This window comes from Jaculus jaculus, unplaced genomic scaffold (assembly GCF_020740685.1).
Source record: "Jaculus jaculus isolate mJacJac1 unplaced genomic scaffold, mJacJac1.mat.Y.cur mat_scaffold_59_1_489403_arrow_ctg1, whole genome shotgun sequence".
NCBI lineage: Eukaryota > Metazoa > Chordata > Mammalia > Rodentia > Dipodidae > Jaculus > Jaculus jaculus.
Window position 1 is genome coordinate 279,680 of NW_025423506.1, and position 72,089 is coordinate 351,768.

Here is a 72,089-nt window from a genome sequence, read left to right on the forward strand (position 1 = left end):
GGGGTCCTGTTGAGGTAGGATGGGGTGGTTCTCTCCTTAGGAACAGCATCCATCTGAAAAAGAGAAGCACATTCTCTAATGGAGAGTTAAGTTAGCACCAGATAAGTGGGATAACCATTGCTATTTTACAGAGAATATAACAGGTTTAGCCCTTTTGTAGCCCACAATTGGTGGGGGCTTTATAATGTAGAGTGAGCTCATTTTTGGACTGGTATTCCAGCTCCAGCTATGGGTTCCATTCCACTGAGCATCTCAGTTAGTCAAATCAAGAGCAGTTGGTTTCCCATGATGGCTGTGTGCCACTATTGCAATTGTGTGAGCTGTATATCAAGTTGTTTGCTGCTGGGTAGCTTAGACCATGAGTTGCTTGGACAGATGTTGGTCATTTCCCCCCAGTTGCCCATGTAGCACCTTCTGGCACTAGATGCGTTAGCTGTCTGGAAGCTGACTGTCTTTCAGATTCCAGCCTGGTCACTCCATGTTCCATACCAACATCATATGGTGTCTTTAGCAGGAGGGTCTTACCACTAACCTGTGGTGGGTCATCAAGTACTCTGACAGAAATCTGCCTTTTTCTGTAAACCTTGTAGGTCTCTCTGATCAACAGCTCATTGGAAGGAAGAAGAAAATAGGTAATATAAAAGAGATAGAGAGAAGGGGGGGGAGAGAGAAACAGGAGAAGATTAAGGATAGTTTTTATCATACCCTCTCCAGGGCCCTGTGATTCAGCTGTTTCCTCTAAGGACCTGATGAAGGTTCTACCATTTAGTCTTCCAGATAGAATGTAGAATTTTATGATACTATTGCCATTTAAGTCCAGTTTTGTGTCCTTTACCCTCACCCATACCCACCTTCCCTATTGTCCAATCCTGGAAATGCTTAGTAGGTATGTCAGCCTAGTGTGTAGAGTCAGGTTAGGAGCCACAAATGAGTGAGACTATGCAATGATTATCTTTCTGTGATTGGGTGAGTTCACTGAGAATGATCTGTACCAGGTTTGACCATTTTTTCTTCAAAATTCATTGTGTCATTTTTCCTTACTGCTGTGTAGAATTCCATTGTTTCGATATGCCACATCTTGGATATTGATTCATCTACTGAAGGGCATCTGGGTTGATTCCAGCTCTTAGCTATTATGAATTGAGCAACTATAAACATCTTTGAGCAAAGCTCTCTAAACTGAGGCATGGAGCTTTTAGAATAAAAGTCCAGTAAGGAAATAATTGTGTCTGTTGGTAATTCTATAGTCAACTTTGGTATGAGTCTCTATTGCTTCCGAGATGGTTGTAAGATCTTACATTCCCACCAAACATCAATGAGGGTACCTATTTCTCCACATTCTCCCTAGATTTTTTAAAAATTTATTTTGATTTTTATTTATTTGAGAGCCACAGACAGAGAGAAATAGACAGCGAGAGAGAGACAGAGAGAGAATGGGCACACCAGGGCCTCCAGCAACTGCAAACAAACTCCAGATTCATGTGCTACGTGTTCATCTGACTTACATGGGTCCTGGGGAATTAAGCCTCAAACCAGAGTCCTTAGGCTTCACAGGCAAGTGCTTAACTGCTGAGACATTTCTCCAGCCCATCCAGCATTTGTTTTCACTTGATTTTTTTTAATTTTTTACTATCATTACTGGGATAAAGTGTGGTTTCATAGTTGTTTATTTTGCACTTCCCTGAGCATTTTCTTAAGTGTGTGCTTGTCATTTGTATTTCTTCCTCTGAGAACTGCCTGTCCAGTTCTTTGGGTTGTTTGTTTGACTTTTTATTGTTTAGGTTTTTGAGTTGTTTATAGTTTCTGGAAGTTAGGCCTCTGTTAGTGGGATAACCAGAAAACATTTCCTCTCATTTTGTTGGTAATCTATTAGCTCTGCTTATTGTGTGTTTGTGAAGAAATATTTCAAATTCATGAGTTCCCAGTAGTTGAGTGATTGTTTAAGATCCTGAGCTACTGGGGTTTTGTTAAGGAAGTTTTTCCCCATTCCTATATCATGGTAAGTTCCTCCTATTTTTTCTTCCAGTAGTAGCCTTTTTTCTGATCTTATATAAAGGTCTTTGGTCCAATTCGACTTGATTTTTGTGCATGAGGAGATGTGTGGCTCACGTTTCAAATCCCTGCATATGGTTATCCAGTTTGTCCAGCACCATTTGTTGAAGATGCTGTCTTTTTTCCAGCCTATATTGTTAGGGCCTCTGTCAAATATCAAGTAGCTGTAGTTACTTGACCCAAAGCCTGGGTACTATATTCTGTTCCATTGGTCTATAATCCTGTTTTTATGCAAGTGCCATTTGGTTTTTATTACTATGGCTTTATAATTTAGCTATATATCAGGTATGGTGATACCTCTAGAGGTGTTTCTTTTGTTGAGGATATGCTTGGATATCTGAGGCCTTCTGCCTTTCCATTTGAATTTTGAGATCATTTTTCCTATCTCTGTGAAGAACAGTGTTGGGATTTTTATTGGTATTGTACTAAATCTGTATATTGCCATTGGGGAAATTGCCATTTTCACTATGTTAATTCTGCCTATCCAGGAGCATGGGAGGTCTTTGATTTTCTTAAGTCCACCTCAATTTCTTTTTTGAGTGGCTTTATGTTTTCATTGTATAGGTCTTTCACATCCTTGGTTAATGTTATTCCAAGGTATTTTATTGTTGTTGCTATTGTTAAGGGGGCACTGTCACTTATTTCTTCCTCTGTTTCTTTATCTTTTGCTTATAGAAAGGCTACTGATTTTTGTGCATTGACTTTGTATTCTGCTACTATGTTGAAGGAGTTACTCACCTTTAAGAGGGCTTTTGTTTGTTTGTTTGTTTGTTTTTCCCCAACGTAGCATTTCATTCCAGCCCAGGGTGACCTGGAATTCACTCTATATTCTCAGAGTTGCCTCAAACTTACAGCAGTCCTCCTACCTCTGCCACCCAAGTGCTGGGATTAAAGGTATATGCTACCACACCCGGCACCTTTAAGAGTTTTAAGAGCTTTAAGACTCTTGGGTCTCTTATGTACAGAATCATGTCATCTGCAAATAGAGCTAAATTAACTTATTCTCCAATTTCTATCTTTTAAAAAAATTTTATTTTATTTGTTTATCTATTTTAAAGCAACAGAAAGAAAGAGAGAGAGAGAGAGAGAGAGAGAGAGAGAGAGAGAGAGAGAGAAAATGGGCACGCCAGGGCTTCCAGCCACTGCAAAGGAACTCCAGATGCGTGTGCCCTTGTGCATCTGGCTAACGTGGGCCCTGGGGAATCGAGCCTTGAACCGGGGTCCTTAGGCTTCACAGGCAAGCACTTAACCGCTAAGCCATCTCTCCAGCCCCAATTTCTATCCTTTTTATTTCTTTCTTCTGTCCTATTGCTTGAGCTAGGACTTCCAGTACTATGTTGAAGAGTAGAAGTGAGAGTGGATGCCCCTGTCTTGTTCCTGATCTTAATGTGAATTCCTTCAGTCTCTCTCCATTAAGTATTATTTAGGCTTTAAAAGCCTTATACATGGCCTTTATTATGTTGAGATATAAATGACCCATGCTAATTCTCTCCAATGTTTTGATCATGAAGTGTTGTCGTATTTTTTCAAAGGCCTTTTCTGCATCTATCAAAATGATCATGTGCCTTTTGTCTTTAAGCTTATTTTTGTGGTGTAGTACAATGACAGATTTCTGTATGTTGAACCACCCCTGCATTCCTGGGATGCAGCCTACTTGATCAAGGTGGATAATGCTTTTGATGTGTTGTTGAATTTGGTTTGTGAGGATTTTGTTCAGAATCCTTATGTCTAGGATCATCAAGGAAAGAAGTCTATAGTTTTCTTGTAGCACCTCTGCCTGGTTTTGATATTAGGGTGACAGTAGCTTCCTAGGAGTTGGGGAGCTTTCCCTGTTCTCCAATTGTGTGGCACAGTTTGAGAAAAATTGGTTTCATTTCTTCTATAAAGGTTTGATAAAATTCAGCTGAGAAGCCCTCTGGTCCTGGGTTGTTCTTTGGAGGGAAGTTTTTGATTTTTTTTTCAATCTTGAAGGCTGTGATAAGTTTGTTTAGGAGATTAGTCTCTTCTGAGTTTAGCTTTAGTAGGTGGTATTTGTCTAGGCATTCATCCGTTTCCTCCATATGATCCAGTTTTATGGCATAGAGGTTTTTGAAGTAAGTCCTCATTATTCTCCCAATTTCACTGATGTCTGTTTGAACTCTCCTTTTTCATTTTTAATTTTGTTAATTTGAAGCATTTCTTTTACTCATTTGATCAAATTGTCCAGGGGTTTATCAATCCTGCTTATTTTTTTCAAAGAACAAGCTCTTTGTTTCATCAATTTTAATTGTTTTCTTTGTTTCTTATTCATTAATTTCTGCTCTGACCTTAATTATATCTTTCCATCTGGAGCACTTTGGGTAGGATTCTTCTTGCTTTTCCAGTACCTTTAGGTGGATGGTTAGGTTATTGATTTGGGGTCTCTCTGTCTTTGTTATGGACGCATTTAGTGAGGACAGCCTTCATTGTGTCCCATAGGTTTTGGCAAGATGTGTTCTCATAGTCATTCATTTTTAGAAATTTCACAATTTCATTTTTTTTATTTTGTCCACTACCCATTCATTGTTCGTGTGTTGTTCAGTTTCCAGGAGTTGGTTGAGATTTTCAGACTTTCTCTTTGGTATTGAAGTTTAGAGTCTTAATGACAATATGTCTTGGAGAAATTTTGCTTTGGTCCATTCTGTTTGGAGTTCTGTTAGCTTCTTGTAACTTGATGGGCCTTTCTTTTGAGAGAGTGGTAAAGTTGTCTTTGATAATTCTGTTGAATAAGTTTACCATGTGTTTGGTCTGAATTCCTTCCTCTTCTGGTATCCCCATTTATACAAATGTTGGGATGGTTAAGGGTATCCCACAGTTCCTTCATGTTCTCATCACATAAATTTTTGAACTTATTGAAATTTTTGGACTCACAAACTATTTCTTCTGTTTTGTCTTCAAGTTCTGCCTTCACATGGCTGACTATTCTTGAGAACTTCTATAGAATTTTGGGCTTGTACAATTTGGTTTGCATTTTCTACTACCTTTTAAATGTATAGTTTACATCCCCCTGTTGAATTGCCTTTTCACATCATTTTTTGATTTTCTTAATGCTTCTTGGAATTCATCCTTGCATTTCTTTATTTATTCATTGAGCTTAGCCAGCTCATTACTGAGATCCTTTTTTATTTTTCACTTTCCTTCAGATCATTTAACTGTCTTTGAGTCCCTTCCAGGTTCTTAGCTATTAGGTCTAGTCTAGGGAGAACAACAATCATATGATTATTGGCCCATTGTTGCTTTTGTGCAAGTTCTGCTATTTTCTTGGTCAGGGTTGCATAGCTTATATCTTCATTTTGGGGTTCTGATCTTAATGTCTCTTCTATGTTTTGATTAGAGTCATCCATTGTGGGACTTGATGATCTTATTGGATTTACTTGATCTGATTGGATTTTATACGTTATTCTTTTTTTTTTTTTTTTTTTTTTTTTTTTTGCTGTGGTCAGCCAATCACATTGTAGGAGTTTTATTTAATTTTAAAGGAAACTATAGTCTACCCTTGAAGTGTCTTCAGTGATTACTCCTTTTCACGTTTGCTTCCACTAGGCTTCTTGTGGCAATTGGGCCTGCCTGCTCAGACAGAAGGAGCCCTGGAGGCGCAGGCTTGATGACCTGATGTAGGAGCTTGTTGTTCTGTGATTTGGGGTATGGGACTGCATGGTCAAGTGGGCTAAAGTGGACAGGAAGATGAGGGGTGCTGGCAAGTGAGCTGGCATTCCCAAGCCCAGAGGCATGGGTGGAGCTAATCCTGCCTGTAGGGGTCGCTGTGAGTTGAGGTGCACAGGTGATTGGGATGGCATTCACTATCCTGGAGGCCTAGGTGGAGCTACACTGGCTTGCTGTCTTGGATGTGTGCGTGGGATACGGGGTGTCAGGGAGTGGGGATGGTGTTCCAGAGCCTGGATGCACAGGTGGAGCTATGCTGGCCTGCTGGCTAGGGTCTGGGTATGGGGGTGGTAGGTGGTGAGAAGAGGATTGGCATTGACATGTGCTGCAGCACGCGAGACTACATTCACATGCACTTGGGTCCCCATGCCTGTGGTTAGTGCAGGAGGAACCTGCAGCTGGGATTATGCCTAGGACAGTGGCTTGAGAGTATTGGGGGAATGGTGGGCTACCTGAGAGCATGGGGATAAGCCCATTACCCTTCCCCCCCCCCCGTACCCTCCCATTGGAGGTCTATTAAAGTCTGGTCCCCACAATAAGCCCTTAATGTCCTGCCTTTCCTTCCCTGGGAGGTGTGGCACAATTAGGTGGACATCATCTTGACTGGAAGTCCCAGTTGTTTCTTTTTTGAAAAGCTAAATTTAAAATTTTCAATATTTAATCATATGCCAAAACACATTTTGAAGAAGAAAAGCATTTTCACTAAATTATGCTGTGACAACTTGGAAACCCTCAAAGAAAGCAACTGGACTAATAACTCTCTCCCCAAACACAGATTAACTAAAAATAGACTCCAAATCTGTGCAAGTAGCACTGAACTCAGTGCCAGCTTCATTTCTTTATATAATAGAGTGGAAAATGTTCAAAGCTAAAGATATATAAGCAAGCCATTTGGAAACCTACCACTTCGTAGACCGATTTGAAATATGAATTTTATAAAGTATTTGTATTAAGGGCCATGACTTGAGTGAATAAAGTGGCTTCTGGATGCAATACATTATTAATTTTAAAATGTTCTGGGCTCATGATATGGCTCACTGTTTAATTTGCTTGCCTACAAACCCTAACAACACTATTTTGATTATCCTGTAACCATGTAAAGCCAGATACACAAATAGGGACAATTATCTGGGGTTTGTTTGAAGTGCAAGAGGGCCTGGTGCACCAATTCTCTCACTTTCTTCTCTATCCTTGCTGTGCCTCTCTGCTTAAAAATTTATAAATGAAAACGGTTTAGAAACATTCTCTGCAGGAATGAGGCAACTCCCAATAAGTTGAGAATCAGTGACATGGCATAGACTCCCAAAACAATTTATGCTATAGATGTTGATATTGGCTGCATACCTAAATTAAATGGTAATGCTTCATTTTTATTTCTTACCTATAACTGTCCAATGCTTTATAAATATGTAAGATATAAACATTTACAGAACATCCTATCCAAATGTGGCACAATGCCCATTCATTCAGAAGCATATGGAACCTTCTCTAATCAATTAAAGAAAGCAAGGAGTTTTTTGTTTCACAGTTTCAGCACATTCATCTATGCTGACATGTTGCCAGTGTTTCTATGCTGAGTCAGCAGCACGACCTTAGTGGAATTTAAGGACGAATGTGCTGTCACATAGTATAGAGGAACAGGAGCAGTTTTTGTGCCTGTATGCCATACAAGAACATAGTTAAATATCATTTTGTACTGAGAGCAGAACACCCCACTTAAATGTACAAACCCCCATTAGGATCATATCCTTGAGACAAGACTTTCAGCCTATAGCAATTATTGAATAGTTACTTTACTCACCAGACACTATTTTTTAAACAAAATAGGCTGATTTCTGTAACCCTTTATGTAGACTGGCTAATAGGAAAATAATGCAAAAATCCATTTCCCAGAGGGTACTTTCATTTTACATATATATTATTCTCTGAATTCTTAATTTCATTAAATGCAGAACTGAGAACTGTGGATCATTGTCTTTGCATAGTTCATAAACTAAAATTGGCTTATATGGTTTCTACTAATTGTGAATTTTATTTCACATAATTATGCAAATGAGAATGAATTGTTTATTTATTTCTAGGTTAAAAACAAATTCAGGAAAAAACATCTGTATTTTGAAAAAATACAATATTAATAGTTAAATAATATACATATTTTGCAATATTGTATTTCAAAATTTGTATAGATGTTACATATTTCCAATTACTCAATATTTTCATGTTTTTGTGGTATTTGGAAAGGATTTATGTTCTAATTTTAGTTATTCACAAACTAAATAACAGGTTATTGAATTGAACCCTCCAATAAGTATTATAGGATTCTCAGTATTTATATGTGAAAAGTTCTGAAATTCAAATAATTCATAGATGTGATTACTATTGAAATCCATACTGTGCCCACTAGTGATTTGTTTAAAAAGTGTCACATCCATCCATTATGTATCACCTAGGTCTGTTTACACATTCTAGTAGTGGAGTGTCACAGCAGCCACAGAGACATGTCACCATAAAGATAAAATGATCTCCTATCTGGCCCATTACAAATGAATATACTATACTTAATTTACACTAAAAGTTGTAAGTTTCAGCCTGCAATAATGTAAGGCATTTTCATATTTACCTAATTAAATAAAAATCATTGTCCAAAAAACTCAAATAATCAAAAATGAATATTCTGTGTCACTAACATCTCCTTTGGAGAGCTATTAATGACCTTCAAAATTAATCCTTAATTAAAATTTTGGCTTCTTCTTGGTCTTAAACACTCAGAGAGAAATGTATAACCCAGAGATAAAAAAAAAAAAAACACAACAACCTTAAATATATGAGTGGCCTACTAAGTAGTACACCAGGAACTTTCCATCTCTTATAGTTTCTAATTCTATAATAAAGAAAAACAACTATAGATTTCAAAAGGGTTATTTCAAATCTAAGAATATATAAGTTCTCAGACCAAAAATATATTTGTACAGCCTTTAGTGACACCCAATGGCTCTATATTATCAAGGTTAAAGGTTTCTCATCTATTTTACATGCCATAAGGAAACAGATTCAGGCCATGTTAAACACTACTGTGCCAATCAATGAACAGTTCTGGAAGCCTGAAATAATCCAACTCCATCTACATGGATTCCCTCAACCACAAGGACTAGTTTACTGTGTGGTTACTTCTCATAAACTCCTTACTTCATTCTTTCTCCCCAATGTTCTCTTCCAAGACTACCCTCCATCAATGTATTTCTGGGGTCCGTTAGAATAGTTCCCTTCTCTGGGATAGACTCACTAACTGTCACAACTTCATGTCCCATTCAATGGGAAGTAGTCAATGATCTGACATCTTTGTGTCCCTTGTCCCCTAACAACAGTTAAGTGTCTTCTCATGAGAGGGGGAAACAAAGGGGAATAGAGTTATGGGGCTGGACCCCTGAAGACAAAAAGGACAGGAAAGTTTTTCTTATCTCTTGCTCAGTTCAAAGAACTGTTTTTCCATCATGTACACTGAATCCCTGGCTATGTAAAGGACAGACCTCACCCTCGTTTATGTTGGTCAAGGTGTTCCTCTCTGCCTGTCCAGCTCCAAGCCCACCAGAGCTGAATGTCTTCTCAATATCTCCATAACCAGGACCACTTGTGTCAGGAGACCTGCTCTCCTTGGGTGCAAAAGGATAACCACCTCATACATAAATGTTACCTCTCCACTTTTTGTTCCCCAGTCTTGATTGTTCCACTGACAGCCTTCACACAGCCCATCACCATGCCGTGCTTCTTCCCACTACTAGATCAACTGACATTCTCCCTGCCATTGCTTACACGCTGGAATATATGTCCCCATATGCTGATTATGCATTAGCAAGCAACCATGTACATCTAATCCCCTTAGCATCCTTTTTCCTGCCATCAGATGCTTATAAACCCATTTCCCTGACAACAAACTGAGCTATTCACTAAGACTGTCTCCCGGAAGTCGTTCTTCCATCATGCACACATGGCCAGTCTCAAGACCCTGCTCTCCATGGTTGCCTGAATGCCTTTGTGGGACCACAGTGGCCAGACCTGCAGGGTCCAGGGACCCACAAATAATCATCTGTTTGCTGGGTATGTCAGCATCTTGGGTAGATTCAGGTTAGATGCTGTACATAAGTGAGACTATGTGGCAATTATCTTTCTGTTATTGAGTAAGTTCACTGAAAATGATCTGTTCTAGTTTCAACCATTTTTCTTCAGATTTCATAGTGTCATTTTTTTTCTTACTGCTGTGTAGAATTCCATTGTGTAGATATACCACATCTTAGTTATCCATTCTTCTAGTGATGGACATCTGGGTTGATTACAGCTCTTAGCTATTATGAATTGAGCTGCTATAAACATGGTTGACAAAGCTCTCTGGACTAAGGTTTAAAGGTTTTAGGGTACATGCCCAGTAAGGGAACAACTGGGTCTGTTGGTATCTCTATAGTCAGCTTTTTTCAGGAGTCTCCATATTACTTTCAAAAGTGGTTGTACAATCTAAATAAGATGGGTGGGGAGGAAGGTGGGAAGAGGGAAGAAGTGGGGGACACAAATCAAGACCCAAATGGAAATGGTACCATAAAATTCTTCATCCTAAAAGGCAGACCATATGGTTGAACCTTCACCAGGCCCTTAGAGGGAACGCCTGAATCACAAGGCACTGGAAAGGGTATGATGAAGAATGATCTTAATCTTCTACATCTTCTCTCTCCCTCTCTCTTCTCTCTAACTCGTTTCTATTAGTTATCTTTTTCTTCCTTCTCTTAGTGGGCACTAACCCATAACTCCCAGTACCAGCAGGTGGCTATCATCCACAATGAGCTTTTGATCAGAGAGGCCTATAGTGTTTCCTAAAATAAAGACAGATTTCTGTCAGAGTACTTGATGACCCACCAAAGGTTAGTAGTAAGACCCTACTGCTGAAGGCACCATATGCAGTTGACATGTAAAATGGAATGACATGGCTGGAAGCTGGAAGAGAGTCAGTTCCCAGACAGTCAGCATGTCTAGTGCCAGAAGGTACTATGTGAGTGACTAGGGGAAAATGACCAGTATCTGTCCAAGCAACTCATGGTATAACCTACTTAGCAAGTAACCTGTTGTGATGCTCACACAAGTCCAATAGTGGTGCATGGCCATGGTGGGAAACCAACTTCTGTTGATTTGGATAACTGATCCACTCAGTGGAACGTGACCCATAGCTGGAGCTGAGAAACAAGTTGCAACCATATCCAAACATGAGGCTGCTCTCCATAATCAAGCTACCACGAGTCATGGGCTCCAAGAGGGCCTACACCTATTAAATTCTCTACAAAAAATAAGGGATTTATCCCACCAGTCTGCTGCTAACTTTACTCTCTGTTGGAGAATCTGCTTCTCTTTTTTCAGATAGACACAGACACTAAGGAGAGAGCTACCCCATCATACCTCAAAAGGGCCCCAGCTGAAACTACGAATAATTGGTGAAACAATCAAGGGTGCTGTTTTCTTGGTGAACCAGGTACCAGCACAAGAGTGAAGGAGATTGACACAGATCAATCAACTCCTATCAAACTAGATATCCATAAATAGAGGCTCCCAACACCCCATCACTGAAGCAGACCCAAAATGAACCCAACATGGCTCAGGGAAATTTTGCAGAAGAGGGGGCAGACAGAATGTCAGAGCCACATGTTTGGTCATGATATGCAGAGACATTTCTCTTACCCATAACTGTGGGCTAACTCCACAATGCATGACCCATATACCTCAACAAGGAGGGGAAAGAGGGAAGGGATAGGACATGGACAAGTCTAACAATAGTACCAACTTGACTGTATTCATTGAGGACAAAACTAATCCATAAAAAATAATAAACTAAAAAGAAAAAAATCATCTTAGTTTACCAGGAAGCTAATATCAATGTCAAGACTTATCTCTTCCTCTTGAATTATTCCTCATTCCTGGCTGCCTTTCACATTGATCATGAACAATACATTAACTATCACAGAAATTTTGCTGATGTTCTTGTGTATATTCCCTACAACAGCACATCAAATGGCTGGTGATTTAAACCATTCATATTCTGTTTCAAGTTTCCAGGGTATGAACTCTCTGGTCCTATACATGGATAATTCTCTTCTCTCACATTGGAGTTCTATTTAATGTTACTTTGGGTGGTAAGCTAAGTGTTTCAGATCAAAATATCCAAATAGAATTTCAAAATTTTTGGCATGGTAACTTGGGTGTTCTCACAATAAATGTCATCAAAATGGGGCATGTCATGTTTAAAAACAGAAAAGAAGGTCTAAAATTAATCTAGCTTCAAGAAAGGGGCAATCAATGAAGGTGTACTAGGGACCGGTTCTTAATCACACTTCTTCAGAACTACAAACTTATGATGCCAGTCCCCAATAGTTGAATCCTTGAGACTAAAAAAAATGACATCTGTATAGCAACTGATAGTCAGCAGAAGTAACACTACTAACAATGATGCACAAAAATTTTAGTAATTCCTATTTTGTAAATGTTTAAATAAGAACCACAAAGCATTTATTTCATTAGAGGTTTCATAAATGCCAAAGTTTTCATGACCTACAAACCACTAAACTACAATTGTGTTAAGTAATATTATTGTAATGACAAATTTATTCTCAACTGTGTCAGATTCTCAATGACACCACTTTCTTCTCATTCTTCAAGTTATCCAGTAGATTCCACACACTGTGATAACCTTAATGTATATTGAAAACAGGTTAAGGTAAGGCCTCTGCTTCTTCCAAAGAGAACTATTATTCTTCCTCCTAATCATACCTGTGAATTCCTGATTTACAGCATCCTGGAAGAGAGATTTGAAATGAGACACAGCAGCCATATGTCTGAAGCATATGGCAGTTTATTGTAGAAAATATTGCATTTTTATAGCCAAGGATAATTATCAAGCACATCTTGAAGAACAAAATTATTTTTCACAGACATAAGTTCCAAGGAAAATGAGCTCATACTGTTCAAGGGCAAGCATTGAGTTGAAACAAATTTTATCTTTAAATAAGCAGGGAACAGGGCAGCATGAACACAGATACACCATGGTCAACCAATGGTCAAGATACACTTGACCATTATGTTCTGAACCCTTTATTCTGGGAACTGTAATTTAGGAGAGACTTCCTCATCCGTATGGTCATTAACTCCTTTGGTATGGTGGACATGTTCCAACACATAGCCTCACTGTATCTCTGAATATTTTTTGAACACGGAACTACAACCTGTGAGACATTCTCAAAGACATTTGCTCTATCCATCAAACTATAGAAGGTGTCTTTGAAACAATCTGAAGAATGAAACAGATACATTTCAAGTTGTCAAGATTTATAGGTACAAAATGCACAGTAAAATAGCAGTACTTTTTTCTAGCGTCTTTACTTAGAAATTTGAGAGAGATGTGAGAAAATGATTATTCTTGCTACTGCCACTTTGTGAAATAGGCTTTTAGTAGGTTCTAGAATATAGAACCTGACCTGAATGCTCTGCGAGGAAGCTGATAATGCTAGAGAATAAATAAGACCTGTACACAGGAACAAATATCTACCATTTAAGAAAATATATTTAATGCTTACAATAGTGCAAGTGTTTCTATAGGATATACATTAATACATATTGGGTAAAATTTAAAAATCAGTTGGTTGGACGAAATGTTTTTTTCTTTATCCTCTTTAGAATATTTTTATTGGGTCTTAATAAAATGATATAGCACTTGGGGAAAAAGATGCAACCTAACAACCCTGCACTGGAGGCCAAGATAGAGAAGACCTCCACTATCATCATGGCCTTGCCCTTGGTGCTATGGTAGACAGGGAGGAAGGTGACCCACACACTGCAGAACACCAGCATGCTGAAGGTTAGGAATTTGGCTTCATTGAATTCATCAGGCAGGTTTCTAGCCAGGAAAGCCACAGTGAAGCTCCCTACCACCAGAGATCCCAGGTACCCCAGAACACAGTAGAAGGCAGTTTCTGAGCCTTTGTTGCACAAAATGATGATGTGCCCATGTTCTGAGTGTTCATCAGTGTCAACAAAGGGAGGGGATGTTCCCATCCAGATGCCACAAAGAACAAGTTGGATCAAGGTACAGAGGGGAATGATGAAGTTAGAGGCTCCTGATACCAGCAGCCCCCCTCATCATTTTTCCTAGCGCAGTGGCCCTGAAGGCCAGAACCACAATAATTGTTTTGGCCAAAACAGTGGACACAGCCACTGTGAACAGAACTGCAAATGTGATCTGCTGTAGGATACACTTGGCTGTGTTGGGATGTCCAATGAAGAGCAGTGGACAAAGAAAACAGAACTTGAGGGAGATGAGCAGGATGTAGCTGTTTGTTCGATTATTGGCCTTCACAATTGGTGTGTCTTGGTGCTTCACAAAAACCCCAAGAACAAGAGCAGTTAGAGCAAAGAAGCACAAGGCCAAGCAAGCCAGAACCATCCCTAATATGTCTTCAAAATCCAAAACCATCACAGTTTTTTGGAGACAGTGATTTTTCTCTATGTTGGCATACTGATTCATTGGGCACTTCACACATTGATCCATGTCTGGCACACAACACAAAGAATCATCAGGATAGTGGCAGTGTTTCCTTCTTAGTCACAGCACACTGCAAACAAGTGTCTCAGAGGTGAAACATACTTGTATTCCTTGTTACTACTGACAATTAAAGTAGTTCCCTCTATAGTCATGATGGCAATTAATAAATATCATCATATTATTGTGAGATAAAGCTTTCAAGAATATTTTTATTTGTTCATACACAGAGGGAGACAGAATGAGAATGGGTGTGCCTGAACCTCTAGCCATTGAAAACAAACACCAGATACATGTATCACTTTGTCAATCTGTATTTCTGTGTCTTAAAGGGGAATTTAACTGAGGTGGTTAGGGTTTGCACGCATGTGACTTAAATGCTGTGCCACCTCAACCTAAGAAATCTGTATTTTATTCACTTAGCTAACCTTATAAATTCTCCTGATCCTTTGATTTTCTCAAAAGAATAAAATAATTTTGTTGTAGTGTATTAAAATTATATAACACCACTGCTTATATGAGATATTTCTTATAATTTCTACTACAGGCTAGATGGCTTAGAAATTAAGACACTTGCCTGCAAAGCCTTAGGACTCATTCTTGATTCACTACATCCTTCATAAGTCAGACACACAAGGTGACGTATGAGTAAGTCGCACATGTACACAAGGTGACACGTATATCTGGAATTCAACTACAGTGGCACCCCAATTCTCTGTTTTTCTGTCTCTGTCTCTCTCATCAATGAATGCTTTAATTAAAACAAAACTGGTCTGTTTGGCTAACTTTAATTCTCCTGTTGCACTTCTCACTCTCTATCTCTCTTCTCTCTATCTCTTTTAAATCACCTATCTTTTTCTTCCTTCTTTTCCTAGGTGATGGCCTGTAACTCCCAGAACAAGCATGTGGTTAACATCTACAATGAGCTGTTATCATAGAGACCTACAAGGTTTCCCAAAAGCAGACAGATTTCTGTCAGAGGACTTGATGACCCACCAAAGTTTAGTAGTAAGACCCTACTGCTGAGGACACCATATGATGCTGGTATGGAACATGGAGTGGCCAGGCTGGAATCTAGAAGAGAGTCAGTCCCCAGACAACTAGCTTATCTAGTGCCAGAAGGTGCTACATGAGCAACTGGGGGAAAGTGACCAACATCTGCCCAAGCAACTGGTAGCCTAAGCTACTCAGCAGCAAACAACCTGATATGATGGTTATGCAAGTGAAATAGTGGTTCAGAGCCATGGCAGGAAACCAACTGCTCTTGATTTGGCTAATTGACTGGCATAGTGGAATAGAACCCACAGCTGGAGTTTGGATTCATGTCAGAAACAAGCCTGCTCTCCATTATCAAGCTCCCACCAATTGTGGTCTACAAGAGGGCCTACACTATTAAATTCTCTCTAAAAAAACAAAGGTTGGAGTTTCTGGGTAAGATGGCAGCATAAGAGTCATGCCAAACCTAGGGAGGGATTTGAGCAAAACCCCAGCAAAATATACCCTTCTTCTGAAAACTGAAGGGCTATAGGTAATTCTTAGACACAGCAGAGAAGCCAGAGAGACCAAGACCCACGAGAAAAGGAGGAAAGGAGCCAGAGTCCCACTCAGGCATTCATGGCCCATGATGCACAAACCACCCAGTGCCTTCCCACCAGGTGTACTGGGCAGCAGCAGCAGCAGCAGAGCCCAATCAACAGATTTTTCAACTCCATTAGCCTTCTTGAAAAGTTAAGAAATCCTGACACTGGTGCTCTCCGCAACTCAGGAAACATGAAGGGAGAGCGGTAGTGAGCAATGGAGGAGCACACCATGAGGTAGAAGCACATGTGGAACAGAGAGAACCAGAGCAGCTGCGGCTCCCTCTCCTCCCCCATCGCCTGAGCACAGCTCTGGTGAACAGAGCAGCGGTCCCAGGACCGGGCCACACCAACTTGAGCCAACAGCGGGACCCAAGCAGGAGCAGAGTTTGGCAGCAACATCAATGGCTCTGGCACCAGTGAAAGCGGCCCCAGCAGTAGCAGCTCCAGTTGTGGCAGCAGCGGCAGACCCAGAAGCAGCAGACCCAGGAGCAGAAGCAGCAGCAGACCCGGCAGCAGCAGACCCAGGAGCGGCAGCAGCGGCACATCCCACAGCAGCAGCTTCAGTGGCAGCAGCAGCAGTTGACACAGCAGCAGCAGCTTCACCAACAGTGGTGGCTCCAGTAGTGGCAGCTATAACACCAGCAGAGGCAGCAGCAGCAGTGGGCCCAGCAGCAGCAACTTCAGCAGCAGCAGCTACAAACCCAGCAGCAGCAGCTTTAACAGCAGCAGTTCCAGCAGCAGGGGTGCTGATCTGCAGGGCCACACTTGCCAGGCTCAGTTTGCCCTGCAGGAAAAGCCAGTGCAAAGCTCCAGAAATCCAAACAGCAGCCCAACGACCCAGGCAGCAACTTGACTGAGACCAAAATCATCCAAGGTAACTGGGATTGCACCAGGGAAGGGTCTCACTTGGTCGCAAGCTGACTTGGATCGCTCAACAGACCACAAATCTTAACCAATATGTTGACAGAGGATCTGGTCATTATAATAACTATGCTTGCATACATACTTGGGGCTGTTTTTGATTGAATGTGTACAGTCTTTAGTTAAATTTTAGAATCTACCTGTATTTTATTCCACTCAGCCTGCTTGAATACTTCCATAGCAGGGAAACTCAACCCCTAGGAAAATCCTTACAGATACTCTGAGAGTCTTAAGAGCCACACCTAACACCTTAAGCTCCTACGCTGAAAATATATAACATCAAATCAATTGATACAGCTAATAATACCCAGCTAGCTAGAAAATCCAAGCATTAACTTAATCCAAGATGCAAAAATATATACATTATAACACAAGAAACACTAAAAAGCAAGACGATATAAATCCACCTAAAAGTATTCATGCATCAGAAATGTCCTCCAGTGAGAATGAGTTAGAGGAAATGCCTGAGAAAGAGGTCAAAGAATGATTATAAATATGTTCAAAGAGGTCAAAGAACAAATCAAATAATCAAAGAAAGAATCAAAGAGGAAATCAAAGGAATCAAAGAAGACACAGGAACCCCAATTTAACAAAATAAAGAAGGCAATACAAGACATAAACAAGGAAATAGAAATAATAAAGAAAAACCAGCCAGAATTACTGGCAATGAAGAACACAGTTAATGAAATAAAACCTGTAGAAAATCTCACCACTAGGATGGATGAGGGAGAGGACAGAATATCTAAGCTAGAAGATCAGGTGGCAGATCTAATACAGTCCAACAAAAAGAAAGACAAACTTATATAACAGTATGAGTGGGAATTTCAAGATATTTGGGACACTATGAAAGATCAAAAATAAGAATTCAGGGCATATTAGAAGGAGAAGAATTCCACTCCAAAGGCATAGTAGGCATCCTCAACAAAATCATAGAAGAAAATTTCCCCCAAATTGGGAAAGAGGTGCCAATGCAGATACAGGAAGCCTTTAGAAACCCAGCCAGACAAAACCTGGAAAGAAACTCTCCTCGCCATATTATAATCAAACTTCCAAACACACACACCAAAGAAAAAATATTGAAAGCAGTTACAGAGAAAAATCAAGTTACTTACAAAACTAAACCCATCAGGATTACAGCAGATTATTCAAAACAACCTTTTAAAGCCAGAAGGGCTTGGAGTGATATATTCCAAGTTCTGAAAGATAACAACTGTCAACCAAGGTTACTTTATCCTGCAAAGTTATCCATCCAATTCATATTTGAAATAGACGGAGAAATAAGGACATTCCATGACAAAAGCAGGTTAAAAGAGTACTTGAAGACAAAACCAGCTCTACAGAAAATACTTGATAGAATCCTCCATGCTGAAGAAAAGGAAAAGCACACATATAAGGAACCTAGAAAAACAAGCAATACTCAAATACTAGTTAACAGAAGAGAGCAAAGGTAGAACCGGAACCAAAAAAAAAAAAAAAAAAGTCAAACATAAATACGCACCTTTCAATAATACCTCTTAATATCAACAGCCTCAATGCCCCAACGAAAAGACATAGGTTTGCAGACTGGGTTAAAAAGCAGGATCCTACAATTTGTTGTCTCCAAGAAACTCATCTTTCTATAAAGGATAGACATTATCTTAGGGTGAAAGGTTGGAAGACGGTGTTTCAAGCAAATGGGCCTAGAAAACAAGTAGGGGTTTCTATCCTAATATCTGACAAGGTAGACTTTAGTCCAACGTTAGTCAAGAAAGATAAGGAAGGACACTTAATATTGATTAAGGGCACACTCCAAAAGGAGGACATTACAATCCTAAACATATATGCACCTAACAGGGGGGCTCCCAAATTCGTCAAACAAACACTATTAGAACTAAGGTCACAGATTACACCAAACACACTGGGGGTGGGTGACTTTAACACCCCACTCTCATCAATTGACAGGTCATCCCGGGAAAAAAATAAACAGAGAGGCATCTGGACTAAATGAGGTCATAGAAGGAATGGACCTAACAGATATATACAGGACATTTCATCCAAAGGCTGCAGAATATACATTATTTTCTGCAGCACATGGAACATTCTCTAAAATAGACCATATATTAGGACACAAAGCAAATCTTAACAAATTCAGGAAAATTGAAATAATTCCTTGCATTCTATCTGACCACAATGGACTTAAACTACAAATCAGTAGCAAGAAAGACTACAGAGCATACACAAAATCATGGAAACTAAACAAGACACTACTAAATGATGAATGGGTCAATGACGAAATCAGGAAGGAAATCAAAAAATTTATAGAGTCAAACGATAATAAGAACACAACATACCAAAATCTCTGGGACGCAATGAAGGCAGTTCTAAGAGATAAATTTATAGCCTTAAGTGCTTACATTAAGAAATTAGAAAGGTCGCAAGTAACTGACCTAATGCTTCACCTTAAAGCCTTGGAAAAAGAACAAGGCAAACCAAAAATCAGTAGATGGGAAGAAATAATAAAGATTAGGGCAAAATTAATGAAATAGAAACAAAAAATAATCCAAAGAATTAATGAAACAAAGAGTTGGTTCTTTGAAAGGATAAACAAGATTGATAAATCCTTAGCAAATCTGACCAAAAGAAAGAGAGAGGAGACACAAATTAATAAAATGAGAGATGAACAAGGTAACATCACAACAGATTCCACAGTAATTCGCATATACTTTCATACAAGGTATGAAAATCTGAAAGAGCTGGATGATTTTCTTGATTTATATGACCTGCCTAAATTAAATCAAAATGAGATTAATAACTTAAATAGACCTATAACAAACATGGAAATGTGAACAATTATCAATAATCTCCCAACTAAAAAAAGCCCAGGCCCGGATGGATTCACTGCTGAATTTTACCAGACCTTTAAGGAAGAGCTAACACCATTGCTTCTTAAGCTTCTCCAGGAAATAGAAAAAGAAGGAATTCTACCAAACTCCTTCTATGAGGCCAGCATCACCCTGACACCAAAACCAGGCAAAGATAGAACAAAAAACGAAAATTACACATCAATCTCCCTCATGAACATAGATGCAAAAATTCTCAAAAAAAAATATTGACAAACAGAATACAAGAGTATATCAAAAAGATCATTCACCCTGACCAAGTAGGCTCCATCCCAGAGATGCAGGGATGGTTCAATATACGCAAATCTATAAATGTAATATATTATATAAATGGGTTGAAGGACAAAAATCACTTGATCATCTCATTGGACACAGAGAAAGTATTTGACAAAATCCAACATCCCTTCATGATAAAAGTCCTACAGAGACTGGAAATAGAAGGAACATATCTCAATATAATAAAAGATATTTATGACAAGCCTACAGCCAACATATTACTAAATGGGGAAAAACTGGAAGCTTTCCACTAAAATCAGGAACAAGACAAGGGTGTCCACTATCCCCACTTTTATTTAATATAGTTCTGAAAGTCTTAGCCATAGCAATAAGGCAAGAGACACACATGAAAGGGATACAAATGGGAAAGGAAGAGATCAAGTTATCATTATTTGCAGATGACATGATTCTATACACAAACGACCCTAAAAACTCTACTAGCAAACTGTTAGAGCTGATCAAAACCTACAGCCATGTAGCAGGATACAAAATAAATACACAGAAATCAGTAGCTTTCATATATGCTAACAACAAATACACAGAAGATGAAATCAGATAATCACTCCCATTCACAATTGCATCAAAAAAAAAAAAAAAAGTACCTTGGAATACACCTAACCAAGGAAGTAAAGAATCTCTACAATGAGAACTTTAAAACACTCAAGCAAAAATTGCAGAAGACACTAGAAAGTGGAAAAACATCCCATGTTCCTGGATTGGAAGAATCAATATTGTGAAAATGGCAATCTTACCAAAAGCAATCTACACATTTAATGCAATCCCCATGAATATTCCAAAGGCATTCTTTATGGAAATAGAAAAAACAATCCAAAATTCATTTGGAATCACAAAAAACCTCGAATATCTAAAATATTACTGAGCAACAAAAATAAGTTTGGTGGTATCACCATACCTGATTTTAACCTATACTACAGAGCCATAGTAACAAAACCAGCGTGGTACTGGCACAAAAACATACATGTAGATCAGTGGAACAGAATAGAGGACCCAGATATATAAGCCCAAGTAGCTATAGCCACCTGATATTCGATAAAAAATGCCCAAAATACTCATTGGAGAGAAGACAGCCTCTTCAGCAAATGGTGTTGGAAAAGTGTATATATATCTGCAGAAGGATGAAAATAGATTCTTCTCTCTCGCCATGCACAAGAATTAATCCAAATGGATTAAAGACCTTAACATCAGACCTAAAACTCTGAAACTGCTAGAGGAAAAAGTGGGAGAAACCCTTCAACATGTTGGTCTTGGCAAAGACTTTCTGAATGCAACCCCAATTGCTCAGGCAATAAAACCACAGATTAATCACTGGGACCTCATGAAATTACAAAGATTTTGCTCTGCAAAGGACACAGTGAAAAAAGCAAAGAGGCAACCTACAGAATGGGAAAAAATCTTTGCCAGCTATATATCTGATAGAGGATTAATATCTAGGATATACAAAGAACTCAAAAAGTTAAATAATGGAATCAAACAAGCCAATCAAAAAATGGGCTATGGAGCTAAATAGAGCATTCTCAAAGGAAATAATACGAATGGCATATAAGCATCTAAAAAAAATTTCCATATCACTAGCCATCAGGGAAATGCAGATTAAAACTACATTGAGATACCATCTCACTCCTGTCAGATTGGCCACCATCAGGAATACAAATGATCATAAATGTTGGCGAGGATGTGGAAAAACAGGAACCCTTATACACTGCTGCTGGGAATGCAATCTAGTCCAGCCATTGTGGAAATCAGTGTGGAGGTTCCTAAAACAGCTAAAGATTGATCTACCATATAACCCAGCTATAGCACTCCTAGGCATATATCCAAAGGACTCATCTCATTTCCTTAGAAGTACGTGCTCAACCATGTTTATTGCTGCTCAATTTATAATTGCTGGGAAATGGAAGCAGCCTAAATGTCCCTCAACTGATGAGTGGATAATGAAGATGTAGCACATTTATACAATGGAGTTCTACTCAGCAGTAAAGAAAAATGAAGTTATGAAATTTGCAGAAAATTGGATGGACCTGGAAGGGATTAAACTAAGTGAGGTAACCCAGGCCCAGAACGCCAAGCACCACATGTTTTCTCTCATATGTGGATACTAGCTACAGATGACTGGGCTTCTGCATGAGAATGAAAATACTTAGTAGCAGAGGCCAGTAAGTTAAAAAGGAGACATAAAGGGACGAGAAAGGAAGGGAGGAGGGTACTTAATAGGTTGATATTGTATGTCTGTAAGTACAATGATTGTGATGGGGAGGTAATATGATGGAGAATGGAATTTCAAAGGGGAAAATATGGGGTTGGGGAGGGAGGGAATTACCATGGGATTTTTCTAATAATCATGGAAAATGCTAATAAAATCTTTAAAAAAAAAAAAAGACTCTACTAGCAAACTGTTAGAGCTGATCAAAACCTACAGCCAAGTAGAAGGATAGAAAATAAATACACAGAAATCAGTAGCCTTCATATATGGTAACAACAAATACACAGAGGATGAAATCAGAGAATCACTCCCATTCACAATTGCATCAAAAAATAATAATAAAGTACCTTGGAATAAACCTAACCAAGGAAGTAAAGAATCTCTACAATGAGAACTTTAAAACACTCATGTGAGACATTGCAGTGGACACTAGAATGTGGAGAAACATCCCTTGTTCCTGGATTGGAAGAATCAATATTGTGAAAATGGCAATCTTACCTATTGCAATCTACACATTTAATGCAATCCCTATCAAAATTCCAAAGGCTTTCATCATGGAAATAGAAAAAAAACAATTCAAAAATTCATTTGGAATCACAAAAATTCTCAAATATCTAAAATAATACTGAGCAACAAAAATAAGGCTGGTGGTATCACCATACCTGATTTTAACATATACTACAGAGCCATAGTAACAAAAACAGTATGGTACTGGCACAAAAACATACATGTAGATCAGTGGAACAGAATAGAGGACCCAGATGTAAGCCCAAGTAGGTACAGCCACCTGATGTTTGATAAAATGCCAAAAATACTCATTGGAGAGAAGACAGCCTCTTCAGCAAATTGTGTTTTGAAAACTGGATATATATCTACACAAGGATGAAAATAGATTCTTCTCTCTTGCCATGCACAAGAATTAAGTCCAAATGGATTAAATACCTTAACATCAGACCTGAAACTCTGAAATTGCTAGAGGAAAAAGTAGGGGAAACCCTTCAACATGTTGGTCTTGGCAAAGACTTTCTGAATGCAACCCCAATTGCTCAGGCAATAAAACCACAGATTAATCACTGAGACCTCATGAAATTACAAAGATTTTGCTCTGCAAAGGACACAGTGAAAAAAGCAAAGAGGCAACCTACAAAATGGGAAGAAATCTTTACCAACTATATATCTGATAGACGGTTAATATCTAGGATATGCAAAGAACTCAAAAAGTTAAATAATAAGGAATCAAACAATCCATTCAAAAAATGGGCTATGGAGCTAAATAGAGCATTCTCAAAGAAAGAATACGAATGGCATATAAGCATCTAAAAAAATGTTCTACTTCACTAGTCATTAGGGAAATGCAGATTAAAACTACATTGAGATTCCATCTCACTCCTGTCAGATTGGCCACCATCATGAAAACAAATGATCATAAATGTTGGCGGGGATTTGGAAAAACAGGAACCCTTCTACACTGCTGGTGGGAATGCAATCTGGTCCAGCCATTGTGGAAATCAGTGTGGAGGTTCCTAAAACAGCTGAAGATTGATCTAACATATGACCCAGCTATAGCACTCCTAAGCATATATCCTAAGGACTCATCTCATTTCCTTAGAAGTACGTGCTCAACCATGTTTATTGCTGCTCAATTTATAATTGCTGGGAAACGGAACCTGCCTAGATGTCCCTCAACTGATAAGTGGATAATGAAGATGTGGCACAATGGAGTTCTACTCAGCGGTAAAGAAAAATGAAGTTATGAAATTTGCAGAAAAATGGATGGACCTGGAAAGGATTATACTAAGTGAGGTAACCCAGGCCCCGAAAGCCAAGCACCACATGTTCTCTCTCATATGTGGATCCTAAGTACAGATGATTGGGCTTCTGCTTGAGAAGGAAAATACTTGGTAGCAGAGGCCAGTAAGTTAAAAAGGAGACATTAAGGGAAGACAAAGGAAGGGAGGAGGATACTTAATAGGCTGATATTGTGTATATGTAAGTACAATGATTGTGATGGGGAGGTAATATGATGGAGAACGGAATGTCAAAGGGGAAAGTATGGGGTTGGGGAGGGAGGCAATTACCATGGCATATTTTTTTTATAATCATGGAAAAAGTTAATAAAAATTTAAAAATTAAGAAAAAAAGAAATCCTAAGGAATGACACCTGAGTTCAACTAAAGAGCTACTTAAAGTGTGAGCAACTCCAGAAGTCTGAACTCTCCCATCCCCCACCATCCGAACTTCAAACCTCCAGCATTCAACCCCCAGTGGCAGTGTAGCCAGCAGAGCTGATCAGAGGTACAGCTGCATAGCATGACACAGAGGAATCCAAGTGGGCACCAAGCATTGGTGACGGTGGAAGCAACTCCAAAAGGTAACTAGGCTGAAAAAAGAAAAATTAAACAAAAAACAGTTACACAGTCCTGCCTGCACTGCAAAAGCTAATCTCTCTTTCCTTGTCAGGGAAGGTTACAGGGTATATATTCTTGGTTGGCTTTACCATTTTCAAATAAGCTTCATTTGGGGGTTGAATATTGTTACCTTTGATGATTTCATATACATAGGGCCTTTGTTTCTTGCTTCTGTCGTTATTGGGGACAGGGTCTGAACCAGATCAAGGTTGACCTGGAATCCAATTCAGAACAGAAATCTCTCCCTCCCAGCTGACAAGATTAAGGCTGTAGAAAAACACACACCCTTAGGGATTTTGACTTTATAGGACTATCTGTTTGTTTTAATACCCACAAATGCATACTTTGTGTTGGTTTTTATTGGTTGTGTATTTTACTCAGTTGAAGTTTAAGAATTTGCAAGTAAATTATTCCACCCAGTCCACTAGAACACTTGTTTAGCAAGTGAACTCAACAAATAGGATTACTTCTGTGACTTGATTGGGGGACTAGAGCTACACCTGGCACCTTGAACTCATATTCTGAGGGTATATAGAGGTGTGTATTGTCATGTCTGGTAACACTGCAGATAGTATAAAACCCAAGTGTCAAAATGATATTCAGTATGCAAAAGCCACTATAATATTAAAAAGTCAAACAATCAAGACAATACAGTCCCACCACAAACATCCATCACAAATGATCACCAATGAGACTGTTTTAGATGAAATGCTTGATAAAGATTTCAAGAAAATGATGGTATCTATGCTCAAAGAAATTAGAGAATAAATGAAAGGAATCAAAGAAGAAAACAAACTTCTAAAAGAGAACACAGGGAACCAGCTTAGTGAAGTAAAGACTTCATCACAAGACATAAGTAAGGAAATAGAAACTGAATAAAAACCTGGCTGAATTCCAGGCCCTGAAGAATACAGTCAATGAAATTAAAAAACAAAACAAAACAAAACTCTGTGGAAAGTCTAACCAATAGAATGGATGAAAGAGAGAACAGAATATCTAAATTAGAAGACCAGGTGGCAGATCTAATGCAGTCCAACAAAGAGAAAGACAAGCTAACAGCAAGGTACGAATGGGAATTTCAAGATATCTGGACACTTCTAAGATAACAAACTACTAAACACACAAACCAAAGAAAATATACCTAAAGCAGTTAGAGAGAAGCAAGTCACCGACAAAGGCAAGCCCATCACAATAACTGCAGACTAGTCAACACAAAGTTTAAAAGCCAGAAGGAATGATGTAGTCCAAGTTCTGAAAGATAACAACTGTCAACCATGATTACTTTATTCTACAAGGCTATATATCCAAATTGATGGAGAAATAAGGACATTCCACAGGAAAAACAGGCTAAGGAATTTATGTCAACTATACCAGCTCTACAGAAAATAATTGAAGGAATCCTTCACACTGAAGAGAAAGCAAAACACACACAGGAGGAAATAAGAAAAAATAAACCACACTCAAATAACAGTTAAAACAAGCAAGTAGGCTGGGCATGGTGGTGCACGCATTTAATCCCAGCACTTGGGAGGCAGAAGTAGGAGGATCGCTGAGAGTTCAAGGCCACCCTGAGACTACATAAGGAATTCCAGGTCAGCATGGGCTACAGTGAAACCCTACCTCAGAAAACCAAAAATAAAAAAAAGTAAAGGAAAAAAGGAAACCCTAAAAAATAAGTAGAATGGCGAGAATAAATGCATGCCCTTCAATAATAACTCTTAATGTCAATGGCCTCAATGCACCATCCAGAAGACACAGGTTGGCAGACTGGATTAAAGGGCAGGATCCTGCCATTTGTTGCTGCCAGGAAACTCATATCTCAATAAAAGACACGACCTTAAGGTGAAAGGATAGAAAATAGTATTTCAAGAAAATGGGCCTAGGAAACAAGCAGGGGTTGCTATCCTAATATCTGACAGGATAGAGTTCAAGCCCAACATTACTGAGGAAAGAGAAAGAAGATAATTTTATACTGATTAAAGGAACACCCAATTACCATCCTAAACATATATGTACCTAACATGGGGACTCCAAGTTTCATCAAACAAACACTATTACATGTAAGGTCACAAATAACATCAAACACAATTTTAGTGGGAGACTTCAATATCCCACTCTCATCAATTCACAGGTCACCCTGGGGAAAAAAAATAAATAAACAGGCAGACATCTGAATTAAATGTTGTCATGGAACAAAGGGTCCTAACAGATATATATAGACATTCCATCTAAATGCTGCAGAATAACATTTTTCTCAGCAGCACATGGAACATTGTCTAAAATAAACCATATATTAGGACACAAAGCAAATCTCCAGAAATACAGGAAAATTGAAACAATCTCTTGTACTATATCTGGCCACAATGGCAATAAACTGCAAATAAGCAATAAGAAAAGCTACAGAGCATACAGAAATTCATGGAGAATAAACATCACACTATTAAATGAGCAATGGGTCTTTGAACAAATAAAAAAGGAAATCAATAAATTCACAGTATCAGATGATGATGATAATACAATATACCAAAACCTCTGAGACACGAAGAAGGCAGTCCTAAGAGGGAAATATAGCTCTAGGTGCCTATATTAATAAATTCGAGAGTACATAATAAACAATTTAATGCTTCACCATAAGGCCTTGGAGAAAGAACTGCAAGGCAACCCAAAAATCAGTATATGAAAATAAATCATAAAGATTAGGGCAGAAATTAATGAAATAGAAACCAAAAAACAATCTGAAGGATCAACAATAGGATGGTAGGGAGAGAGGGGAAGGCAAGGGAAGAAATGAAAGACACAAATCTAGTCCCAAACAGCAATGATATCATGAAATTCTACATCCTAAAATACAGAACAAATGGCTGAACCTTCACCAGGCCCTTAGAGAGAACAGCTGAATCACAAGGCACTGGAGAGGGTACGATGAAGACTGACCTTAACCTTCTACAGCTTCCCTCTCTCCCTCCCTCTCTCTCTCTCTTCTCTGTAACTCTTTTATATTAGTTACCTTTTTCTTCCTTTAATTAGTGGACACTAACCTGTAACTCCTAGTACCAGCATGTGGCTATCATCCACAATGAGCTTTTGATTAGAGAGATCTACAAGGTTTCCTAAAAAAAGACAGATTTTTGTCAGAGTACTTGATGACACACCAAAGTTTAGTGGTAAGACCTTACTGCTGAAGATACCACATGCAGTTGACATGTAAAATGGAATGACATGGCTGGAAGCTGGAAGGGATTCAGTCCCCAGACAGTCTGAACATCTAGTGCCAGAAGCTGCAACATGGGCAACTGGGGGAAAATGACCAATATCTGTCCAAGCAACTCATGGTCTAACCCACTTAGCAGCAAATAACCTGTCATGATGCTCACACAAGTGCAATAGTGGCACACAGCCATGATAGGAAACCACCTGCTCTTGATGTGGCTAACTGATCCCCTCAGTGGAACAGAACTCATAGCTGGAGCTGCAAAACAAGTCAGAATCATTTCCAAACATGAGCCCACTCTCCATTATCAAGCTACCAACAATCGTGGGCTACCAGAGGGCCTACATCTATTAAATTCTCTATAAATATAAGGGTTATCACATTTGTCTGGTGCTAACTTTACTCTCCATTGGAGAATCTGCTTCTCTTTTTCAGATAGACACTGATAAGGAGAGGACCACCCCATCATACCTCAAAAGGGCCCTATTAACTAAGAATAATTAGCAAAACAAGCAAGGGTACTGTTTTCTTGGTGAACTGGGTACCAGCACAAGGGTAAAGGAGATCAACACAGAAAACAATCAGCTCCTGCCAAATCAGATATCCAGAGACCCAGAGGCCTCCAATACCTCATCACTGAAGCAGACCAAAAATGAACTCAACATGGCTCAGGGAAATTTTGCACAAGAGGGAGTGGAAAGAATGTCAGAGCCACATGTTGTGCCATGATATGCAGAGACACTTCTCTTATCCATAACTGTGGACTAATTCCACAATGCATGACCCACATACCTCAACAAGGAGGGGCCAGGGTGGGGGTTGGACATGGATGAACCTAACGATGGTACAAACTTGACTGTATTCACTGAGTACAAAACTACTTATTAAAAACATATAATAAACAAAAAATATTATTCACCCTGACTATGTTGGCTTTTTTTTTTTAATTTTTTATTTATTTGAGAGCGACAGACACAGAGAGAAAGACAGATAGAGGGAGAGAGAGAGAGAATGGGCGCGCCAGGGCTTCCAGCCTCTGCAAACGAACTCCAGACGCGTGCGCCCCCTTGTGCATCTGGCTAACGTGGGACCTGGGGAACCGAGCCTCGAACCGGGGTCCTTAGGCTTCACAGGCAAGCGCTTAACCGCTAAGCCATCTCTCCAGCCCACTATGTTGGCTTTATCCCAGGGATGCAGGGATGGCTAAACATATGCAAATCAATAAATGTAATAAAGCATATAAATTGTCTGAAGGACAAAAATCACATGATCATCTCAATATATGCAGAAAAGGAATTCAACAAAATCCAACATTCTTTCATAGTAAAAGTATTACAGAAACTGGGAATAGAAGGATCATATCTCACATAATAAAAGCCATTTATGACAAACCTACAGCCAACGTAATACTAAGTGGTGAAAAACTTGAAGCATTTCCACTAAATTCAGGAACAAAACAAGGGTGTTCACTGTCCCCACTACTAATTAATATAGTACTATAAGAGTTAGCTATGGCAATAAAGCAAGAGACATTCATAAAAGGGATACAAATTGGAAAGGAAGAGATCAAATTATCATTATTTACAGATGATTTGATTCTATATATAAAAGACCCTAAAAACTACCATCAAAAACTGTTAGAACTGATAAACACTTTCAGGAACATATCAGGATACAAAAGAAATGTGCAGAAATCAGTATCTTTCCTATATACTAACAATCATGTGGAGAATGAAATCAGGGAATCTCTCTCACTCACAATTGCCTCCAAAAAACAAATAAAGTACCTTGGAATAAACTTAACTAAGGAGATGGAGGAGCTCTACGATGAGAACTTTAAAACATTCAAGCAAGGAATTGTAGAAGGCATGAGAAAATGGAAAGACATCCCATTTTCTTGGATTTGAAGATTCAATATTGTGACAATGTCAATCTTACCAAAAGCAATCTATACACTTAATGCAATCCCCATTAAAATTCCAAAGGCATTCTTCACAGGAAATGATAAAAACAATCATAAAATTCATTTGGAAGCACAAAAAAACCTAGGATAGCCAAATCAATTTTAAGCAACAAAAATAAGCTGGTGATATCACCATATCTGATTTTAAGCTATATTACAAAGCCATAGTAACAAAAACAACATGGTATTGGCACAAAGACAAACATGTAGATCAATGGAACAGAATAGACGACCCAGTTGTTAATCCAGAGAGCTATAGCCATCTGATTTTTGACCAAAAAGAAAAAGCCAAAAATATTCATTGGAGAAAAGACAACCTCTTCAACAAGTGGTGCTGGGAAAACTGGATATCTATATGTAGAAAGATGAAAATAGATCCATGTCTTTCTCCATGCACAAGAATCAAATCCAAGTGGATCAGGGACCTTAATATCAGACCTGAAACTATGAAATTTCTAGAGGAAAAAGTAGGTGAAACCCTTCAACATATTGGCATAGCTAAACAGTTTCTGAATATAACCCCAATTGCTTAGAAAATAATACCTGTAATCAACTACTGGGATCTCATCAAATTACAAAGCTTTTGTACAGCAAAGGGCACTGTGAATAAAGAGACAACCTACATAATAGTGGAATATACTTGCCAGCTACTCATCTGACAGAGGAATATACAAAGAAATAAAAAAAAACAGAACAATAAGAAATCAAACAACCCAATCAAAAACTGGGCTATGGAGCCGGGTGTGGTGGCACACATCTTTAATCCCATAACTCAGGAGGCAGAGGTAGGAGGAGCACTGTGAGTTTGAGGCAACCCTGAGACTACATGGTGAATTCCAGGTCAACTTGGGTTAGAGTGAGACTCTATCTCAAAAAACAAAACATAAAACCAAAAACAAACAAAAAAGATAACTTGAAATACAAAATGGGCTATGGAACTACATAGAGAGCTCTCATCAGAAGAAACATAGATGGCATATAAACATCTAACAAGGTGCTCCACATCCTTAGCCATCAGAGAAATGCCAATTAAAACCACCTTAAGATTCCGTCTCTCTCTCATCAGAAAGGCTACCATCAAGAAAACAAATGACAATAAATGTTGGTGAGGATGTGGTATACGTGGAACCCTTCTGCATTGTTGGTGGGAATGTAATCTGTTACAGCCTTGTGAAAATCAGTGTGGAGGTTCTTGAGACAGCTAAAATAGACTTAGAATATGATCCAGCTATAGCACTCCTAGGCATATATCCTAATGACTCTTTTCACTACCTTACAGATACTTGCACAACCATGTTTATTGCTGCTCTATTCACAATTGATAGGAAATGGAACAAGCCTAGATGTCCATCCACAGAAGAATGGATAATAAAGATGTGGTCCATCTATACAATAGAGTTCTATTCAGTGGTAAATAAAAATGAAATTTGCAAGAAATGGATGGATCTGCAAAGGATTATACTAAGTGAGGTAACCCAGGCCCAGACAGCCAAACCTTGTGTGTTCTCTCTTATATGTGGATCCTAGCTACAAATGTATAGACTTGTGTGTGATCTGGAACCAATCAGTAGCAGAAGCCCATAAGCTACAAAAAGTCTATAAGGGAGGGAGGAGAGGGAAGGTCTTAATGGGATGGTACTGTATATATGTTAAGTAGAAGAACAGATTACATGGAGAGGAAAGGCCTAAACAAGCTCAACGGAGGAGATTGTATAAAGGAAAGGTGGAGGAGAGTGTCAACAAATTTCATGATATTCTGAATAAGACACATGAAAATCTACTTTCTTAAATAATGGCACATCCAAAAGCCATAGATTGTTACTAGAAAATTTTTCCAGTGCCAAGGGTGGGATGCCTTCCAGTGAGTTGTTGGCCAAGGAGGTCCCTGTTGCCTCTAAAACATTATAGGCTATTGCTAAGGCCCTTGGTTTCCCATGAGAAAGAGATGGTAAGACCCTATTGCTGAAGACTTCACATGCCTGAGTGGCAAAATTACTGAGAAATCCAGGTGGTTCTGAGCAAAAACCTTCTCCTTGTAGCCCAGCCAACTGAAATACGGAAAAAGCTGCATTGTATGCAGCCCTATGGGAGACAAAAGTTATCAGCAGGGAAAATAGTGGACACTGGAAACCTCAAGTTTGGCCAGACAGGCCAGATGACTGAATGAGTGCAATAGTGATATGTCCGCTGTGGGGGAAACCAATTGCTGTCTAAGTGTACTTAAGGCCCAATCTATGGGAGAGAATATATGCTTGGTACTGAAAACCTAATCAAAAGCCTATGGCATGGGAGGTCATGAGCCTTAGGGGTGTAAAGCCTGCTCTTGTTTAGATAAATGCACATCTTACTCTCACCAAATTGCCCTGAAAGTACTACCCTTAATGTTCATATTTATATGTTAATGCTACTCTCACGTCTGGTTAGAGAAGCTTCTCTTTTCAGATGGTGATGACCACTGGGATGACTCAAAAAGCAACATAACGCTGAGAAGGAGGGATGAAGGAGTGTCCCGCACTGACACATTTCACACTCTTCAAGGCTCAGGTTCCATTGTGAAGTGGTGGCAAAAAGAATGTAAGAGCCAAAAGAAGGGTACCACTCCTTACATACAACTATCCAGACAGAATTTGACCTTGTTATCAAAGACTTCACAGTGCTTAGCAATGTCCACACAAGACCCTCATAATAGGAGAAAAATATGATACCATCAAATTAAAATAGAGAATAGGGCTGGAGAGATAGTTTAGGGGTTAAGTACTTGCCTGTGAAGCCTAAGGACCCCTATCCGAGGCTCAATTCCCCAGGTCCCACTTTAGCCAGATGCACAAGGGGGTGCACACGTCTGGAGTTCATTTGCAGTGGCTGGAAGCCCTGGCGCGCCCATTCTCTCTCTATCTCTCTTTCTATCTGCCTCTTTCTCTCTGTCTCCCTGTCGCTCTCAAATAAATAAATAAAAATAAACAAAAAAATTAAAATAGAGACTAATGAAGAGAGGGAGGAGCTATGATGGACAGCAGAGTTATGAAGGGGAATGTAGCAGAGGGGAGGGGAGGGAAATACCATGGTTTGTTGTCTGTAAGTATAGAAGTTGTGTGTGTGTGTGTGTGTGTGTGTGTGTGTATATATATGAATGAATGAAAAAGCAAAGATTAGCCCATTTATCTGGAGAATTTGCTTCTCTTTTCAGGCAGACAAAGATTCAAAGGAGAGAATTGGGGAACTGAGCAAGAGTGCTGCTTTCTTGGTGAACCTGGTACCAGCACAAGGGTGAAGGAGATAAACACAGAGAACACTCAACTCCTACCAAACCATATATCCAGAGACACAGAGGCTCCCCAGACCTCATCACTGAAGGAGATCTGAAATGAACCCAACATGGCTCAGGGAAATTTGTGGAAAAAGGGGTGAAAAGAATGTTATAGCCACATTGGGTCATTATACACAGAGACATTTCCTCTTACCCATAACTGACGGCTAACCCCACAATGCATGACCCATATTACCTGATGACGAGAGTCCCTGAGGTAGGGGGAAGGGCAGGGAGGAGGCTAATAATGATGGTACCAACATAACTGTATACATTTTGTACATAACTAATAAGAAAAGAAAAGAGGGCTAGAGAGATGGCTTAGTGGTTAAGCATTTGCCTGTGAAGCCTAAGGACCTCAGTTCAAGGCTTGATTCCCTAGGACCCACGTTAGCCATATGCACGAGTTGGCACATGCATCTGGAGTTTGTTTACAGTGACTATAGACCTGGTGCACTGTTTCTCTCTCTACATCTCTCTTTCTGTCTCTCTTTCTCTCTTCCCCTCCCTCTGTCTCTCTCTTGCTCTCAAATAAATAAAAATAAACAAAAAAATTAAAAAAGAAAAGAAAAACACTCTAGCTCAGGGTTTTGTAAACAGTGAAGTTCAAGATCAGAGAGGTACATGATTCCACGGCTATTAAAAAAACAGACAACATCCATAAATTTGAACAATAAAATGTGATTTTTTTCTTCACACTACAGTTCTATGTCTTATGAAGTCTATCTGTCGGTATCAGGTAATACCCTATGGTTTGGTCCTCAGATGCCAGTAGGTACATATAATTGTTTCAAAACATAATTTTTAAGAAATACAATGAAATTGGAGGCCCTTAGATATAATTAACTGTAATACCACTCTTGCTTAAATCTGTCTCCTTGCAGTAGGCATTCATGCACTGATTTTGAGAATATACACCATTCACCTATTTCTTCAAATTCTACCTAAATAATCCATGGTCTATGTTATTGCAGAATTTGGTCAAGAAGTTATTGAGAAAGGATTATGAATAAGATAATCTGCCAACTTTGAAAATAATGACCATGATACACAATAGTGAATTGAGGAGAAAATCTTCCAACATATAAGTTGTATTTTCTATCATGGTGTTTTATAATATTTACTGTGATTACATTGAATCATAAATGTGATTAGAAAGAAATATATGGTATCTCCTATTGAGTATTTCCATAAAGGAATATTTTTTACATTTATAACTCTAATCTTATCTCTCTTAATAATATATTGTAAATTTATGTGTGTATATTTTTATGAATCATGTGGGCATGTCAGTTATTCCATATTATAAAGCCATACATTCCACTTTATTTGGTACCTATAACATGTCCAACATGTACAAATAAAAAACCACTTCCCTGTTAATATTGAACTTATCCATCACTAGTAAAGTTTGTATTTAAGTAATTAATTTGAATTGTATATTAAAGTAATATTTGAATGAACACTGTTTTATATATTTCAAACAGTATTATTTTAATTCATTTTTATGACATTATCCAGTCACACAAAAAAGTTAATGTCAGTCTCTTTCCCTTTTTTTAAATCATGTATTAATATTTCTTTCTAGCCACTTTGACTTGTGGTACACTGAAAAACTGCTCTGCATATGAGAGTATGCTGCAGGCTCTAATAAATAAAGAGTGAGATGTTAATATTTATATCATTTTAAATCTCTTTGATCATGTCTATTGAAGCCTTTAGGTTCTACTCTAACAAGCCACCCACATACTTTTTCTTGCCTTCCACCTGTAAAATAGAGGGCAACATAAAATAACACATTCATCCATTCTATGCTCAACCTAGTAGGCTTGACATCTCAGAAATACATATTTCTTTTTATTGTTATTTTTAACATCTAAACATTGCCCATTATCTTCTTCAATGCTTCAATATACATCTGAAACAATGCTCACAATATTTTAATCAGAATATTTGTTTATTGATAAAAGTTTTAAATGTCTGTGATATGTTATTGTCTACAGTTTTAAAATTAACTTCTTTCTGAATTATTTCATAGATACTTATTATAAATTATGCTTGCATAGAAAGTATTTGCAAAATTACATACCTCTAAAGCCAAAAAAAATAAAAACATGGAGGAGAGATGGCTTACTAGTTAAAGTACTTGCCTGCTAAGATGAAGGACACAGGTTTGGCTCTCCAGATCCCATGTAAACCAGATGCGCATGGTAGCACATGCATCTGGAGTTTTTGTTGTTCGTTCTTTCGCAGGGTAGAGGCTCTGGCACTCACATTCTAACTTTCTCTCTCCCTCCCTCTCTATTAAATAAATAAACAAAATAAATCTTTAAAGCCAAAAAAGTAACATCTGTTAGCGTTTCATATGCATCAGCTACCTATTGGGTACAGGGAAGATAAAGATGTGGAAGATTCCTTCTTATAAACTTCATTTTATGTAGATTCAAAGAAACTTATACATATATATATGAATGAAATTACTTTATAGTGATAACAATTGGATCTCAAGGAGTATTTTTTTACTGTGGAAGAATTAGTATGTACAATGGATGTAGGTACTAAAAATGTGGTTCATGGAGTAAAGAGAATGCTATTTTTATAGTCATGAGCATTTATCATTTCAACTAGGTGATTGCATTAAACAAGGAAGAGATATTATCTGTTTCTTCAGGTTCTCTCAAGGGTTCTACAGGTTCCCACTCTGGGTAGAGAAGACAGTCAAACTGGAGAAAGGCTCTCTAAACTTTCCACTTACCTGTTTCATTAGAAATCTCATTTTCTGGGCAGGGGGAGCATTCAAAACAGCAGGCTGCCTTTCCCTCCTGTTGGAACTTCCTGAAACCAAGCCTGCAAGTCTCACTGCACACAGAGGAGGGAATCTGAGGAAAACCAGAAGTGTAGTTGTAAAATTTAGCAATTTTATATACTCCATTAATAACTACATGTTAAAACAATCACAAATATTAAACTTTTTATCTACAACAAAATAGAAGTACCACTCTCCATTTAGTACACTGTATATTATCATACTCATGAAGATTTTGATGAAATAACTTGTCATTTCCAAATATTTTGCAAAAGATAGTAAGACAATCTAGGACAGTGGGAAGAAAATCATGAACAATATGTTGGACTTGATCAAATTGTGACAGGCACACAAGCCTCCACATGATTTTATCTATTTATGTCTAGAGTAAAGCATTACAGCTAGGTAAACGTACCTTCCTACTCCCTGTGGCCCACTCAATGGCTTCCTCAGAAATATACAACTGTTGACCAAGGGAACCATATGAAGAAAACTGTCCTATTTTCACCTTTATTCCAAGACCTTGTGGAAATTTTGAAATGTGGGAAATATCATAGTCTGCATCACATTTTGTTTTCTCATTAATAGTCACTAGGTCTCCAATGGGGTTAATAAATTGCATGTTCTTCAGAGTGTGGTAAAACTAAAAGAAATGTCATTAAGTACATACACAAATAGACATAATATGTGATATGAGTAAAATCTTTTTCTTGCAATTATTCCCTGAGAAGGAAATTTAAATGCATGTACCCAATAGTTGGAAATAAATCATTTTCCATGAATAAAGTTAATATTACTACGTTTTTTAAAATGTTTTTAATTAATTATTTATTTATTTGAGAGCGACAGACACAGAGAGACAGACAGATAGAGGGAGAGAGAGAGAATGGGCACGCCAGGGCTTCCAGCCTCTGCAAATGAACTCCAGACGCGTGCGCCCCCTTGTGCATCTGGCTAACGTGGGACCTGGGGAACCGAGCCTCGAACCAGGGTCCTTAGGCTTCACAGGCAAGCGCTTAACCGCTAAGCCATCTCTCCAGCCCAATATTACTATGTTTTTATAAGCCTTAAAACTGATTATATTTATAGAACTCAAAAGAACTTTAACTAAAGCAGTAAGGTCTTCAATAATAACAATGTTACAGAATTACTTTAACAACTCATGTGACCTTTCAATAACACTGATCAGGATACTTTGGAATGGGAAAAGCAAATGCACACCTAGAGTTCAAGCACTTCATGATTAGGAAAAAAAAAAAAAAGAAAGAAAGAAAGAAAACTGGGATCACATATCAAATACTTAAAACAGTTGGCCATGGTATCAATACGATGTGCAACATTAAATATGGAGCACTCAAAACTGATGTCATTAAATTCAATGTCTTCTTTATGTAGGCACAGTGATGGTTTGTCGTCGTTGTCTGCTTAACTGGAGTTAGAATTGCCATGGACACAAATATGTGGACATGTAACTAAGGAAATTTTAGGTTAGGTAACTAAACATGGAAAGCTCCTACTGAATGCAGGTGACACTATTTCATGGGACAGGGGTTTATAATCAGTGAAAGCAAGATGACCACATATATTCATCACCCTTTCTTACAAAGTGTAGATGTGGGGCTAGAAAGATGGCTTAACAGTTAAGGTGTTTGCCTGCAAAGCTAAAAAGGACCTGAGATCAATTCTGCATGACCCATGTAAGCCAGATACACAATGTGACACACATGTCTGAAGTTCATTTGCAGTGGCTGGAGGCCCTAGCACAACAAAAGCTCTTTCTCTCTCTCTCTCTCTCCCTCCCACTCTCCCTGTCTCACTCTTTCTCTTTCAAATAAATAAATAAATAAAATTTAAAAATAAGAAAACAAAATATAGATGCCATGGACATATTTGTTCTATTTCCCTGCTCCCATGTTGTCACAATCATAATGGACTATAGTCTAGAACTGTGAAGTAGAATGAAACCATACTCAACTAAATTGTTTTGATCAAGTATTTGCCCTAAGGAATTAACTAATAAAAAGCTCAGTCTACATTTACTTCCTAGGAAATGAAACAATATAGAAACATCCAAAATAGAGAGTACTCCCAGCAAAACATGGTTTAAACATGTATTAAACTACTTAGAAAGTAACATTGATGACATGACATACCTTTGGACAGTTTTCTTGGGGTTGTTGCCTCAATGGCTGACCATCTACCTGGTCATAATACAGTTCACGGTGGGCATATGCCCAAGCATACACAGCATTGTATAGATTATAATTCTCGTCATTCATGGCTATGTTAAATTGTTGTGTTGCATACCATTCTAATGAAATGTTGGTTGAACAATTACTCTGTGTTCTACATTTAGATTCAATGTGCAAACAATTAAAGTACATCCATTCTAATCTCATAACAGAAATGACTATTGGATATTGAGAAATGTTCATTGTCTGAATAATTCTTTTAAAATTGGGAATCTCATGATGATGATTAGAAAATGTGAAAGCACCATGGAATGAGTAAAAAATGAAGGGTCTTCCTGTATTTGTGATGACATCCCACTGTGAGGTGGTGACCCAGATCCTATGGATACCTAAATATGCCCATCTTCTAAAGCTCACTTCCAGTGTAGAATTTATTTCACCATAAATGACCACAACATTTTCCAATGATGTCACAATTTGTTTATAACATTTCTCAGCCCTTGTATTGTATAAGTCCATGTTTAATGGGATCACATTCACAAAGGCTAAACAGAGTTCATTTCCTTGAATCTTTTCTCTGAAGTCTGAGAGAAATTGAATACCTTGGTCATCATCAGAGATGACCAGCCCCACCCAGGTCCAGTTGAAATGAAGCATTAAGGAGACTATGGCAAAAGGCAGCCTTGTTTCCTTGGGGGCAATCTGATACAGATAAGGATACTGATAATGGTCACTCAAAACAGGATGAAATGGGCCATAGTGAATCTAAAGAACACAGAATATAGAAATCAACATGAGAAAGAGCACTGGAAGAAACCTCAATCTAAGATCTGAAGTGTCTTAATCACCATTTAGGTGATTAGGTATTTGGAAGAATGCTTGCTCACACCATTATGAGTTGTATTTCATTATCTATAAGACTCTAGAAAGTTACTGAAAGTTTTAAGGGATAGAGGAAATCCCTTTGTATGTCTCCACTCTTCCTCTTATAGTTTTTTTTTTTAATTAAGTGCTGATACCCCACCAAATCACTGATTATTATCTCTATGAACTGTATTTGAAAATATGTGGATAAACCAAGTATCTACTGAAAATATCCCTAAGCACATGAGAATGGTAAAGAGAGAGAGAGAGAGAGAGAGAGGAATTCCATTCTGCATATCACAAAATCTCTCCTGTTCATAATTAAAGATTGTCAGCAATGTCCCTATTTTGATACTTGTTGCCCATGATGGTCCTGTAAATAGTAAATCACATCTAAGTTTTACACAGCTGTAATTAGGAACAATTCCCTCTTTATATTCCGTGGAATGTAGATAAGAGATAATAGTTCATGAATCATCACACTTGGAAGGACTGAAGGAAAATGTAATAGACATGTTTGGTATAAGTTTGGGATTTCTGTTGATCTTCTCAGTGACAAAAATCATTGTCAGAATATATTGATGTTTTTTGACTGGCATACGGAAAAGAAACACAGTAATCTTTATGGATGAGGTTTCAAGCTTCAAAACAATTAGGGTGGATATGTAATGCATGTGATAAGTGATGCTTTCCTCCTGAAACTCTCATATAATTATTCACCTTTATGTGAGGATATGATCCTGCATAATATAGGGATCAACTAGGTATTTTGAAATTATTAAATGAAAGACAATTCATAGTTATTTATGTTTCAGATAGATAGATAGATAGAGATTTGGATCCATCTTTATCAAATGAGAATCTGGTAAAAAGACTATATAGGTCATATATGAACTTGAAAATAGACCTATACCAGAGAGAAAATCTGTTCATATCTTGATGCTGGAATTCTCAAATGCAAGCTATGAATGGGAATTTCAAGATATCCAGTACATTATGAAAAGATCAAACATAAGAATTGAGGGTATAACAGAAGAAGATGAATTTCAATCCAGAGGCTTAGTAGGCATTTTCAAAAAAATCATAGAAAATTTTCCCCAAATGGGGAAAGAAATAGCAGTGCAGATACAAGAGGCTTGTAGAACACCAAACAGACAAAACCTGGAAAGAAACTCTCCTTGCCGTGTTATAATTGAACTACTAAACACACAAACCAAAGAAAATAAATTGAAAGTAGTTAGAGAGAAACAATTCATCTAACAAGGCAAGCCCATAAAAATAACAGCATATATTTCAACACAAACTTTAAAAGCCAGAGGGCTTGGAATGGTGTATTCCACATTCTACAAGGTGGAAATTGCCAACCAAGATTATTTTATCCTGCAAAGCTTTCTATCCATATTGATGGAGAAATAAGGGCATGCCACAACAAAAACAGGCTAAAGGAATTTATGACAACTATACCAGCTCTACATAAAATATTTGAAGGAATCCTTCACACTGAAGAGAAAGCAAAGTACAGACAGGAAGAAATAGAAATAAATAAACCATACTCAAATAACAGATAAAATGAGTTAAAGGGAAAACAGAAAGCACTACAAAGCAAGAAGAATGGTGAGAATAAATGAATTACTTTCAATAGTTACTCTTAATACCAAGGGCCTCAATGCCCTCACCAAAAGTCACATCACAGGCTTGCAGACTGGAATAAGAGGCGGGATCCTGCCATTTGTTGCCACCAGGAAACTCATCTCTCAGTAACAGATAGATACTGCCTTAGGGTGAAAGGATAGAAAATGGTATTTCAAGCAAACAGGCCTAGAAAACAAGAGGGGTTGTTATCCTAATATCTGACAGGATAGATTTCAAACCGACATTAGTGAGGAAAGACAAAGAAGGCCACTTTGTACTGATTAAAGGAACACTCCAACAGGAGGACATTGTAATCCTACACATATGCACCTACTGTGGGGGAATCCCAATTTTCTTAAACCAACACTATTAGACTTAAGGTCACAGATAACATCAAACACAATTGTAGTGAGTGATTTCAATACCCCACTCTCATCAATTGACAGGTCATCCCCACCAAAAAAAAAAAAAAAAAAATAGACATCTGGATTAAATGATGTCATGAAACAAATGGACCTAACAGATATCTACAAAACATTCCATCCAAATGCTGCAGAATATACATTTTTCTAAGAAGCACATGGAACATTCTCTAAAATATATCAGATATTAGGACACAAAGCAAATCTTAACAAATACAGGAAAACTGAAGCAATCCATTGTACTTTATGTGACCACAATGGGATTAAACTTCAAATCATGAACAAGAAAATCTACATTGAAGACTGAACAAATCAGATACAGTTGACTGTGGGAAAATTCTGCTCATTAAAATATAAAATAAATTTTGATTCATTCATAAGTGGTATGCTTGGGAGGAAAAGAACAAGAGATCCAAAAACTGTTAGTGTACCCATATATAGACTTCTTACACATTATTCGTGACTTTCAAATAGAGAATTAAGTAACAAAACTGTCACTTACTGGTAAAGCTGGTTCATTGAATCATATTTTCTCATATGCTTCGTTGATGTCCCAACTTGAAACAAGCAGTCCTTCCACATATCTCCATTACTTTCGGTATTTTGCTTTATTCTCCAAAAGCAGTCTGTTTCTGTCAAACTGCAGAAGAAGACAGAAAACATTGGAAGAAATAAGATTAAAATGAATCTGATCAGCTTCCCCATGTCTAGAAGCTCTCAGTCTGAGCTCAGATGTAATGTGCAGCATAGGGTAGATACACACATCACATATGCCTGCTTGTGTGTGTATCCATCCTTGCTACTATTGCTGAGTAGGAGGGATATTTATATCCCTAATTACTTTCTTTTCTAGTCTGTGTCATCCTCCCTTGGGGAATATAGAACACAGCCCCGAAGCTCTGTATCTGAGGTCTACATCAAAGTCAGTTGAAAAACATGTGAGGATCTTCTCTTGCTTCAGGTGCTGTAAGTTCGCGTATATCTAGGCATGAATCTCCTGAGCATACTTGTTTTCAGGCAATTTCAACAAGCCACTTGGGTGAACATCTACTGAAATCAGGTAAGCAGATTTCCTTCGAGTTTTCAAGTCAAAATGTGAGGTGAAAAAGTCAGAAAAGTTTCCTGCTCATCTTATCTCATGAAGACATGGGCATTGTTTCTTCCATTGTTCAAGCAGTGGAAGTAATTCCCATATACCTCACTTCCATGAGTATCATAGCATTTACTGGGAGGTCCATGCAGTACTTACAGCAGTTTCATGCTTGTAATAGCCCACACCTCCAAGTTTCCCATTGTCTGAGTACACAGTAAAGAAAATAATCGTGGAAAATCCAGCAATTCCCAGTCACTCTCCCAATAACAATGCAGACACTAAGACTCATATTTTTGTTCTAATACATGACCTTCCACCTTGTTCCTCAGTTCCCAGAATAATAAGCTGTGATGACCCCGATTCTCATCTTTAACCTTGCTTTTCTCCACTTTCTATTTTTACCTAATTACAGGATTCCACGTGAAATTTAACTTTATATCTTATGTTCATACACTGAACTTCCACCCCCTGAGCAAGGTATTATTTTTGTTGTTGCTTTCACATTATGTGTTATTGGACAGTAAATAAATTAATGTGAGGGGCTGGAGACATAGCTTGGTGGTGAAAGCACTTGCCTGCAAAGTCAAAGGACAGCAGTTTGATTCCCCAGAACCAATGTCAGCCAGATGTACAAGTTGGCACATGCATCCAGAGTTAATTTTCAGTGGTTGGAGGCGATGGTCAGCCCCTTCTTTCTCGTGCTTTCTTTTTTATTTTTTATTTTTATTTTTTTTTTGGTGGGGGAGTTTTCGAGGTAGGGTCTCACTCTAGCCCAGGCTGACCTGGAATTCACTATGGAGTCTCAGGGTGGCCTTGAACTCACAGCGATCCTCCTACCTCAGCCTCCCGAGTGCTGGGATTAAAGGCGTGCGCCACCATGCCCGGCTCTCATGCTTTCTTACTTTTCCTCTGCCCCATTCTCTCTCTCAAATAAATAAAATTAAAATTAAAAAGTGAGTGTGGGATGAGGAGCCGGCTTTTTATTAATAGGAAGTGTATAAAAAGTTGCACAAATTTAGGTAACATCTTTTCTGTGAGTTAAGATAGATCTTAGCACTTAGCTCAACTGCCTGATTTATTTCCTTATTTCAAATCTAACATTTTAAAATCATTAGCTAGGCTTGGTGGCATATGCATTTCATCCCAGCACTTGGGTCTCAAAGGTAGGAGGATTGTCATGAGTTTGAAGCCATTTTGGGACTACATAGTGAATTCTAGTTCTGCTTGGGCACGACCCTACCTTGAGTAAAAATTTTTAAAAAAATCATGACTCACTGATTTTAAATCTAAAAAGAATCATCCTGGAGGATTCTGAGAGGCTAGGTGCCACCGTAAGAGATGCACTTGCCAAAAGTCCTGAGGCCACTGGTCCGGAAACAAGCAGATGGACGCGCCCCTGGTGCCGCAGAACGGAACCGGGAGCAGGGCCAGAGGGTACAGAGAGGGCCGGCAGTCGGTACCCACCAAAGGCTCCAGGAGAAATGTCTCCAAGCAGGAAGAGAGTGTGTATCTGTTGAAAAGTCAGGATTGCACCAGAGCCGCTGAACAATTAAAGAATAATCCACGACACAAGAGTTACCTGGAACAGGTGTCTCTGAAGCAGCTCGAGAAGCTGTTCAGCGCTTTATGAGGTTACTTACAAGGACAGAGCTTGGCAGAAACGATGGAACAAATTCGACGGGAAACCACCATTGATCCCTAGGAGGATCTGAGCAAACTAGATGACAAAGAGCTCGCTAAAAGGAAGAGGATCGTGGATGAACTTTTTGAGAAAAATCAGAAGAGGGATGATCCAGATTTTGTTTATGACATCAAAGTTTAGTTCCCACAGGATGCACAGCTGCAGGTCTGTGCTCGGACACAGAATCATCTGATGACTTCTGATACCTGACACTTAACTTACTGGCTAGCAACATATCCATGTTTCTACAAATAATACAGATTTGTTGGAGAAAATCATTGTTTGCTAAATGTACATATGTTGGGTCATAAAACCAGTATTTTACATCTAGTATGTAGGCCTATGAGTAATACAAGAAAAACAATATAGCAGTCTGTTTGTAAGGTGCTTGTAATCTAATCAAGGATAACTCAAAAATTTGTGAAAAGATGAACACTATGAAGCAGCGCCACATGCTTGATAAAGACTAAAGAATGTCAGATCATAGGTGACTGGGGTAAAATAGTTGGGAAGATGTTTTCCTTCAGTGGAAAAGTGGGCCTTTAGCCCTTGAAATGTTAAACTTATGCAGGAATCCAGATGAGAGCAACTGAAGAAAGGGGAAGGACATGGCAAAGACACAAGAAGTAGAAATATTTATTTGAAGAAGAATGAACCAAGTATCATTTGACAAGATTGGGATCACCCTTGTGCATTATGTGTTCTGTGTGTTGACGCCAGGAGAAGAGTACTGTCAAATGTCTGGCAGCTGTAAGTGGATGCCGTGTGATGGACAGCAGGACAGTTCTGTCCTTCAATCAGGATACAAATACCAAAGAAACTCTGAAACCCAGAACCTCTTCCCATTAAATGTGAAGTTGGAAAAATGGGAAATCTACCCATAAAAATAAATAATAGGTACTGCCAGTTTTAGACCTGTTTATGAGTTTGAGTATGCAGAAGAGGATCTCTGTTTAACAAGGTAATGTGTGTGCAGATATATTTGTTCTTATGTAGTTGGTAGAACTCTTATGTCCTCTACAAGGATATTATTTATTAAATAAAGCTGTAAAAAGTATTCACTCTTAAAAAAAAAAAAGGAAGTAGGGGAAATCAGCCATGAAAAGGGAGGAAATTCATCCTTAAGGACAGTGCAGTGTTGAACATGTTGTCATTAGCATTTACTGTCATTATTTCCTCCTTTTGATTTTTAAATATAAATCTTTTTATTAACAGCTTATCTTATATGTACACATCAAGTATTTTTTATTAGTTTTGTACTCAGTATATAGAGTCAAGTTTGTACCATTGTTAGCCTGTTCCATGTCCCCCACCCTCCACAGGGACCCTTCTTGTTGGGGTATATGGGCATGCATTGTGGAGTTAGCCATCAGTTATGGGTAGGAGGAAATATCTCTGTGTATCATGACCCAACGTTTGACTCTAACATTCTTTCAGCCCCCATCTTCCGCAAATTTCCCTAAGCCATGTTGGGTTCATTTTAGGCATTTTTTCACTCTTATTCCTTGTCCTTTCCCCCATTCTGCTGGGGGTCTTCTTCCTTAGGGTTACAAGTATTCCCCATAGAGTTGTGGGATATGCATTGTGAGAGCAGCAGTCAGTTATTTTTGTGGGGCAGGAATACCTCTGGGCTTGATGTCTCAACATGTGACTCTTACAGTCTTTCCACCCCCTCTTCCACAAAATTCCTGGAGCCATTTCTGGTGGGCTTTAAATCTACTTCAGTGATAAGGTCTTAGGAACCCCTGGATCTCTGCTTTGGTAGGTGTTGAGTATCCTCAGGGTCTGTCTCCATAATACTGGCACTGGTTATGAGGTTCAGCATGGAAGTAGCATTCTTGCTCATCTCCTCAATTCCTCTGGGGTTGCATCTGTGGCTTGGCTGAAGTGTGAGGGGTAGCTTATCTCCTAAGGTCTCACCACCTTCTGAAAAAGAACAGATTCTCCAATGGAGAATGAGTCTGTATAGTTTAATTGTGATAAGCATTATTAATTTAAGGAAATTTTGATGTATGTAACCCCTCTTTTAGCCAATGACTCATCAGATCTTGACACTGGAAAGTGTAACCTTTGTCCCCATAGGATTCTGGTCTGGTTCTCAATTCCAGATATGGGTTCCTTTACACTGAGTGGAACCCTTAGCCAACAAGGAAACTACTGGTTACCCACTAAGCCTGTGTGCCTCTATAGCACTGGAATGTACATTGTGTCAGGGCGTTTGCTTATGAATAGCTTAGACATCTGGTTGTTCAGATCATTGTTGGCCACTTTCCCCCAGTAGTTCAGGAAGTGCATCACAGCTCTAGGCAGGCTAACTGCCTGGGTACTGGCTCTCCTCCATATTCCACACAGGACTCTTCATGCTCTGTGGCAGCTGCATATATTGTGTTCAAATTAAAACTACTATGAGACTTCACCTTACTTTAGTGAGGATGGTATCATTAAAAAAAAATCAAATGAAAACAAATGTTGGTAAGGATATGGAAGTAAAGGAATCCTCATTCACTGTTAGTGGGAATGTAAACTTGCACAACTACTACGGAAAGCAATATATAGATTCCTAAAAAGGGTGAACATAGAGCCACCAACAAACCCAGTTATTCCCTATTGGATATCTATTCTAAATGCCCCATGTCTTACTACAGAGATATCTTCTCAACCATGTTTATAGCTGCTCAATTCATAATAGCTAAGAACTGTAATCAACCCAGGTGCTCATCCCTGGATGAGTGGATAATGAATGTATGGTACATTTACACAGTGTTACTCTACTGAGTAGTAAGAAAAAAACAATACTGTTCAATTTGTAGAAAGTGGGCATACATGGAACAGATCATACTCAGTGAACACACATAATTACAGGAAAAATACTCCACATGTTCCCAATCATTTTTGGCTCCTAATCTGGACCAGATTGAGTTGCTTGCATACCTGATAGGCAACTCATGGCCCAGAAATTAGGGTTGGAAGGTTTTGGAGGGATATGAAAGATAGGATGGGTTAGGTTTGGAGGGGGACACAAATCCAAAATGAACTAGTACCATAGAAACCTTTATCCCTGGAGGTCAGCTAAAAGATATAAGTTTAAACTGGAATATGGGGAGAACACCTAAAAAGAAGGGCCCTGGAGAGGATGGGATGAAGCCTTACTTTAATTTTGTTGTTGTTGTTGCCATGGAACTGTAACTCTCAGAAACAGAAATTTGTGGCTATCCGCAATGAGCTGTTGATCTGTCAGAACTTCAAGGTCCCCTGCCCCCGCCAAAAAAAAAAAAAAAAAAAGAGAGAGATATTTCTGTCAAAGCACTTTGATATTTAACTAAGGCAAAAAGTAAGATCCTGCTTTTATTTTTAGTTAACATGGAACGGGATGTATTTCTACATGAAATAGTAATGTGTGGGACATTGCAATTTGAGCATAATGCTCTTCCATTACCTATGTTTATCCCCTACCCAATTCTTATGCCATCCTTACACTAATATTCCCCTTGTGTTTCATGTCATATATATTTATTATTTTGCATATTATAGTGAACATATTTGTCATCTTGTTTTTTATTGCCCATTTTTATATTAGTTTCCATCTCCCAGTTATTTTTAGACTAATTCCTTCCCCAAACTGGCTATTTTTCTGTTATCATTAGTACATACATAAAATTTTAAATATAAATATGAGAGAAAATATATTTTGTCTTGAATCTAATTTATTTTTATTATGACAAACCCTGCCTGATTCATACACTTTGATAATGTCTTACTAATATTGTTTCTTAAGTCTAAATAAGAAATTATTTTGGCTTTTCTTGCTAGAGTCTCACTCTAGCCCAGGCTGACCTGGAGTTCACTATGTAGTCTCAAGGTGGCCTTGAGATCACTGAGATCTTTCTACCTCTGCCTCCACAGTCTGGGATTAAAGGTATATGAAGATTCTACTGTACATGTTTACTTGTATGTATATATGTAAATAGCTATTTATGTAATTTTAAGGGCTCATTCATGTGCAAATTGGCATGCAATCTGATTCTGATCAATACATTTGACTATTGATTCAATGATGTCTGGGAAGTTTGAGGCTCCACTTTTAAATATCATTTATATGTTCACATATTAGTTATCTTCCAAAAGAATTGATGTGAAATATTGTCTTCCTTCTGAGGATGTCTGCTTTCTCTGCTGTTTTATTTCTTGCTTGATGCTTTTTAAAGGCATATGTTTCCATTTGTCCACTCTTGCTGTTATTTCTCGAGGTACTTGATCCCTTTGAGGAATTTCCTTGTCTATAAAAAGGTATTAAAGGGCTGAAGGCATGGCCTAGAAGTCAAGGTGCTTGCCTGCAAAGCAAAACAACCAATGTTCTATTTCCCAGGATCCACATTAGCCAGATTCACAAGGGCACACATATGTCTGGAGTTCATTTGCAGTGGCTGGATGTCTTGGTGCACCCATTCTCTCCCTCTCTCTCTCTTTCTGCCAAATAAATAAAAATAAAGTATTAAAAAACAAAAAAAAAAGGTATTGAAGGATTCTTCCTACATATTCCTCAAGTTCAAAATTTCATGTCTTATATTGAAATCTATCATCAATTTTCAATTTATATTTTCAGATGGTGAGAAATACAGTTCTTGGTGGATTTTCTGTGTGGATATTTATTTTCCCATCATCAATTCTTATGAAGTCACTTACCTCCAATACATAATTTTGGTACATGTAATAGTTTTTCATTGCTGTTAACAAATACCATACTAAAAGTAAGTTATGGATGGAAAAGAGCTTCATTCCCATTACATCGTGATGGGAAAGGCATGGTAAGCATGAGTGGGTAGCTGAATCATGTTGGCATGCAGGACTCAGAAGAAGAGTGGTGAGTGACAAATGTTCTCCAGTTGTGGCCCCAGCACCTGAAAGTTTCATAACCTTCCCAGAGGCAACTGTATACATAAAAGAGAGGTGAATTCTTGCACCCATCAGATTTCCCTTTTTATTTTGGTCAGAACTCTTAGGTTATAGCTCTTAGGTTATTCCACCTACATTCACCACTTCTTAATTTATCCTTTCAAGACAACAGCTATTATTGACACACTGTGAGTTGGGCTTCCTAAGTGCCTCATGTGTTTACAAACCCAACCAAGTTAACAATGTAATTAGCTGTCACCAAGTCTTCTATGCAGTGTTTAATAAGACTAAAGAGGATGTACATTCATAGTGTTTTTTCACACTTCAGAGGAAATTATTTCATATTTCACAAATTAGTTGTTAAATATTTTATTTAGTTTTCATTTATTTGAGAGAGAAAGAAGCAGACATTCAGACAGAGAAAGGGAGAGAAAGGGAGATATAGAGAGTGGTTCACATATCTAGAAGAGATTTCCCTACTTTTTCATTTAGCAATTTTCAGGTCTCATGTATGGCAAAATGATCCATTTCGAATTGATTTATGTGTAGCCATGTCACTCTTAAAGCAGTGGGCACATCTTTCCTGGCTGGGCAATTGTGTAGCAATCAGTACCTTTCTCTAGGTAAGACTGTTAATGAAGAACCTCCTCCAGCAGTCTGCATAACCCCTTCCAGCATTATGAAAGCTAGACACCAGAGATGAGGCTTCTTGTGCATGTACAGATTGATTTCTTAATGTCATACAGCCAAATAATGTGTGGTCTTCAGCAATAGAACCTCATCATTGAGTTCTGTTGGGCAACCAGGTCCCTTGGTAATAGTCTCTATTGTTTGGGGGGCATCAGAGGTCTCCTTTACCACCAACTCACTGAGGAGTGGGTATCTCACCCATGGTCCTGAATTTTTTTCTGTAAAAATCTACATCTGAGGCCAGGAGTGGTACCTTTAATACCAGCATTCAGGAGGCAAATCAGATTAGCTACTGTATGTCTTTTTTATTTATAAGGATACGGGTATTAAGGAGAAGGAATGAATATAAGTGGACACAGACACACCAGCTCTTGTAGCCATTGCCATCAACTCCTGATACATATGCCAATTTGTGCTTCTGGATTTGGGTGAATAATGGACAATAAATTGAACCTAGATCATTAGGCTGTACACACAAGTGTCATAACAAGTGAATTTTCTCTAAATTCCTAATGTGTTTCTTTTGAAGGAAGAATTAAACCATTTATATTTATACTTATTATTGAAACACTAGTATTTTCCATCATTGTGTTTTTTTTAAATTTAGGGTATTTCTATTCCTCTTCTGATTATCACTTATTCTTTAATTTAATTGTTCCCTGTGGCCTCATGGATATGTTTGTGTTTGTTTTCTGTCCACACATAACTTAATGTCCTCTAGGGCCTAGCTTGGTTTTAATTATTGGTTAGTTATATTTTTATCAAGATAATATGTCTTTATCTTCAACAATGATTGATGACTTTGCTGTGTATAGTATTCTTTGCTGGGAGTCCTTCTCCTTAAGATATTGGTTTACATTATTCTAAGCACTTCTGCCACTTTCTATATTCTTTGTCTCTCTTTCTCTTTGTGTGTGTATGTATGTGCACCAATATATGGCAATATGCATATGGACATCAGAAGACAAATTTCTGGACTCATTATCACCTGTACCCTTCTTTGAGACAGGATTTCTCTCTGTGTGTTCTCACTCTGCTACTGTTGTCTATTCACATCATGAGTTGCCAGGAAATTCTCCCATCTTCTCTGCCCATGTTACTGTGAGTTTAGGCATGCTGAGATTATAAAAGCTAGCCATGGCAGCTGTCTTTTTTACATTGGTTCTGGGAATTTAATTTGGGTACACCAGAATTTCTGGAAAGGACTAACAAGAAATTTACACAACGCCGCTTATATTTTAAATTGTCTGTTTGAAAAATTTGGTATACTTCTGAAGGACCTGCCCTTAACCATGACTTGGTTCTTTCCTGCTGCTTTAAAATTTTTTTCTTTGTGTTCTATAGTTAGTGGCCTAATTATCACATCAAGAGTGGAAGTTATATTCTCACCTTTTCTTTTCATTGTTCGGAATACATTATATGGATTGGCATCTGCTTATCTCATTTACAGAAATTTTGTATTAATATTTCATTGAATTTATTTTTATGACTTTAGAATACAATTCACAACCATCTTATATGATCATAATTCTTAATTTTGGTTATTTCATAGAGTCTTAAATATTGTGAAATTCCCACTCCTATTCTTATAAATTTATGTTTCTCCATACTGGAACAGTCTCCTAATTCTTCTGTCCTTTATTTCACCTCCGCTATTTTCTTGTCTACTTGATTCTTTCTATTGGTACACATTCAAATGACAATTCTATTTAGCTAATATTTCTACTTCCATTATTTTCCATTTAGTTTTTCTTTAGTATTTCTATTTTATTGAATAATTTATATGCTGTATCTCCTTCACTTAGCATTTTGGGGGGTATTTTTTGAAGTAGGGTTTCACTTAGTTTGGGCTGACCTAGAATCCAATATGTAGTCTGAGTGGCCTAGAACTCAAGGTGATCCTCCTACCTCTGCCTCCCAGGTACAGGGATTAAAGGAGTGATCCCTCACATCCAGCTTCCCTTTATGTTTTTAACTATTTAACCTGGATTAATTTAGGATTTTGTTATTTAAGTTTATCATTCTCCACATATTTATTTATTTAAGTTTATCACTATCAATGTACTTACTTTGGCTGAAGGGTCCCAGGGCTAATGCTGCACAGAGTGGAAAACAGGCATAGGGCTCTTGTGTGTGCAGAGCGCTTCAGAGAAACAGTGTTGAGCAAAGTTTCTCATATTCACAGTATTCACTGTACATGAAGGGTGGGTTGAAGTTTTGTGGTATATACATTACCCCAGAGATCAATGATGGACCAAGATTTCTGAGAACCCAGCACACTGCAGATATATGTAAAACAAAAGTCCTTCATATTCTCAGAGCATACCAGAGATGAAGGGTGTAAATAAGACTCTTAGGTACATTCAGTTCATTGCAAGTAAAGGATGGGATGAAGTTTAGATTACCTGGAGAAAAAAGGTAAGGTAAGCCAAAAGCTCTCATGTGTGCAGAGTACTCTTCCTGTAGAATAAAGGGAGGATGAAGGCTCTTGAGTCTATTGTACCCCGAAAGAAATGAAAGGTAGCATGAAAGCTCAATAGGAAAAGTATGAGGACCTTGGAAAACCATGTCTGATGATAGGTAAATATTAAAAAGTTATAAGTAAAATTAAAAAAAAAAACTTTTGCAATTTTGTTTTTTTTGTACTAGTGTCTCACTCCAGCCCAGGTTGACTTGGAATTCTCTGTAGTTTCAGGGTGGCCTTGAACTCATAACAATCCTCATATCTTTGTGTCCTGAGTGCTGGGATTAAAGGAATGTGTCACCACACATGGCTCCAAAAAACTTTTGGATGATTGAATAAGAGATTTAGTTAATACAGTATCTAATGAGGTCTGGTTTCTCAGGATTATCTGTGCATCCATATATCTGAATACCAATTAACTCAACTCCTACCTCCGCTAAGGCAAAGGTTAACAGACTGGGTGAGAAAACTGGAACTGTTCATTTGCTGTGTACAAGAAACCCCCTGTACCATTAAAGACAGACACCAACATAGGGGTAAAAGATAGAGAGAGATACTCCAAACAAATGAAAATATAAAACAAGCTGATGTGGCTCAAGCAATATTTGAAAAAAATAATTGTAAGTAAGCAATCAAAATAGATTTTTAAACATCCCCTGTTGTACTCATAAAGGAGCTAATTCAACAAGAAGTCACTACAAACAAAATCATAGCTTCACCATACAGTAATGAACCACCTTTAACAATGGAATATCTGCAAGATATGAACTTAAAAATAAATCCCAAAATATAATAGTGGGTGATTTTAATTCATTTCTGTAATCAATAAAAAAGATCTAAATACAAACCAAAAGATCAAGAACCTAAACAAAGCCAAGTATGAAATAGACTTAACAGACATTTACAGATCATTCCACCAATTCTCAAGCAAATACACATTCATTGTGGGAGATGTTCTCCACCAAGTCAACTTTAATAGACTGTACAGCCAATTTTTACTGTTGAGTGACCCCCAGAAGGAACACTGGAAGTAATTAATAGGGAAGAAAAAAAAATTACAAGATTCTTCTACTCTTAAAAGGGTGTAAAATGACAGGATCAGAAACTTGTATTGTATCCCTGAGAGAAGTCCAAAAGTATCCCATGAATTTTAGAAGATAAAGGGAGGTATTATGCTGTCCCATAAGTTCCCCATGGAAGGAAATAGATTAAAATAGACAATAGCTATCCTGTTAGAATAACATCAGATTTCTCAGTGGAAACCCTGAAAGCCTGAAATGCCTGGAATAGAACACTTCAAAGTCTGAAAACCTATGGCTTCCAATCCAAGGTACTTTACCCTACAAAAGTAACCCTCATAATAGATACCAAAAGAACTTTCCTTGAAAAACGTCAACTCTATAATTATATGAACACAAAGCCAAACCTACAGAGAATACTTGAGGGAATACTCCACACAAAACAGTCAAACAACCAATATCAAGAGCCAAGAAGGATAAGATCACAATAAACAAAGTAAACCAGGCTTTAAACAGTACATAACACAAGTAAGCACCCCACACCATAAAACATCTCATCAGGGTAGGGATTAATTCAAAATTTATAATAATAACCTTCAATATTAACGGTCACAACTCATACATCAAAAGACACAGGCTATCATGATGGATCAAAACACTGGATCCTACTGTCTGCTGTCCTTAAGGGACCAACTTCACCACTAAAGATAAACACATCTCAGGGTGAAAGCATGGAAAATGATATTCCAAGCAAATGGATATAAACAGTGGGTGTTGCTATATTGATATCTGATAAAATAGACTTCAAACCAAAAATAATCAAAAAGCACACAGAAGGCCATTTCTTACTCATCAAGGGAATGATACAATATGAGCACATAACACCTACCAAAACTAAACTCAGAGCATATTTGTCTCCTAAACAAATATATCACATACATGGAGACTGAAAAGGTAAACAAAAACCTCCACATAAAGAAAAGTCCAGGGCTGGAGAGATGGCTTAGCGGTTAAGCACTTGCCTGTGAAGCCTAAGGACCCCGGTTCGAGGCTCGACTCCCCAGGACCCACGTTAGCCAGATGCACAAGGGGGTGCAAGCATCTGGAGTTCGTCTGCAGTGGCTGGAAGCCCTGGCGCACCCATTCTCTCTGTCTACCTGCCTATTTCTGTATCTCTCTCTCTCTCTCAAATAAATAAATAAAAATAATTAAAAAAAAAAAAGTCCAGGACTGGATGGCTTCCCAGCTGAATTCTACCAAACCTTCATAGAAGAACTGAAGCCAATTTTTCTCAGAGTATTTCACATAATCAGAGACCAGGGAATCCTCCCTGACTCCTTTTAAGAACTTAGCATCACCCCAGTACCAAAACCAGACACAGATGCAACAAGGAAAGAAAATTATAGACCTATAACCCTAAAGAACTTAGATGCAAGGATCCTGAACAAAATCCTTACACACAAAATTCAAAAACATTATCCATCTTGACCAAGTAGGACTCATCCCAGCGATACACAGATAGTTTAGCATATAGAAATCGGCCAACATAATTCACAACATAAAGAAACTGAATCATAAGGACCACATGATCATCTCAATTGGTGCAGATAAGGCCTTGGACAAAATAAAATTCCACTTCATGATCAAAACACTGGAAAGAATAGGCATGGAGGGTTTATATCTCAACACAATAAAGACTGTATCCTAAAGTCCAAATAATTCCTAATGGGGAAAAACTCAAGGAGTTCCTACTTAGATCAGGAACAAAACTGGGATACCAACTCTCACCACTGCTCTTCAGCATACTACTAGACATACTCGCTCAACAATAAGATAGGAGAAGGAAATAAAAGAGATTCAAATTGGAAAGGAAGAAATCAAGTTAGCCCTATTTTCAGAGCATGACCCTATATATGTCTCCAACCCAAAACTTCTAAAGGTGGTAAATTCCTTCACAAAAGTGGGAGGATACAAAATCAATGTACAAAAATCAGTAGATTTTCTATATACAAAGGACAAATATACAGAGTAAGAAATTAGTGAGGCTGTACCATTTTCAATAGCAACAAAAATAAATACAATACCTTGGAATAACAGTAATGAAGGATATGAAAGAACAATATAATGAACATATACAGACAATCAAGAAAGAAATAGAGGAGGACTTAAAAAGATGGAAGGACCTCCACTGTTCCTGGATATGTAGAATTAATATTGTGAAAATGCTAATTCTACCAAAAGCATTACATAGATTTAACACAATACCAATAAAAACATCAACATCAAGCTGGTGGTGCACACCTTTAATCCCACCACTTGGGAAGCAGATCTAGAAGGACCACCATGAGTTTGAGGCTACCCTCAGACTACATAGTGAGGTCAGCCTGGACTAGAGTGAGACCCCTACATTGAACTACATTGACCCCCCCCCCACAAACAAAGCATCATTCTTCACTGGGACTGAATAAATACCTCAAAGTTCATATGGAATGTCAGAAGGTCTAGGATATCCAAACATATCCTCAGCAAAAGAAACACCTATGGTGGTATCATCATATCTGATCTGAAGCTATGTTACAAGGCTACAGTGAAAAAACAGCATGGTTCTGGAATAAAAGCATAAACATAGACCAATGGGGCAGAATTCAAGGCCCAGACTTCTGGGCAAGCAACTACAGCTGCTTGATCTTTGACAAAGGTGATAACAATGTAAACTGGACTAAAGACAGCATCCTCCAATGGTGTTGGACAAATTGGATGGCCACATGTAGAAAAATGAAATTAGACCCACTCATGTTACCATACACAAAAAAAATCAAGTCCAGATAGATTAAAGACCTCAATATAAGACCAGAAACTCTTCAAATGCTGGGGAAAAAACAACAACAAAAAAAAAAAAAAATTAGGAGGCACTCTCCACAATCTAAGACTGGGAAAACAATTCCTGAACAAAACCCCAGCAGCCAAGGAAATTAAACAAGCACTCAACTGATGGGATCTCATGAAGCTAAAAATCTTTTGCACAGGCAAACATACCAGAGCAGAGCCAATAGTTTACCCACTGAATGGGAGAAAATCTTTGCCAATTGTACCAGTGACCAAAGCCCAACATGTAGAATCTACAAATAACTCTAAAAACTAAACAATAAAAAAAAAAAATCAAACAACCTACTCTAAAAGTAAGGCAGAGAACTAAATATGGATTTCTCAGAGGAAGAATAACAAATGGAAAACACATACTTAAGGAAATGTTCAACATCCCTAACCATTGAGGAAATGCACATTAAAACAACTATGAGATTCCACCTTACCCAAGGAGAATAGCAAATATTAAAAAAATCAAATGAAAACAAATGTTGGCAAGGCTGTGGAGAAATGGGAACCCCTTTTCACTGTTGGTGGGAATGTAAGCTGGTACAACCACTGTGGAAATCAGTTTAGAGACCCCTGAAAATGATGAATATAGAGTTACCACCAGACCCTGTTATTCCATTACTGGACATTTCCCCTAAAACCTCCACATTGTAGTTCAGAAATATTTGATCAGCCATGTTTATAGCTGCTCAATTGATAATAGCTAAAAACTGGAATCAACCTAGGTGCCCATCATTGGATAACCAAGATGTGGTATATTTTCACAATGGAATTCTACTCAGCAGTAAGAAACAATGACGCATTAAAACTTGTAGAAAAACAGATGAATTTGGGAACAGGTCATTTTAAGTGATGTCACACAATCACAGTAATACCATCATTGCATGATCTCACTGACCTGTAGTTCCTAACCTTAATCAGCCAAAGTTTCTGACATAACTGAATAGCATATTGAGGCTTTGACATTAGGAAGGGTAGGTCTTGGAAGAAGGGAAAGGGTGAGAGAAGGGACACAAAATCTGAACACAAACTGATCTGGTACTATAGAATCTTACATCTTGGATCAGCCTAAAAAGAGGAACTTTCAAGTGGACCTTAGAGGGAGCACCTAAATTGAAGTGCTGTAGAAAGATTGAGATGAAACCTAACCTCGATATTCTCCTGTTTTTCTTTCTTCTCTGACTTTTTCTTTTTTTCTTTTCCCTTTGTGCTGGCCTGTAATAGGATGTGTTCTATATCCACAGAGATCTTTTGATCAGATATCCTGAAACAAACAAGACAGACTGTTTCAGAGCACTTGATTACCCACTAGAGGTTACTGGTAGGACCCTATTGCTGAAGACACCAAATGCTGTTGGTATGGACCATGAAGAAACAGGGTTGAAACCCAGAGTAGATCCACTCCCCAGATAATTAGCCCATCTAGTGCTAGAAGGCACTGCATGAGATACCAGGGGAAAACGGCCAACATATGTCCAAGTAACTAAAAATCTAAGCGACTTAGAAGCAAACAAATTGGCATGATGCTCAGACAAGTGCAGTAGTGGCACACAGCCATGGTGGGTAATCAACTGCTCTTGGATTGACTAACATATTCACTCTGTGGAAAGGAAACCATATCTGGAACTGGGAGACAAGTCAGAATCATATCCAGATAATGATTCTGCTTTCCATTGGCAAGCTCCCACTAACCTTAAGACTATAGAAGTGTCTAAACCCTTTTAATTCTCTCTAAATTAATAATGGTTATTCCATTTAACTGGTGCTGGTTTCTCTCACCTTTGGAGAATCTGCTTCTCTTTTTCATATGGGAATTGGAATTGAGGAGATAAATGATCCAGCATATTAAACTTAAAATATTTGTGTGTGTGTGTGTGTGTACTTGCATGAGTGTGTGTGTGCATACATATATATGTGTATATAAATATGAAAAAAAATTATTCCAATTCTGATGAGGTTTAAGACTGTAAAGTTTTACATGCCTTCATATTTAAACCAAAAACGTTACCATATAATACAGATTTGTTGTATAATTTGACTTCTCTTCATAGACTTTTGTTCAAAATTTACTCTCTACAGCCTCATGTGCTTAAAATATGTGAGCTCTGATTTTTGACAATATCAGACTTTTCCAGATATCAGAATATTATATTATTGTTTATGCAAAATCTATGATGTTTTGCTATCAATAAGCAAAACTATTCAGCTGAACCAATCAGTAGTAACAGAATATAAAATAAAACAAAAGTTTTAGATAGTTTCATTTGCTGAATGTTATTTTTGGCCAGGCAGATCATTGAAAAAAAAAACCTTGAAAATTATCTAAAGTTGTTCATAAGTTTTTTTTTCTTAAAAATTTAAAGGCCAAAGTAATTTTTATTTATTTACTTTATTGAGAGGTGCGGGGGGGGGTGGGGGGGGCTTTTCACTATAGCTCAGGTTGACCTGGAGCTCACTCTGTAGTCCTAGGCAGCCTCAAGGTCAGAGTGGTCCTAACTCTGACACCCAATTGCTGGGATTAAAGGCATGCACTAACACACCTATCTAAAACCCTATAATTTTAAGAGGGTTTCTCTCTGTTCATGCTTGTTTTGCTAAATGACTTTCACTGAGGTTATAATCTAAGTCTTAAAATGGTGACTTTGTCATTGTGATTTTGTTCTTAGGAAACTGATAAAGCTCCCCATATCCTAAAGAAAATTTCTATATACAAACAATGTTAATATAGTTTGTCTAAGCTTTTCATAACAGTCATAGATATTTCTTTAGTTAAGATATAATATATTCAAAATTACTTTGTATCTGTCTTAGTGCTCTAATGTATATTAGAATCAAGCTAGGTTAACTCAACAATGACCATATTTGGCTTTATTCTAAAGCTATGTATAATCAGTCTCTGTCAAGTTTTTATTTAAGTAAGTTCATTGCTTATCTATATATTGATATTTAAGATATGTTTCCTGACCTAGAAAAATAATCTTAAACTGCTGCCCTGCTTCCAGTTTGGGTATACATAGGTATACAGACTAGCCAAAGTGGTTTCAAACACACATGTCAAGCTTTTATACTGTCTTATCTTTGCCTGACATACCATACCAAGATTAAATAAATTGGGTCAAAGTTATTGAAATTGATATGATATTGCTTTCATGACTACTAAAATGTTCTTCCTGTACTTATAACTGACAGGTATTTAAAAGATAAAATGTGTATATTTTCTGTGTTACAGATATAGCTTACACTATCACCTGACTTCTAAACTTAAGTACGAATCAGTATTTTTTTTTGTTTAAATTATTTATTTTTTATTTATTTTCTAAATTTTTATTAAAATGATTTATATTAATGCTACTCTCACAATGGGTAGAGAATCTTCTCTTTTCAGATGGCAGTGACCTTGAGACGACTGAGAAGGTATCATAGTGCTGAAAAAAAGTGACTGGAGTACTGAGTAACATCTCAATCACAACTTCCAATGCTCAGGGTCTAATGCGGAAGAAGTGGCAGAAAGAATGTAAAAGCCAAAGGAAGGGTAGGACTCCTTACAACATGCTCCCTCCAGACATAAAATGGCCTGGATATCCATGACTTCATAGTGCCTGACACTACCTCCATAAGACCATCATAAGAGGAGGAAAAGATCATGACATCAAAATAAAAGAGAGACACATTGAGATGGGGAGAGGATATGATGGAGAATGAAATTTTAAAGGGGAAAGTAGGGGGAGGGAGGGTATTACCATGGGATATTTTTTATAATCAGTAAGTTTTAAACTATTGTGTCATTTACTTTTCAGATTGGCTTTGCTAACCAGGTATGTTCTGCACCTTTTAAACTAAATCTTTTTTGCTAATCAGATATGTACACTCTCTCTGGGTGATTAATAACCATATATACAAGCCAAAGTCAACTGGAAACATCAGAGTTAAAATGATAACCAATATTTTGGTTAATGCTCCCAGTTTAGAAAACCATGGGAGATGATGGGACACTTGCTAACTTCTAGCTTCTGGCAAGTCACCTGTGTTCTTCATCAGAGAGGATATGGAGATCCAGAGATAAATTCTAAGTCACTGTATCTGCAACAGAAGAGTCACATCAGAGGAAAATCAAACCTCCATGGTTTCCAAAGCAGGGAGGGCCACGTAGTCAGCAAGGCCTAGACTTATCCTAGCAGATGGCAATGCTGAGAGTCATAGAACTCCTCACAGGTCCCTAAAAATCTCTCCTACAGCTCCATTATTCACCTCAAAAATATATAGTTAATTTTGGCAGCCTACATGGCCTTAATCACCTAGTGAGAAAATATGACTTCACAATTACAATAAAAGCAAAGAACCAGACAAATGGCCTCCTCTGTCTGATGCTAGCTTACAATACTTAACTCTAAAATTACCTCATGCCTTTGGCCTCTGCCTGTCCATGATTATTCAGCTATTGTTGTCATTAAATCAAAATTCCAAAAAATTTTCCCTAGTGGTTATGTTCATATTATAATTATTAATTTGTATGAGTACAATCTATCCTTGATATATCTTATGAAGGGAGGTATATCACTAAGAATAGATCTCAGACCCATATCCTAACATGTAAAAGCAAGTTAGAATTCTAGCTATTGTTACTTGATTATGTGGGTGGGGCTGGTTCTTTGAAGGTGTCCATTTACTCAGATTTATAGAGGTAAACCAGATTCACTTGCCATCAAAGGTGCTTCATTAAAATTTTAACACAAAGGAGAGTTCCTTGAACAGTGTGCAGGTGGATGTGGTGGTCTGGAATAAGTAGGCCACACCCCTGTTTCTGGGCTACTCCAACCTCCCCAGTGTAGGTTGCCTGTGGGGACAGTGCATGAGTGAGCTTGTTGGTCTGAAGTGAGTATCCCTATTTCCTGGATCCTCCCACCTCCCCTGGTATTGGTTGTCTCCACTGACATTGTGAGGGAGAACATGGAGATCTGGAGTGTATAGGCTGCACCCCTATTTCCAGGGTTCTACCTCCTCCCAGGTCTCGGTTCCTTGCATAGAGAGTGTGTGAGCAGGCACGGTGGTCTGAAGTGAGTAGGCCAGAAACCTGTCACTAGTCTGAGTTGCTTGCACGGACAGTGTGTGGGTGGGCCCAATGGTTTGGAGTGAATTGGCCAGACACCTGTTTCTTGGCTCTTCCCACCTCCCCAGTCTGGGGTGCCTGATAAGTCCCATTGTGCCTTGCTTGGGAAGGCCTTGTTCCTGAATGAGCTCTGGAAGCAGACCATTTGCTTGGGTATCCTGTCTAGCCCCAGGGTACCAACATTCCTATTCACCTAGGTCAGATGGTACATAGGCCAAAGGACAGAAACTTACTTCCTCTTCAATAAAATAAAGATCCTTCCTAAAATGGGTAGACAATAATGCAAAAAAGCCAATGAATGTCAGAAAACTGACAGATCTACACGAAGGATGCATTGTCCTACAGGGGAACCCTCCAATGAAATAACAGAGAAATCAAAAGAAATTCATTCACAAAATGAAAACACAACAGCCAATGAGACCCTTGTCAAAAAAAAAAAAAAAAAATGGCTGAACTAGAAACAAACCATCAGAGCACCAAAAATCATCAATGAAATGTAACAGTCATCTCCTACAGCATTCAGCTTTTGACAGTAGGCTTAACTTGTTTGTTGAAGAAAGTGTTAGATTCCTCCAAAATGATATGAATAAATTGAAAGTGAGTCAACAAATTGGAGATCTCAACATCTGGCTTATTTAACTTAATGAAGACTTTATCAAATGTAAGAATGAACTCCAGGAAGCATAAAGAAAAATCAGAACTTGAAATGAAACCATACCTCAAAATACAGATGGACATGATACAAAATAACACAACAGAAAACAAAAATCAGGTAGAAATTATAAAATCCTCTCTAGAACCCCTCACCAACAGAGTTACACATATGGAAGACAGATCCTCTGAGCTATAAGACAACACAGAAGAAATTGATCCGGAGGCCAAAAACTTTCCTTAGTTGAAAAAAATCAAGTGAACAGAAAATAAGGGAATTGTGTGATGTACTAATACAATCAAACATCTGCATCATGGGTATACCAGAAGGAGAAGAAGTCCAGCCACAGACCTATAGATCACAGTCAACAAAATTTTTGAAGAAAACTGTCTGAATCTTTGAAAAGAGAGGCCCATCCAGATACAAGAGGCTAACAGAACACCAAACAGACAGGACCAAAGAAGAAACTCTCTAAGACACATCAGAGTTAAGACTCTTTTTAAATTTTTTTTGTTTATTTTTTGTTTATTTGAGAGAGGTAGACTGGGCACACCAGGGCCTCCAGCCACTACAAAGGAACTCCAGATCCATGCACTTCCTTGTGTATCTGGCTTATGTGGGTACTGGGGAATCAAGCATGAAACGGGGTCCTTAGCCTTCACAGGCAAGCACTTCACTGCTAGGCCATCTCTCTAGCCCAGTTAACATTCTAAACAACAAAAACAAAAAGAGAGTGTTAAAAGCAGAATAAAGAAACAATTCACAACATACAAAGGCAATTCCAACAGAATTACATCAGATTTCACAATAGAAACCCAGAAAGCCAGACAGGCCTGGAATGGAATACTTCAAAGTCTAAAAAATTATGGCTTCTAACCCAAGCTACTCTACACAGCAAAAATATCCCTCATAATAGATGGCAAAAAAAAAAAAAAAAAAAGCTTTCCATGAAAAAAGTCAACTATATGACTTTCTAAAGCCAAAGCCAAACCTGCAGAGATTACTTGAGGGAATACTACACACAGAACAACCAATCTCAAGAACCAACAAGAAGAAGATCACAAAAAACCAAACTGACCAGGCTCAAAATCCAGGTACAAAACGCAAGAAATCACCAAATCCCATAAAACACCTCATCATGGCAGGGATTAATTCAACCCTCACAGTAATTACCTTAAATGTTAATGGTCTAAACCCACCCATCAAAATACACAGGTAATCAGAATGGATCCAATAACTGGACCATTCTATCTGCTATATTCAAGAAACCCACCTCACCACTAAAGATAGACACCTTATCAGAGTGAAAGGTTGGAAACGATAGCCCAAGGCAAGAGAAAATAAAAAACAACTGGGTGTTGCTATATTAGCATCTGATTAAATAGGGAGAGTAGGGCTTGGGGTAAGGGAAAGTGGGGGGGGGGTCACATAACTGATCCCAAATTGAACTGACCATAGAATCTTATATCCCTGAGGTCCTGCTTCTCTTTTTCAGACTGGAGCTGGACCTGAGGAGATAAATGACTCAGTGCCCTCCACCCTAGCCCCAGCTGAAACCACAGAGGAATTGGGGAAGTGAGCAAGAGTTCTGCTTTCTGAGTGAATATTGTATCAGCAAAAGGGTGATGAAGATAGACACTGAGGACACTCAACACCCACCAAATCAGAGATCCAGAGGCTCCTACATGTCCATCACTGAAATAGGCTTAAAATGGTCCCAGAATGGCTCATGGAATTTTGTAGAACGGGGGGTGGAAAGAATGTTAGAGCCACAAGTTGGGACATTTTTCACAAAGACATTGCCTCTCCCCCCATAATTCATGATCCAAAATTCCCATGGGGTTTCCCTACAACCCAAACAAGGAAGGTCTCTTCACAAAAGGGGCAGAGTGGAAGTAAAGGATGGTATTGATACCAAAATATGTTGTTTACATGCTAAATATGCCCATATCTAATTTAAAAAATTGTAACACAAGGGGACCCACATTCCCTCAGGTAATTGGGCACATACCCATAGGCCAAGGTTATAGGCTAATCACCCCAAAGTCAAGAGGACAATGTCCTCAGTTGATTGTAGCAGCTAACAGGTTACCAGAAAACCAGAGGGACCTCTTCAAGTCAAGCTCCAGAGGATACCTGCCCCTGACAAGGAGACTACAGACTTGCTCTTGTCACTCTGGAAGCTTACTATTCTATAAGTGGCAGAAGCTTGAGCAACTGAATATGAGGTTTTTTTAAAACTGGACATGAGGGGAATCCAACCTGGATCCTTAGGCTTCACAGTGCTGGGATTAAAGGCCTGCACCACCATGCCTGGCTTGGAAGGTGATCTTTTAGTAATTAAAAAATGAAGACATCAAAATGAGAGAGACTGACTGCGAGGAAGAGGGGATATGATGGACAGTGGAGTTGTGGAGGGGAAAACGAGGGGAGAAGAAATTATGGTTTATTGTCTATAATTATGGACCTTGCCAACAGCAATAATAAAAAAGAATGATCCTTCTTTCCGCGAAGAATCCTTGCAAGATATCCCACTGCTAATTGGACTAATGACAAGATAGCAATTTTGGAGATAGGGCCTCTGTGGTTCAGACTGTCCTGGTTCTCTCAGTAATACTCGTTCCTTAGTTTCCAAAGGGCTAACAAAGTCTAAAGGGCTGGTCAGCCCTCCACACCTTCCACAGCCTCAGGTGTGCGTTCATACTGGGAAAGCTCCATCCTGGCCCAAAGGTTTCCAACATGTTCTCTGGGGCTGTCCTTTGCTAACTCTGAACAGCTTACAGACGCTGACCTTTCTGCTCTGTCGTCCTGCTGAGCGCTACGCCCAGCCAAGCGCTAGACCTGAGCTCACTCCACCACCTCGCCTCGGCGCGAGACCTGGGCTCACGCCGCCACCTCGTCTCGGCGCGAGACCTGGGCTCACGCCGCCACCTCGTCTCGGCGCGAGACCTGGGCTCACGCCGCCACCTCGTCTCGGCGCTAGACCTGAGCTCACGCCGCCACCTCGTCTCGGCGCGAGACCTGAGCTCACGCCGCCACCTCGTCTCGGCGCTAGACCTGAGCTCACGCCGCCACCTCGTCTCGCTCGCTGTGCGACCACGGCGCGGTCCCCAGCCTCGCCCGTGGTGAGTGCTCACGCTCACGCTCACGCCCACGCCGGAAGAACGAAGGTGCCTGCTAGCGCCTTAGCGCAGGAAGCTGGCGCGTGAACAGCGTGCACGCGAGGATACCACGCGCGGCGCCGCTTTCCTTTCCTGAGGGCAGTCTGGTTTCAGAATTGCCCAGCGGAGACCGACCGCAGGGTCGCGCACAGCGAACATTTCCGCTCTCAACTCCGGGCGAGGGCTCAGAGAGCTCCGCGGCGGGCTGCCCTGCGGACTCCGCAGGGGATTCGAACCGCCGCACACAGGCCCGCTTTTCACCGCGCGGCCCCTCTTCCGCCCCCCGCGTCCACACTGGGGTCGCCGTGCCCGGAGCAGGGTCAGCATCCGGGCACTCACCGCCTCCCCCCGCCCCGCCCCCAATCCGGGTCCCTGCCGCTCACCGTTCTGAGGTGATCTCACGACTTCCCGCCGCTGCTCCGGGGACTAGCCGTAGGCAGCACACCAACTTCCCACTTGTACTTCAGACCGACGCCAATAGGACGCCCTGCCCCAACTTCACCACAGAACTCTCCACCCTTCCCAGCGGCCTCCGCATCACTAGGTGCAAGAAAATGCGCCATCCCGGTCACACTGCGCAAGCGTCGTTTGCCACCTCCCCGGTGCCCTGTGGCCACGCCCCGTCGCCCTCCCATCCCCTTGCCGTTCCAGCTCACGCATGCAAGTGGCATTGCTGTCTCATCTGCGGGGGTTTTCCTTTTAGCATAGAGGAATGGACTACAGTTCCCAGATCACTGAGTCCCCAAAGACCACCAAAAGAGTTGGGACACCTAGGCAACAGCAAAGAGCTTTATTTCTGGCTTAAGCTCAGGCTCCAGACTTCACCAACTCAGTGGGTCTGTCCAAGAGCCCGGAATGGCAATTGGGAGAGGCTTTTCTTGGGGTTCAAACAGGGAAAAAGGTAATTTCCAGAATGGCATTTCCTTGATTGGTTGACATTTAGAAAGAGCATACAAGTTACAAGCTGACTGCTTAATGTTCAAACTTATCTATGACCACAAGAATGTGTAACACCTACTTGGTCCTTTTTGATTGGCCCATTAGAGGATGCAGGTGCTGGGCAGTCTGTGGTTTTTCCAGCACCTGCTAAACTCTTACCAGGAAACAGAAACTTCTGCCTACTAATGACTCTGAAGCCTGTCATGGTATTACTCTGGTATCATTTCCCCCTCTTCTTGTAAATTAAGAGGGTCCAATCTTGGGTCCTTATTAGGGGATGAGCTCTAAGGGGTGGTATTGTGTCCTGAGTACCAAAAGCTGTACTGTGTTACTCCTTTCCTTAACAAAGGAGATCAATTTACTGATTATGCATGGCCCACAGGTCAATAATAACAAGAATAAGACAGGTTTCCGGCTAGAGCTGAAAGTAGGGTTGTTAACCAAGGGGACCAATTAACAAATTGTCATACTCAGAAAAAAAATGGACATAATGTACACTGTGCCTGGTTGAAAACTTACATGTTACATGTAAGGGATTATGACTGGGAGGATAAGAGAAATGTCGCTATAAGATTTCATTATTTTTACTTATTTATTCGTTTATTTAAGAGATAGCAAGATACAGAAATAGGCAAGGAGAGAGAGAGACGGAGAATGGACACACTAGGGCCTCCAGCCACTGCAAAAAAAAAAATCCCAGATGTGTGCACCCTCTTGTGCATCTGTCTTATGTGGGTCCTGGGGAGTCAAGCCTAAGTTCTTTGGCTTTGCAGGCAAGTGCCTTAACCGCTAATCCAACTCTCCATTCCTCAAAAGTTAATTCTTTAGAAGCTGACCTTATCCCTCTTTGCGGAGAGCACATCTTTTAGTATTTTCTATCTGTCTAGATATAAAATTTGTAATGTACCAGAGAATGCATGATCCAATTGTTAGGACAAGTAGGACAAGTCATAAAGGATCTGCTGCAGCTGATGTAAGTGTAGTTAACAAAGGGGACCAATTGAACAAGTAATGATACCAGCTGCCTCCTTGGGATTCATTCACCTACTGACAGAGATAAGTTCAGCTTCTTAGAAGTTAACTCTTATAATGACAGAGCAAATTTTGGCTATCCGGTTTCACCAGACATTTGACCTCACAGAATTTTCTTTATATATTAGAAAGGATTTTTTAATATATCTATATCTATATCTATCTATCTATCATCTATCTATTTATTTGTAAAATATTTTAAATTTCTTTTATTGACAACTTCTATAGTTACAGACAATAAACTATGATATTTCTGCCCCCTACTCCATTTTCCACTTCACAACTCTGCTCTCCATTGTATCACCTCCCTCTCTGCATTAGTCTCTGCTTATTTTGATGCCATAGTCTTTTTCTCCTAATATGGAGGTCTTATGGAGGTATTTCTAGGCACTGTGAGGTCATGGATATCGAGGCCAACTTCTTTCTGGGTAGTTGCATTGTAAGGATAGGTGCCCTTTATTTGGCTCTTACATTCTTTCTATCACTTATTCCACAATGGACTCTTAGCCATAGAGGGTGTGATAGAGATGTTTCAGTGCTGAGCACTCTTCTGTCACTTCTTCTCAGCACTATATTGCTTTTTGGGTCATCCAAGTGGTCACCACTATATGAAAAGAGAAGCTTCTCTAACCAAAAGTGAGAGTAGCATTAATATATGAATATGAACATTAAGTGTAGTGCTTTCAAGGAAGTTTGGTGAGAATAATGATGGCACATGACCTTACCTGCCATAGGCTTTTGATTAGGTTTTCAGTAGTAGGCATTCATTCCTTCCCATAGAGTGAGCTTCTACTCAAATTAAAGAGTGGTTGCTTTACCCCAGAGCAGACATGCCACTATTTCACCCATTCAGTCATTTGAACCATATAGCCAAACATGAGGCCTACAGTGACCACCTCATCAGCACTGATGACTTCTGCCTCACATAGGGCTGCATGTATGATGCCTTTTCCAGCTTACAATTGGCTTTTCTACAGGGATGAGGCTTTCAGCTCAACACCAGCTTGATTTTTCAGTGATCTTTCAGTATGTGAAGTCTTCAGCAATAGGGTCTTACCATCTGTTATTCATGGGAAACCAAGTGCTTTGGCAAAGGCCTGTAACTTTTTTTGAGGCAGCAGGGACCTCCTTGGCCAAAACTCCCTGATATGTATTGCATCCCTGGAACAGAAAATTTTCTAGTAGCAATCTATGGCCTCTGCATGTGTCATTTTCTGAAGTAAGCTTTCATATGTCTTATTCAGAATATCTTGAATTTTGAACGACCCTTCCTCAATCCTTCTCTTATTTAATCTCTTCCTCTGGCCTCACTTAGGCCATTCCACTCCCTGCAATCTGTTCTTCTACGTGTGTGTGTGTGTGTGTGTGTGTGTGTATAAAATATCATCCTCTAAATTTCTTCCTTCTCCTCCTGCCCTTATAGCCTTCTTCCAGCTTACTGGCCTCTGCTACAATTTTTTTTTTTTTTGTTCTAGCCCACACAAGTCTAAACATTTGTAGTTAGGATCCACATATGACAGAAGATGCAACATTTGGATTTCAGGGCCTGGGTTACCTCACTTATTATAATTCTTTTCAGATCCATTTCCCTGCAAATTTCTTAATTTCATTTTTTACCACTGAATAGAACTACATTGTGTAGATGTATGACATCTTTAGTATCCATTCATATCTTGAGGGACATTTAGGCTGATTCCATTTCCTAGCTATTGTGAATAGAGCACCAATAAACATGGTTGTGCAAGTTTTTCTAAGGTAGTGAGAAGAGTCATTAGGAAATATGCCTAGGAGTGCTATAACTGGATCATATAGTAAATCTATTTTTAGCTGACTCAAGAAACCTCCACAATGATTTCCACAATGGCTGTATCAGATTACACTCCCATCAACAGGATAGAAGGGCTCCCCATTTTTTGCATCTTTGCCAAAAGATTGATGCCCTTTGTTTTCTTAATGGCAGCCATTGTGACAGGAGTAAGGATGAATCTCAAAGTAGATTCAATTTGCATTTCCCTGATGGCTAAGGATATAGAACACTTTTTTACATATTTATATGTCATCTGTATTTCTTCTGATGAAAACTCTCTATTTAGTTCCATGGTCCATTTTTTAATTGAGGTCTTTGATTTCTAATTGTTTTGTTTTTTTAATTCTTTGCATATTCAGGATATTAATCCTCTGTCAGGTGTATAGCTGGCAAAGATTTTCTCTCATTATGTAGGTTATCTCTTTGTCATATTCACAATGTACTTTGCTGTACAAATTTCAAGAGGTCCCAATAGTTGATTAGTGGTTTTATTTTCTGAACAATTGAGGTTATACTCAGAAAGTCATTACCTATGCCAATATGTTAAAGTGTTTCCCCTACCTTTTTTTCTCTCAATTCCAGGGTTTCGGGTTTGATATTAAAGTCCCTGATCCATTTAATCTTGATTCTTGTACATGGAGAAAGACAAAAATCTAGTCACATTTTTCTACATATAGATATCCAATTTTCCCAGCACCATTTTTTGAAGAGGCTGTCTTTTCTCCAATGAATATGTTTGGCTTTTTTGTCAAAAATAAGATTTCTCTAGGTGCCTGGATTAACAGCTGCATCCTCTATCCTGTTTAAGCGATCTATGTGTCTGTCTTTGTGCCAGTACAATGCTGTTTTTGTTAGTATAGCTTCATAATATAGCTTATAACCAGGTACAGAGATACCACCAGAAATAGGCAGAGAGAGAGAGAGAGAGAGAGAGAGAGAGAGAGAGAGAGAGAATATGTGATAGTGAATGAGCACTAAGGCCTCCAGCCACTGCAAGTGAACTTCAGAAGCATGCAGTCGCCTTGTGGATCTGGCTTTCCGTGGGTACTGGGGAACTGAACTTGGGTCTTTTGGCTTTTCAGACAACATCCTTAGCCATTGAGCCATATGTCAATTCCTGATATATATATATGTGTGTGTGTGTGTGTATATGTATGTATGTATGTATGTATGTATGTATGTGTATATATATATATATATATATATATTTTTTTTTTTTTTGGACAGAGAGAAGGTGTCACTATATCTCAGGCTAACCAGAAACTCACAATGAAGCCCAGGGTAGGCTGACACTCATGACCATCCTCCTACCTCAGCCTCCCCAGTGTTGGGATTATAGACATGAGTTACCACACCTGACATCCATAACATTTTTTAATTGACTGAAAACATCTATCTTACATTTTGTTTATTGTGTTTTAAGTTAAAGATTGTTTAATGTCAATGGGAGGTCATAGTTTTGCTGAGCAACTTTTACCCTTAGGTCTGTTAAAAATCCCACAAGAATGGATGGAGAGATGGCTCAGTGGTTAAGACACTTGCCTACAAAGCCTAAAGACCTGGATTCGATTCCCTGAGACCCATGTAAAGCCAGATGAACAAGGTGGAGCATGGTCTGGAGTTTGCTTGTAGTGGGTATAGGCCCTGACATGCCCATCTTTTCTCTCTCTCGTTCAAATAAATTCATGAATTAAATAATTAATATAAAATATTTTTAAATGGATAGACAGAAAGGATTCCGTCACTCAAATACTGATTATGAGGTAGGACCTATGGTACAGTCAATTCAGAAAGAAGGGCTAGGCAAATTCTAAAAGTGAGGGTAGTATTCCCCCAGACACACATCTCAGAAGCTCCTGGAAGTGAGACTTCAACTTCCACCCCTTTGTGAGGTCACTTCCTGTCACATTGTCTCTACTTCACCTCCCCAGTGTAGTGGTTTGATTTAGGTGTACCTCATAAACTTAGGTGTTCTGAAGCTAGGTACCCAGCTGATGGAAATGTGGGAATTAATGCCTCCTGGAGGGAGTGTATTGTTGTGGGGGGGGGGGTTGGCTAATGGGTGTTATAGCCTGTTTCCCCTTGCCAGCATTTGGCACACTCTCCTGTTGCTATTTTCCACCTTGTGTTGGCCAGGGGTTGACGTCCACCCTCGGCTCATGCCATTGTTTTCCCCTGCCATCATGGAGCTTCCCTTTGAGCCTGTAGCCAAAATCAATCTCCTTATCCCACAAGCTGCTCTTGGTCAGGTGATTTCTACTAGCAATGCCAACCTGACTGCAACAATAAAGTGGTATGATGAGTGGGATTGTTGCTAGTCACGGGACTGTGTGGTTTGGGCCTTTTGAAGCTGATTTTCAAGAGGAATATGGAAGGATTTGAAACCATACCCTAAGAGATGCCTTGCAGTGCTGTAAGTACACCTAGATGGACTATTCTGGAGCGAGTTGGAAGGGCTAAATGCAGTAAGAACTATGCACTGTGAGGTTTGGATGATGAGAGTGAGAAAGAGCTTTGCTTGGACTGGGCTAGCAGTTTGTGAGAAACTTGCTGTTATGCCTGTGTCCTGAGAAGTTGTGCATGGTTGCTTAGTGCAGAAGTGAACTGGTGTGACCCAATGGATATGGCACATAAAGAAAAATTGTTGGGTGAACTGCTGCCCATTCAGCTGCAATTGAGAGATTATAACCTTTGGGATTGGGTTAGCTGACTTATGTTGGGACAACAGGAAGAATGTAGACTCTTTGAAAGGGCCTGACTGCTCAAGGAGTCCTGTTCTTCAAAGTATGCTTTATTCCTCCCCTGGATTAACAAATTGGCACCATACCTAGCACTGTGGAGTACAAGAAATTCAGGAATTAGAGTCATTGAGTTTACAACACAATCTGTGTTTTGGAAATGGCCATGGGCAGTGTGAAGCAGATTTGCTGGATGCCTGCATGGAGACCGCATGGGGCCATGAGGATGAACCATGGATTGCAGTGGAGACCCAGTGGGGATGCTAGGGCCACTAGATGGCTGCTAAGATGCTGCCAGCCCAGTTTTCCAGAACTGTGAGTAGCCTAGCTGGAGGGGTGGAATTGGAAGTCCATAGACTTGGTTAGAGCTGTCAGACTTGGAGATTTGTCACCAGTTAGAGTTGTTGGACTTAAGCTACAGTGTGTGATGTTTTCCCTGATTTTTTCAAATCTTGTATTGTTTGAATATTTCTTTGCTATGTCGAATGCCATCTTTTGCAGTGTGAATGTTTATTCTGTGCCATTATGGGTTTGGGGTGGATTTTGGGGTATTACAGCTCAGTTAAAAGATCTTGGACTATGGGGATATTTGAACATCATTGGGGTTGATAAAAACTATGAGGACTTTTAAAGTTGGACTGAATGCATTGTATTTTACATCATGTATGCACATCAATTTATGGGGGCCAGAGGCAGAATGTGGTGGTTTGATTCAGGTGTCCCCTATAAACTTTGGTATTCTGAAGCTAGGTTCCCAGCTGATGGAGATGTGGGAATTAATGCCTCCTGGAGGAAGTGTATTGTAGGAGGCAGGCTTATGGGTGTTATAGTCAGTTTACCCTTGCCAATGTTTGGCACACTATCCTGTTGCTATTGTCCACATTATGTTGGAGAGGGGGTGATGTTCACCCTCTGCTTGTCCCATCGTTTTCCCTTACCATCGTGGAGCTTCCCCTCA

At 38.9% G+C, this 72,089-nt stretch overlaps 1 protein-coding gene and 1 pseudogene across 1 annotated transcript; one reads left to right on the top strand and one right to left on the bottom strand.

Moving 5' to 3' along the window:
• Positions 1-13,395: 13,395 nt before the first annotated feature.
• On the bottom strand, positions 13,396-39,526 carry LOC101595386 (vomeronasal type-2 receptor 116-like). The gene is given in 7 exon segments (XM_045141364.1): positions 13,396-13,893; positions 13,895-14,310; positions 35,821-35,944; positions 36,287-36,514; positions 38,025-38,828; positions 39,332-39,335; positions 39,411-39,526. Coding segments are annotated over 7 exon segments (2,190 nt in total).
• A 3,932-nt stretch (positions 39,527-43,458) lies between these two features.
• Positions 43,459-43,958, top strand: LOC123457475 (annotated as a pseudogene).
• The last annotated feature ends 28,131 nt before the right edge of the window (positions 43,959-72,089 follow it).